We start from the raw sequence: 72,089 nt of genomic DNA, 5'->3' as shown, positions 1-72,089 counted from the left end.
TGTAATTCTATATGTTGCGTTTGTTGGGATCCGATGAATAGAGAATACTTGTTATGTTGATTATCAAAGTTATATCTATGTGTTTTTTATGATCTTGCATGCTCTCCGTTACTAGTAGATGCTCTGGCCAAGTAGATGCTTGTAACTCCAAGAGGGAGTATTTATGCTCGATAGTGGGTTCATGCCTGCATTGACACAGGGACAAGTGACAGAAAGTTCTAAGGTTGTGTTGTGCTGTTGCCACTAGGGATAAAACATTGATGCTATGTCTAAGGATGTAGTTGTTGATTACATTACGCACCATACTTAATGCAATTGTCTGTTGCTTTGCAACTTAATACTGGAGGGGGTTCGGATGATAACCTGAAGGTGGACTTTTTAGGCATAGATGCAGTTGGATGGCGGTCTATGTACTTTGTCGTAATGCCCAATTAAATCTCACTATACTCATCATGATATGTATGTGCATGGTCATGCCCTCTTTATTTGTCAATTGCCCAACTGTAATTTGTTCACCCAACATGCTGTTTATCTTATGGGAGAGACACCTCTAGTGAACTGTGGACCCCGGTCCAATTCTCTTTACTGAAATACAATCATCTTTGCAATCTTGTTCTCTGTTTTACGCAAACAATCATCTTCCACACAATACGGTTAATCCTTTGTTACAGCAAGCCGGTGAGATTGACAACCTCACTGTTTCGTTGGGGAAAAGTACTTTGGTTGTGTTGTGCAGGTTCCACGTTGGCGCCGGAATCCCTGGTGTTGCGCCGCACTACATCCCGCCGCCATCAACCTTCAACGTGCTTCTTGGCTCCTACTGGTTCGATAACCTTGGTTTCATACTGAGGGAAACTTGCCGCTGTACGCATCACACCTTCCTCTTGGGGTTCCCAACGGACGCGTGTTGAACGCGTATCAACGAGACATCCTAAATTTGTGGTGAGAGAGATTTATGCTAAGAGATGATCTCTTAGCTAAGAGAAGGCAAAGTCTTTTTTCATCTTTCTCTTTCTTCCACATCAGCGTTTATCCTACGTTGCACTGCTAAAATATCACCATTGTACATGCCCTAATACTCCACTAATGGTGTACAAAGCGTGCATGCAGCCGATCACATGCCCCCATGCAAACTTGTTTGGTTTCACACTCCACCAGCATGCACAAGGCTGTTCCCAGAGAATAGAAAAAGGAGAAAAGGGAAGGTGGAGACTAATTCGAGAAGGTTACTAGTACTTCTAATTTAAATGCATGCAGGCCTTAGATGAGAGGCAATATGGGACAAATATTTGTTCAGATTAGGCCCTGTGAACCGAGACAGAGGGGTATAAAACTATCTGCACTTCCAGATCATTTCTCCAGTTTTTTAGATGTCCTTTCACTTACTATAAAAAACAAAGAAGCACTATAATGGCTGCTTTCAATCAAAGGAATGTGGAGAGCGTAGAAATAGGAAAGGTGTAGGATTGAAATTTTCCCATAGGAATCAAATCCAACATAATTCCTATGTCAATCCTATGAATCAAAGAAGCCCTAAGTGGTTACCGGTGCTTAATGCACAGTTCCAAAGAGTTCATCCCGCAGTCCAAATAACTAATAATCAGATGATGTCAATTTTTATGTATGTAGTTGTGCCTATTACCATCACAAATATAGTCTCAAATAGTATGATGGCGGAGATACACATTTTTTAACTACCATGATTTTCGGAAAAAGCTTAGTCAATTTTGACATAATTTGACTTTCTAAAAATAATACGGAGTATAAGCCTTAAGCTTTGAGATGGAGGTACTATATTGGGTTTTCCTCGTCTTAAGCAAAATCCCTTCCCATCCCCTTAAATAGAGTACTCCAGCCTCGAGGCTAGGAGATAAGAGAGGCCATCGATATGCCATACTCCTCGCGCGCTCGCACTGCTGGAAACTGTCACCGTTACCCTGAAGATGGACTCCACCGTGCTTCACTGCATTTTCTGCTCCCAGCCCCTCAAGCCCCCCGTCTTCAAGGTCGATCCCTTTCCCTCCCACACTCCATTGATGTTTCTTTTGTGGGTTCACTACTGCAAAAATGGGAATCCACGAACTTTGATTTGTGCAGTGCAAGGGTAATCATTTGGCCTGCGGCCGCTGCCTCAGCGAGCTTCCCGGGAACCGGTGCCATAGGTGCGTGGAACCCCGCGGCGGATTCGAGCAGGACCCGGCAATGGACGCCGTCGTATCAGCGGCGACGGTTGAGTGCCCCCACAGCAGCTGCGGGAGCGTGGTGGCCTACCACCAGGTCCACGACCACAAGATTGCATGCCCGCACGCCCCTTGCGCTTGCACGGAGCCCGGCTGCGACTTCGCCGCCCCGCCAACAGCGCTCGTCGCCCACTTCGCAGCGGCCCACTTGATCCAAGTGCACAAGCTCCCGCCGTACAACACGAACAAAGTGTTCCAGGTGCCGGTGCCGGTGCCGGGTTCGCCGTGCCTGCGGATCATCGCCGAAGGGGAGGACGGCGCCATGTTCGTCATGATCATCGGCGTGCTCGGTTCGACTTCGACCACCATCGTGTCTACCGTGTGCGTTAGGGCGGCCGCGTGCATGTGGCCTCTGTACACGGCAAAGATGTGGGCGAATGGGCCGGCGTCGTGCTCGTTGGCGCACGCGAGGAGCAGAGCGGACACCGTGAGTGTGTCTTTGGAGGCGTCGAGCTGCGCCTTGCCAGGCGACGTCGCGTTTGATGAACTCACGTCGTTCCTCTCGGTGCCGCCGCTGTACCTGGTGCTTGGTGGACCTTCCAAGCTGCTGCGTTTCTACATTCGCATCGAGAAGGAGAACAATTAATCCTCAAAATAAGTACTCCTACTCCATATGATGATACGTACTAGTATAGTGCTAATGCGGATGTAACCTCTAGTAAAGTACTAGTACTAACACTGTCTGAGTTGTACTATTATTTCAGTTTCGCTTCTATTGTTGGGTAACATCATCAGGAACATAACTTGAACTTATTGGTTTCAAATCTGTGACAACAAAAGAAAAAGAACAAGAAAGGGAGTACTCCGTAACTGTTTTTCGTCCTGCTAATGAAACCTTGAGGTGACAGGGACAATTTTGTACGGAGTACAAAGCATCGTGCTCATATAAATATACGTACAAAATCATCAGCAGTACCTCGATAGGTGCCATGTCCATTGATAGACTGGGTAACTGGGAGATGGATATTACTACTGGATAGCTGTCCTGACGTGATAGGATGCCTACATACACCCTACTCGGCAGGTGACGATACCTTCCCAACGAAGGTATCCAGTCCCATCCATTTATTATTTTATTATGTACGGAGAGCATTCTAGAAGAGATGTCATGTCTTGGGGCAGAGGTTCGGCTTAATCATGATTTTGATATGGCCACGACTTTTGTCATTTAAGGCAACACCTATGGGAACCAAAAGATTACTGAAACAGCAACTACATTTTACTTGACGCTAGTGTAGATGTATCTAGACATATTGTAGCTATAGATACTTCCATTTTAGCATCAAGTAATGTGGATCGGAGGGAGTAATACAATACAGTATACTCAGTATAAGGTTAACTTTGGCACACGCTGGGACGCACATATTTGTTAGAAGTACACACATGCAAGACAGAGCATAGAGTAAAATAATTACTCTACTATTTACTTATGAGCAACCAAAAGCTTGTACGTGTCCACTATATATATGGGCATGGACTACACTTATTTCTTGTGGATGAGGATAGCTGTTGTGGACAACACAGTGCATGCTGTTAGAGTGAAACGGCACACTTATTATGGATCGGAGGGAGTATGCAAGATAAAAAAAAGATCTACCATACATATTATTATATACTTTTTTTGCGAATCTTATTTTATACTTATCAGTTATGTACTCACGACACTGGGAGCATACACACACACGATCGTACATACTACAGTAGTATTGTACTCCTTTTAACACTACTTGCAAGATAAAATATAGCAGGATGTACAGAACTACTTATCACTGGGTGCATTAGTGCATACACACACGATCGTATACATACTAGTACTGTACTGTACTACTTTTAACACTAGGCTATCCTTTTCAGTGATCTTCCTCTTCAGCTTCCACAGCTTGTACCATGCTGCTCTTCTTCTTCTTCTTCTTCTTCTTACTCCCGCTGTCCTGGAATTCCGCCAATTTTTGTTGACCCTTCTCAAAGTTCACTATTCGCCTGTATACCTCATATGTCGCGTATGCGTCGATGCTTGCATACATGATATGCTTCATGGACAAGGGCACCTGCTTCCACAGCTTGTGTTCCTCATGCGTAAGTTTTTTCATGATAGATTTGTACTGGCTGTCTATAATGGCCGCAGCATAGTCAGCCAATGAATCCTTATTGTTACTAGTGGAATCGGCAGGCTTCCACCTTTTCTGGATGTCCACGAAGTTCGCCACTGAGAGGTTGCAACGCCCAAGCCTGGTAATGTCGTTGCCGATGTCAACACCTGCAAATGTTACGTCAGCCTTGCCAAGAAAGTCAGTGAGTTGGGGCATGGCTAGTCGGCCGAGGAAATCTGGTACAGGAGGCAGTCCGTGCCCATGCACAACTGTATGAGGGCAGCCTTCTGTTCAGGCCCATAGGTGTACTCTACGTCTAGGCCAACAATTTTGTACGAGTCTTCTTTCTCCAAGACCAACTCGATTTTGTTGATGTGTTCCTCCACCTTAGACGCCATATTGGTATAGTTGGCCGTAATGGTGGTTGTTCCATGAGCGAGGAAAGTGTGCCCGTGGTAGAACGCTTCCATGGAGGGTAGCGAGAGGGGCACATGCGAGAGTGTCAGGGAGAAGAAGAAATGAGGAAGACGAATGTTAACCGCCACGCCAGGGCTTGGAAACCGCTAGATGCATGCATTTTGGACGGTTTTGAAGATGACGGGCCATAGGGCACGGATGCAGTTTCCTTGTTAAAATAATAATAACCGCCCGCGTACCTAATTAATTGGATGCTTATTTGTTTCTCGAGAGGAGCCTAGTTTTTTTCTACTACTCCGTATGAAACTCTGAGGATCTAAATCATCAGCATTAGTACAAAGAGATTCAAAAGTAATAGTATTACCTTCGTCTAAAAGGAGGTGTCATAGTTTTGTCTAATACGGATGTATATAGACATATCTTAGTTGTAGAAATTACAAATATGTCTTCCTTGCACCACTTAGCTACCACTACAAACACTAACGCAAGGTAGATCAGCATCATGCAATGTAGACATTACAGTATTTTTGTACTACTGTACTTGTCTTCCCTGGTCTATGATTCAATATCTAGTATACTGTACTGCTTATACACCAGGGAGATTCAAAATACGAGTTGAGCGCCAAAACTCCCGCCTCCATAGACATATTTCGAATTCCCATTCGACCCCTATTACCAATGACGCAATGGCAGACAAGTGAAGCCGGCATGGGTTGAGGTCTCGTTCGTAATTTACACATCCCCTCTGATATATATAATCTACCGCCTTCCTTTCGTCTTCCCCATTTCCACCAAAAATCTGTCGCAATACTCCAGGCCCATCATCTCTCACCTGCCGGACCACCGCACCGGAATATCCCGGCCGTACTTAGCTGGCCTACCACCTCACCTACCTGAGGTTACCGACTCCCTCGTCTGCAGCACCAGATCCGCTTCACCAACGCCGCCGTGTACTGCATCGGATCTGCTTCACCGACTGCTTCGTCCGCAGCACCATATCCGCTTCACCAATGCCGCCGTGCACTGCACTATCTGAGTTCACCGAATCCCTCGTCTGCCGTACCTGATCCGCTTCACCAACAACGTCGTGCACTGCACCGGATCTGCTTCACTGACTCCCTCGTTTCAGATCTGCTTCCCCGAAACCATCATCGACCGCCCCAGATCTGCTTCCTCGACGCCGACGCCCACCGCAACCGCAGCACCCCCGCCGTCGTCGACGTGACCCGCAAGGATGCCGAGTATGACTACACGAAGCCGCCGTCGAGGTAACCAGACCCCCTCCCCCCTACACGTTTTGGGCTGTTACCATAGAAGGTTCAAGCATGTCTTGGTCAACTAGAATGTGTCTATATACATCTGAATCTAGTCATAACTGAGATTTATATTAGCATGTAAGTATCTAGAATTGGTTTACTGTCATGCAATCCAATCTAGTTAAACCCGTGTCAATCTATATCTATACCTAATAATATATAATAATAAAGAAACTAAGGCAAAATTTTCGTCCAACTTCAAACTACCCATAAATTTCCGAAAATTACACCTATGCCCCCCCGCGAGTTAATACTGATTCGTCCGTCTAAAAAAGCATCGACAGAGAAGTCCCATAGATTTAGCTCCGCCCTGCTCTCAATGCGCGTCGCAGATGGCAGAAACCTGCGCATTTGCCCATGCCACTCCTCGAGCTCTCTGTCTTGATGTGCTTCACACACCTTGATGTGCTTCACACACATGGCTTATAATACTAGGAAGTTTGTACATGACCCTTTAGATTGTTGCCATGTGCCAGAATCCAAACCCTATACCATACTTCTAGAATACTCTACAAACTCTAGATATTTCATACTACTCGTAAATATCTTACTCTAGAACATTCCCCATTCTACAATTCTCTCTACATACCTTGGATACTTCATGACTAAGCTAGCTCCTTTACTAGCCAACCACATTGATAAGATTACTACTAACAATCTCCCCCATAATCTTGTCATATAAACTATCTTTACTACGTATTAAATTTAAAACAGGTCGCGGTGGTTGGTGATGGTATGTCAAACGTGTATACAACTCACCCGAACATAAAAAGTAAGGTCAGCGTGACCGGCTCCATGAGGAGTTCTTATCAGGATTAGTTAGGTCACGACCAAAATCCAATCCGTAGCACTAGGTAGCAAAATCAGCATCCCTTTCCTAATTCTAATCGCTAAAACAAGCATAGATCGGTTCAGCCACACATGTTTTTCGTTCGCTCCCTTTTTTATTGTCTAAGGAACCCTCTCCTTAATGAGCGTAGATTGATGGAGATGGCTTTTGTACCGGTCAATCTTTATATCAGCAGGTGATCCGTCCTTTCTCCTCTGCCGTGGTTCATCAACGCGTGTCCGACAATCCCGGTTAGATCGGCACGATCGGCAAAAAAGAAAAAAGCCAAAAGAGACCCATTGATTAGGCTCCTCTTGCCGTGCAACTTTAAATTTTCTAACTTTTATTTCATTCGCAAACATACAGTGACAACTTATATGACTCTAGGTTTCTTTTCCTAATTTTTGCATGTGCATGCATTTTCCATTTAAAATTCGCAGGACATACAAATCTCAACACTTATGCAACTAAAAATCCTTTAAAAACAAAACTTTCAGACCCTGCAGCATTTAAGAGGTTAGTGACAAGAATCAACCACATGTTTAGGAGCGCAGTGACATTCTCGCTAAAAAACCATGTTTCACGCGTGGGTGTTTCATTAATAAAGAGAAATATCTGATTAGTAAAGAGAAATATCTGTTCAGTTGGGGCCACGTTTCGACGTGTGTTCTCGACGAATCAGTTTCTCAGACAAAGTATCTCGAAGGTGTTCATAGAGGTAGCATGTGCATTTGTGCGTTCATAGAAGCGAGTGTATGTACTTAGTGAGCATTTATATTGTACCGTGTTTTGTAAAAAAAGATAGTGTGAAAGGGCACCTTTTACGATATACTCCCTCCGTCCCAAAATGTAAGGGGTCTAAGGATTGGTCAAAAGTCAAACCTTACAAACTTTGACCAAATATTTAAAAAATATTTACATCTACAATATCAAATTGACATATTAAGAAAATATACTTTAGGGTGAATCTATTGATAATGATTTAGTATTGTAAATATTTAAATTTTTTTGTATAAACTTGGTCAAATTTTAAAAACATACTTTTAACTAATCCTTAGATGCCTTATTTTTGGCTCGGACGGAGTATCATTCAATAAATACTATGAATTATTCGATCGTTTGTTCAAACATGTCAATTAGATCGGTCGATTGATCAACTCGGATCGGTCGATCGAGCATCAGAGTTGTCTCTGTGGTGACAAAAAATAATGCACATTGTATAAGACTGACGTACCACAGATTGTAAAGAAAAATAAGGACCATGTGGCCACACATCCTGGACATAGACATTGTGATTATATTCCATTTATTCTATTTTTGGAGAGAGCGATCTTTCGTTATTAACCCGTTCCAACACACGGGTATTATGGTAGTATCCCCTAATCCAGATCACATGGACCATGCACTTCATCTTGTGATGGCATCACACCGACTCACGTCAAGCAACGCCGCCGCACCCTGCTTGTTAGCCTCACACCGACTTCATATTAGATATCATGTAGTGCATTTCAAGTACCAAATCACTGAGAACCAACCTGTGGTTGGATGGTTAGGAGGCAGTGGCACCCCGCATTTGACGCTTTGGTGTCTCAAAAATGGAGGAATATTCTTGTGTGGGATGCGGCGTTCCCGATGACATTGTGGTGATAGTGGTGACTTCGTCAATCTCAATACCCGTCGGATCAGTTTCTTGGATGCATTTTCCTGGATGTGCTCGAAGGGGTAGAGTGTGTGTGCATGAGTGATGAGTGTATGCATGTACATGTGAGCGTATATGATTGTACTGTGTGTTGCAAAAAATAGTATTAATTTTTATCTTGTTCATACTAAGACTAGCAAAACGTTCCCTGCTCTATAAACTCTCAAGAAACACCCCTATAATATCTATCTAGTTTGTCCTAATGTTAGAACAGTAATTGCATGTTATGTAATTCATCTTTTTTTGTTAGGAAACCTACATGTTTGTTTGCTTTTCTTATTCTCAGGTGTCAGGTTGTGTGCTGGGACCATAGCCGCCGTCTGTTTTGTTTGTTGCAAAATGTTGTTTTATATTCCGCCATTCTGTGCTCTTCTGTGTTCACAAGGTTTTAAATTACAATTTCCATCTGTTTTGTTGTAAACAATGACGGTAAATGCCAATTACTATTTCCTTTCTGCTATCCTTTTGCCATCCTGTAGTACATGTTTGAACTCATTGCTCTGGTACATTTAAATTCTTCATTGTTTTTGTTCTTCAAGAGCTGCAACCCTAACTCTTTGCTGTAATTTCATGTTGCACTATCACATGGAACACAGCAAATCGTGGAGTGAATCACCCCTATAATCCAGTAAGTACCTTTCATTTTTGTATTGATACGCTTATAGTGCTAGGAACCAGTTTGTGTTTAACACATTTACTCTCCATATAGATAGGATAACTGGTTTGAAATAAATCATGCTATTTATATGACTGCACGTCTTCGTTCATTTTCCTGCTAGCTTCTCAAACTTGTTCTATTGCCTGTCTAATCTTTTTTTTGTTTGATCATGATTACACCAATTTAATTGTTCTGCTTAACTTAAATGATCTGGCATTTTATTCCAGCCACATAATGTTTGATTGCTCTTGCACTTCCTCATACCGTTATGTCTTCTGGATTTCATCCATACATGATAAGAATGTTTTGCTTGGTGAATATGAGTCAGATGATGATTCAATTGGTTATTAGTCCTTGACTCATTGAGTTGACTGATGATTAAAACACATAAACCTTGGCACTTTCTGGCATGCTTGTTGTGGGATATAATGACCATATTTGTTTTTTGTAAGATTTTTTTCTGATTTCACTGTTGATTAATCCAGTGCCACCTTCTGTAGTAGGAAATCCACCTTCAGTGGGTATCATAAATAAGATATGTTGTTTCTTTTTGGCTGACCCATCTTTTATTTTTAGGCACAAAATGGTTCATTTGTTTGTTTCTCCTTTCCTTATATTGGGCTCATGGGTTAAACATTGAAATAATATGTCAGTTTATATGAATCCCAGAAGTCTAATCTGTCTTAATTGGTCCTGCTCGTTTATATTTGGCACCAAATGGATATATTTCTCGTTTATCTGAGGCATTCCCATGGCTGGCCGATGATGAAAATAATGAAATTTAGGGGGTTGGAGATTCTCCAACTGCACAATGTCTGGCTAGTTTTGTCCACATGACCACTTTTGTGGAACTTAAGGGATCTGAAGCACCCCTTCCAAGTGTCAATTTTAATTGACAGACTTCTGTTATGCAGTTTCCTGGCTTATTTTATTAGACACAGACTGTCTAGTTACTTGATTTATTTTGTTCATATTTGCCATCCGGTTGCTCTGCCTGTTGCAATGGGGTTGATAGCTTGCTTTGTTATATTATGCCTTATGCTTTGTGAAAATCTGCCATCTGTTTTGATGCTTTGCAAAAATCTGTGACAACTAATATGGTTGTTTTCTCAAACTGTATGGTTCTGTAACCTGCACTGTCTTGTTTTCAGCCCCTGAATAGAGCAAGGAAGGCAGATGGCAGGGCATGTACATCAAGTGTCCAGGTCTTTCCACAGCACAGCCATGACAATGCCAATTCATCTGATAGTCAGATGATATCTATTGTCCCAGCCATTCCAGCTCAAACAATCGCTGCCTTTGCACACGAATCAATTGATATAATGCAACAGCAAAGATGTGAAAGAGATTCAAAAATCGACATAACAGTCAATGAGATACATGAATTGAAAAATAGGCAAGCTTGGATTGAGCAGATCCTTAATAATCTACTCTGCAGATCTAATGGAAAGCCAGCTATTACTTGCACTCCGATGAATTCTACCTAAAAGAAATGCAGTTTTGCCGATGATGCCATTTGTATGGCTTGTATCATTTGAGTTATTTCGACTTGTTGTGGTATTTGAGAATTTTTCCTGTTATTGTAACACTTGAGCTTTTTTCCTGTTATTGCTATAGTTTGCAATAATTGTAACAAATTTTCAATGTAATGATTATTTGATCTTGAGCTTTTTTCCTGTTATTGCTATAGTTTGCAATCATTGTAACAAAATTTCAATGTAATGATTATTTGATCTTGCACTCGGCCTTAAACAGAACTACTAGTATGGTCTCACAATTTTTTATCATTATACTTTGCAAGATTTAGCGGATGCCCCAAATTCAGTGCATCTCCACCGGCGGCCCTGATAGCGATTTGGGGGCCTGCGTCGATTTAGGGCTCGCACCGGTGCGCTCCAAACGACGCCGGTCATTTGTCGAGCCCAATAGAATCGCCGGCATCCCATGCCGGCCCCTTTGACAAGGGCGCGAATCGGGCACCCCGGTTGCCTTTGCGGAACGACGGTTTTCTCTGGTGGGGGCGCCTTGTCCGCGAGAGGACGCGACGGTTCGCATCGGCCGCGACGCGGAAAGGTTGGTCGTCGGCGTTTAAGGTCATGTAAGAGGTAGTTATAGTACTCATATGTGATTTTGGTGATGTGGAGGAAAAAGAATGAGGAGAGAGAAGGACTATGTGGTGCCGATTCAAAGAAACCGGATCAAGCAGTACAAGTGGGACCCATCAGAAATATGACATGCATATTTTACTTATCCTAAAGCAAGTGGCCCACTTCACCAAGCCATGCACATTACCTCCGATTCATATTAATTGACTTCAATGTGCAGTATCAATTTCCATCACAGATGAGTCGAACCAAATTGTTGGTTCACTTTTCCTGTCAGAACCTATGCATCGATGCTCTGTTATGTGCGGAACCGATTCAATGGACGTTTTGGTTCGCTTTTGATACACATAGTGCATGGTCTAAAGTTACGATACCGTAGGCTTCTTACGATGCACTTACGTACACCATTTTTGTTGTTGTATGAAGGGTGTCTATAACTTATACTCATATATAGCTATGACTAAAAATACTAGATAACTTACAGATAGACTATTGTATACACTGTCTATAGCATTGTCTATACTCCGTAGATGACATGGAGTAGTATTACAGACAACATCCGTCTAAATCAATGTACATGCCCTAATGGCGCGGAAACCGAGGCAGCAACTGGCCACGAGGGCAGCGACTGGCCATGCGGCGTCCAGTCGCCTTAAATGTGGGCAGTTGCTACCGCTAGATAGGACGTACGCCGTCCACCACCGCCGCTCCATTCTCTACTCTCCACATCAAGATGCCCGCCGTCTGAAGACCACCTACTCGATGGTTGGCTCAACGGCCGCGCGCTGCCTCCAGCACCACCGCAGCCGCAGGCCGACGATGAGCACAGCTCCGACGAGGACGAGGGCCCACGGTTCGAGGCGTGGAACGATGTCTACGTAGCAGAAGCGGAAGCAGAGGTGGCGGAGGAGGCAGCGCAGTCGGGCGAGCCGCCGCAGGCCCCCGCCGACCCGAAGCAGGCGGCGATCCTCGCATCGCTGAACGCACAACGATACCAGCGGTTGAGGGGGGAGGAGCGCGAGTTCGTCAACGACGCGAACCTCGAGCACGTCCTCGAGATATCGCGCCAGCGAGCGGCCACGGAGGAGGCGGGACGCCGCCTCATGGAGGCGGAGCGACACAAGCTCGCAGAGCTCAACGCTCATCGCCACTACGACGCGTTCGCTCGCCAGCAGGCGAGGCGCGCAGAGATCGAAGCTTCTCGGGAAAGGCTGGAAGCGCGGGGACAGCGCCGCCGGCAAGCCCCTGCGACCCCGGCCGCCATGCTCCACCGCCAGATGCGCGAAGCAACGGAGGAGAGGCGGGCACGGAAGCAGGCGGCAATGGCGAAGAACAACGACGAGGCAGGGCCGTCGAGCGCCCCTACCGACGGCCAGTAGACCAGGATTAAGTTTATGTTTAGTTATGTTTAAATTCGAGCTACTTTGGTATAAATTTCGTATGAATTTGGGTTTTTAGATGTCAATTTAAATTTTAAAATATATCGGGGCTGCCGTTTTGGGGCCGCCGATGTGGGAGCAGCGTCCCCAAATAGAGGATGCTGTGCCGGTGGAGATGCTCTTATAGATAGATAATGATCATGGTAACAGAAAAAATCGTCAACGTGATGATGATTTGATGTTGCACTCGACCTTGAACATAAGTACTAGTACGGTCTCATAATTTTTTTAATCATTATACTTTGCAACATTTAGCAGATGCGCCAAATTCAGACATAGATCATGATCATGGTAACAAATGTTCAACATGATGATGATTTGATGTTGCACTCGGGCTTGAACAGAAGTACTAGTACGGTCACTCAAAATTTCAGCATTATACTTTGCAACGAATGCACCAATTTCAGAGATAGATCATGATCATGGTAACAAATTTTCAACGTGATGATGTTTTGATGTTGCACTCGGCCTTGAACTGAAATACAAGTACGGTCTCACACTTTTTTATCATTATAATTTGCAAGATCTAGCGGATGAGCCAATTTCAGAGATAGATGATGATCATGGTAGTAACCGGTATTTAATGTGATGATGATTTGAGTTTGCACTCGGCCTTGAACAGAGGTACTAGTACGGTCTCACATTTTTTTTATCATTATAGTTGGACCTTAGCCAAATTCAAAATCTCATAGCGGCAAAACTTCCCGCCCACAAAATACAAAAATTTCACACGCTTCCAAATTCCCATTCTACCCCTGTGGAGATGACAGCAAGGTCGGTTGGTGGGGGGTATGCCCGTCATTTTTTGGATCACCACCTCCCTAGCCCGGAAACCCTCCCAGAAAAAATTCATTTCCCTCAGACCACCCACCGGAACTTCCCAAGTCCCTCTCTCCCACCTCCACGACCACCGCACCGGAACATCCCCGCCGGACTTCCCTGGCCTACCCGAGCCCTCGCGATCCTCGTCATCCGACTGCCTGCCGGAGCCGCTTCATCGACGCCGTCATCAACCGGACTGGATCATCCCCGCCGTACCTCGAAACCATATGCTCATCCAGCAGTCTACCGCAGTCGCTTCAGCTGAGCCGCTTCGCCGGATCCGTCTTCCACCGCATCGGATCTTGCTCACCGACACCGCTGTGCATGAACCGGATCTGCTTCACCGGCGCCTTGCATGATCTAAACTCTTCTACTGTCGCTTTTCTATTGCTTGCCTGCAAGTTCTTGTTTAATCTTGGGGGAACCTGTTTGTGCTAACGACGCGCCGTTACGTTTTTGCAGATGAGATGAGTAACCATGAAGTGTAATGGCCGTCTCTCCAACCCCAAGTAGCACATGTAGCGTACTTCATCAGCGGATCTATCAACCCCAGGAAGATCTGTAGTGACTCCCACAGAGTGCTTCTCCTAATGTAAGTCCCTTGTTTTAGCGCCATGTTCTGGGTTCAGATGCTTGTTTGTCTGAAGCTCTTTTAGTTCATTCCTAGCTATGACCGTAACACCTTGCTATTTTCTAGTTCATTGCTAATTTTAAGCGATTGAACATTTTGGTTTGCATTCCCTGCTCTGTAGATGTAGCCATCATAACTTCTATCTTGCTCAGTCGTTGTTACAAAAATTATAGGTATTATAGTAACATCCTGCTATTATTTAGTTCATGGCCAATTTTAAGTAATTGCACATGTTGGTTCGCATTCCCTGCTCTATAGCTTTTGGCATCGTAACTTCTATATTTGGTTTACATTCCCTGCTATGTAGATCTAGCCATCATAGTTTTATCTTGCTCAGTCGTTGTTACAAAAATTATGGCCTGCTACTATGTTGTTTGTGCCAATTTTTTACTCCATGAACATGTTGGCTTGCATTCCCTGTACTACAGGTGATGCCATTGTTTTGTATCTAGTTCATTGTAAGCTAACAAAGTAAGGACTTAGTTTGTCATGCTATCACTCTGCTATCTAGCCTGTAGTACAAATAAACTTGTCATACTACTAGATAATAATTTTGCGTGCCATCTTGTTCTTCAAAAGCTGCATTATTGACTTGTTTCTCTTACTTGGCATGACGCTCACATATGGAAAGCTGAACATATTGGTTTGCATTCCCTCTTATACAAGTTCACAGGTGATCCCACTATATTATGTATCTGGTCCATCCTAAGCTCCATCATTAACTGTCCTCTATGTGTTGCTCATTACAAGTTTATATCCTGAAACATCTTGATTTTCATCCCCTTCACTATAAGTTCAGGAGTATTATTTAGTTCACGGCCAATTTGAAGTAATTGCACTTGGCACATGTTGGTTCACATTCCCTCCTCTTTAGCTTTTGCCATCGTAACTTCTATTTTTGGTTTACATTCCCTGCTCTGTAGATGTAGCCATCATAACTTCATCTTGCTCAGTCGTTGTTACAAAATTTATAGCCTGCTACTATGTTGTTCATGCCAATTTTGTACTCCCTGAACATGTTGATTTGCATGGGACTCGACAGTAGTAAGTCTGCTGTTTCATTCTAACATGCTCTGTTATATTGGCTGTTGGTATGCGGCATGCACTCTTTGTTTGCTTATTGTGTGCATTACAATGATCTTCTTATAACGACGAAATGATGAGTTCCAAATTCTTTGGCAAACAATATTGTAGTGTCTTTGCCTTTCCATTGTTGTTGTCTTAACTTGTAATGTCTTTGTTTCAGATATAGGTGCTGCATGGACAACTTAAAAGATTTCCGGATCGCTTCATTGTATTGCTAGGTTTAATTACCATTCAATTTCTCTGGGTTCTGTAATATTTTTTCAAAGCATTGCAGCTGATGTAATATTTAGTTAGTTTTTATAGTTCTTTCGCGCATTTTTTCTTTGGTGCTTGTGGTAAGTGAGGCTATCCGACAGAAATCAATGCTGCGTAAATATTCTCAGTATCTAAATCACGAATTCCCATCCCTTAAATGGCCCAATTAAGCGAAATCACATATGTGCCGGCCCGCAAAATCCTAAAGCGCCTATTATGCTGGCATATAAACAGCAACTAAACGGGCTGGCCCACTTACTTATTGGACCAGCCCACTTGATTTACCGTGGACCCCACACTCTAATTGGGCTGGCCCATCTGCTTTAAGGTGGACCCCACCCACTACTGGGCCGGCCCACTAACTAGCTGGGCCAGCCCAATTGCTTTTGTGGTGGACCCCACATACTAAATGGGCCGGCCTTTTAAGTGGAAAGTGGGACCCACCTGTGTTTTTGGCCCGGCCCACTTGCTATATGGTGGACCCCACATACTAAATGGGCCGGCCCTTTAAGAGGAAAGTGGGACCCACCTGTGCTTTTGGCCCGGCCCACTATCTTGTTGGCCGGCCCACTTGCTATATGGTGGACCCCACATACTAAATGGGCCAGCCCTTTAACAGGAAAGTGGGACCCACCTGTGCTTTTGGCCCGGCCCACTATCTTGTTGGGCCGGCCCACTTGCTATATGGTGGACCCCACATACTAAATGGGCCGGCCCTTTAACAGGAAAGTGGGACCCACCTGTGCTTTTGGCCCGGCCCACTATCTTGTTGGGCCGGCCCACTTGCTATATGGTGGACCCTACGTACTAAATGGGCCAGCCCTTTAGCAGGAAAGTGGGACCCACCTGTGTTTTTGGCCCGACCCACTATCTTGTTGGGCCGGCCCACTTGCTATATGGTGGACCCCACATACTAAATGGGCCGGCCCTTTAACAGGAAAGTGGGACCCACCTATGTTTTTGGCCCGGCCCACTTTCTTGTTGGGCCAGCCCATTTGATCTAATGTGGATCCCACGTACTAAATGGGCCGGCCCGATAGCAGGAAAGTGGGACCCACATGCTAATTGGGCCGGCCCAATAACTTCTTGGGCCGGCCCAGTTGTTTTAAGGTGGACCCCACTAGGTAAATGGGCCGGCCCGATAACAGGAAAGTGGGTCCCACATGTTTTGTGGGCCGGCCCTTTTGCCTGTTGACCGGTCAAACGAGTGCATTCGGCCCCACCCACATGCTTAGTGGGCCGACCCATTAAAGTTTTGACCAGTCAACCTTAGAGGTTAGGCCCGGCCCACGTAACTAATGGACCAGCCCAGCTATATAGTTGACCGGTCAAACTAAGTCAGCTGGCCCGGCCCGCAAACTTAATGGGCCGGCCCGCTTAAGATGTGGCATGTCTCGTGTGGGCCTACCATCTACCACGGGGTTTCAGCGGTTAACGCCGTTAACGGCCAGTTAACGGCGTCTGCCACGTGTCAGTTTGCATGACGTCAGCAGTCAACGGGCTCCCGGAAACACATCTGCAACGGTCCGATTTTCCGTGGCGGAAGGGCGCCCAAGTGCGACGGACCGAAAAAATCGTCGTAGGACTTTGCCTGACGCAGTTTCGACAACAGAACCCATATCGTCGGGTTAGGCCCATAGGCGACAAAAAATAACCCTTAGCAGACGATTTTGACACGTTGTCTATCAGAACTTTTCTTGTAGTGAAAACAGGCAATGCGAAATAAAAGGCAGAATCTGTCAAAACAGAACAGTCCGTAAAGACGAATTTTTCTGGGGCACTTAACTTGCTCAGATGAAAATGCTCAAATTGAATGAAAGTTGCGTACATATCTTAGGATCACGCACGTAAATTGGCAGATTTTTCTGAGTTACCTACAGAGTATACTACTCAAATTCGTAACAGCAAGAAATCTGTTTCTACGCAGTAATCCAAATCTAGTATCATCTTTACTATCAAAGACTTTACTTGGCACAACAATGCAATAAAATAAAGATAAGGAGAGGTTGCTACAGTAGTAACAACTTCCAAAACTCAAATATAAAACAAAAGTACTGTAGTAAAATAATGGGTTGTCTCCCATAAGCGCTTTCTTTAACGCCTTTCAGCTAGGCGCAGAAAGTGTGAATCAAGTATTATCAAGAGATGAAGCATCAACATCATAATTTGTTCTAATGATAGAATCAAAAGGTAACTTCATTCTCTTTCTAGGGAAGTGTTCCATACCTTTCTTGAGAGGAAATTGATATTTAATATTGCCTTCCTTCATATCAATAATAGCACCAACATTCGAAGAAAAGGTCTTCCCAAAATAATGGGACATGATGCATTGCATTCAATATCCAAGACAACAAAATCAACGGGGACAAGGTTATTGTTAACCGTAATGCGAACATTATCAATCCGCCCCAAAGGTTTCTTCATAGAATTATCAGCAAGATTAACATCCAAATAACAATTTTTCAATGGTGGCAAGTCAAGCATATTATAGATTTTCTTAGGCATAACAGAAATACTTGCAGCAAGTTCACATAAAGCATTACAATCAAAATAATTGACCTTCATCTTAATGATGGGCTCCCAACCATCTTCTAACTTCCTAGGAATAGAAGTTTCAAGTTTTAGTTTATCTTTTCTAGCTTTTATGAGAGCATTTGTAATATGTTTTGTAAAGGCCAAATTTATAGCACTAGCATTAGGACTTCTAGCAAGTTTTTGTAAGAACTTTATAACTTCAGAGATGTGACAATCATCAAAATCTAAACCATTATGATCTATAGCAATGCGATCATTGTCCCCAATATTTTGAAAAATTTCAGCAGTTTTATCACAAGCAGTTTCAACAGTTTTAGCAGTTTCAGGCAGTTTTGCACGCTTTGCATTAGGAGTAGAAACATTGCCAACACCAATTATTTTACCATTGATAGTAGGAGGTGTAGCAACATGTGAAGCATCAACATTACTAGTGGTGGTAATAGTCCAAACTTTAGCTACATTATTCTCTTTAGCATTTTCTTCTTTTTCCCACCTAGCACGCAATTAAGCCATCAATCTAATATTTTCATTAATTCGAACATGGATGGCGTTTGCTGTAGAAAATGACTTAATATCTTTAGTTTAATTAGGCATAATTTTCAATTTTAAAAGATCAACATCAGCAGCAAGACTATCAACTTTAGAAGCAAGAATATCAATTTTACCAAGCTTTTCTTCAACAGATTTGTTAAAAGCAGTTTGTGTACTAATAAATTCTTTAAGCATGGCTTTAAGACCAGGGGGTACATTCATATTATTGTTGTAAGAATTCCCGTAAGAATTACCATAACCATTACTATTATTAGAAGGATATGGCCTATAGTTGTTACCAGAATTATTTCTATAAGCATTATTGTTGAAAATTATTATTTTTAATGAAGTTCACATCAACATGCTCTTCTTGAGCAACCAATGAAGCTAAAGTAACATTATTAGGATCAACATTAGATCTACCATTCACAAGCATAGACATAATAGCATCAATCTTATCACTCAAGGAGGAGGTTTCTTCAACAGAATTTACCTTCTTACCTTGTGGAGCTCTTTCCGTATGCCATTCAGAGTAATTAATCATCATATCATCAAGAATCTTTGTTGCGGCGCCTAGAGTGATGGACATAAAAGTACCTCCAGCAGCTGAATCCAATAGGTTCCGCGAAGAAAAATTCAATCCTGCATAAATGGTTTGGATGATCATCCAAGTAGTCAGTCCATGGGCAGGGCAATTTTTAACGAAAGATTTCATTCTTTCCCATGCTTGAGCAACATGCTCATTATCCAATTGCTTGAAATTCATTATGCTACTTCTCAAAGATATAATTTTAGCAGGAGGATAATATCTACCAATGAAAGCATCCTTACATTTAGTCCATGAATCAATACTATTCTTAGGCAAAGATAGCAACCAATCTTTAGCTCTTCCTCTTAAGGAGAAAGGAAACAATTTTAATTTTATAATGTCACCATCTACATCCTTATACTTTTGCATTTCACAAAGTTCAACAAAATTATTAAGATGGGCAGCAGCATCATCAGAACTAACACCAGAAAATTGTTCTCTCATAACAAGATCTAGTAAAGCAGGTTTAATTTCATAAAATTCTGCTGTAGCAGCAGGTGGAGAAATAGGTGTGCATAAGAAATCATTATTATTTGTGCTAGTGAAGTCACACAACTTAGTATTTTCAGGTGTACCCATTTTAGCAATAGTAAATAAAGCAAACTAGATAAAGTAAATGCAAGTAACTAATTTTTTTGTGTTTTTAATATGGAGAACACAAACAAGATAATAAATAAAGTAAAGCAAGTAACTAATTTTTTTGTATTTTGATATAATGAACAAACAATGCAGTAAATAAAATAAAGTAAAGCAAGACAAAAACAAAGTAAAGAGATTGGAAGTGAGAGACTCCCCTTGCAGCGTGTCTTGATCTCCCCGGCAACGACGCCAGAAAACAGTCTTGTTGACGCGTAAAGCACACGCCCGTTGGGAACCCCAAGAGGAAGGTGTGATGCGTACAACAACAAGTTTTCCCTCAGTAAGAAACCAAGGTTATCGAACCAGTAGGAGTCAAGGAGCACGTGAAGGTTGTTGGTGACGGAGTGTAGTGCGGCGCAACACCAGGGATTCCGGCGCCAACGTGGAACCTGCACAACACAATCCAAATACTTTGCCCCAACTTAACAGTGAGGTTTTCAATCTCACCAGCTTGCTGTAACAAAGGATTAAATGTATGGTGTGGAAAATGATGTTTGTATGCGAAGAACACTAAAGAACAATGTTTGCAGTAGATTGTATTCGATGTAAAAGAATGAACCGGGGTCCACAGTTCACTAGTGGTGTCTCTCCAATAAGAAATAGCATGTTGGGTGAACAAATTACAGTTGGGCAATTGACAAATAGAGAGGGCATAACAATGCACATACATATCATGATGAGTAGTGTGAAATTCAATTGGGCATTACGACAAAATACATAGACCGCTATCCAGCATGCATCTATGCCTAAAAAGTCCACCTTCAGGTTAGCATCCGCACCCCTTCCAGTATTAAGTTGCAAACAACAGACAATTGCATTAAGTATGGTGCGTAATGTAATCAACACAAATATCCTTAGACAAAACATTGATGCTTTATCCCTAGTGGCAACAGCACATCCACAACCTTAGAACTTTCTCTCACATCGTCCTGCATTAAATGGAGGCATGAACCCACTATCGAGCATAAATACTCCCTCTTGGAGTTACAAGTATCAACTTGGCCAGAGCCTCTACTAGCAACGGAGAGCATGCAAGATCATAAACAACACATATATGATAGACAATGTTGAGGAAATCGCTTATCGGGGTCAACTCTGTCGGCCGACGATTAGCGATTAATAGGCAAATTGGCCAATTAATCGGACGATAAATGAGTTAGTCGGGCGATAAATGAGTTTATCGACTAATCGGTGACCACTGAATAGGGATTAATCGGGCGATTAATCGTTGAATCGGATGATTTTTTGAACGGTGATGATAGATTGATAATCAACATAACATAGTATTCCATATTCATCGGATCCCAACAAACACAACATGTAGCATTACAAATATATGATCTTGATCATGATAGGAAGCTCACAAGATCTAGCATGATGGCACAATGAGGAGAAGACAACCATCTAGCTACTGTTATGGACCCATAGTCCAGGGGTGAACTACTCACACATCAATCCGGAGGCGATCATGGCGATGAAGAGTCCTCTGGGAGATGATTCCCCTCTCCGGCAGGGTGCCGGAGGCGATCTCCTGACCCCCCGAGATGGGATTGGCGGCGGCGGTGTCTCTGGAAGGTTTTCCGTATCGTGGCTCTCGGTACTGGGGTTTTCGCGATGAAGGCTTTAAGTAGGCGGAAGGGTAGGGTTGGAGGCGGCGCGAGGGCCCCACACAACAGGGCGGCGCGGGGCCCACCTTGGTCGCGCGGCCCTGGTGTGGCGGCGCCTCGTCGCCCCACTTCGTAACTCTTTCGGTCTTCTGGAAGCTTCGTGGAAAAATAAGACCCTGGGCGTTGATTTCGTCCAATTCCGAGAATATTTCCTTTGTAGGATTTCTGAAACCAAAAATAGCAGAAAACATCAACTGGCTCTTCGGCATCTTGTCAATAGGTTAGTGCCGGAAAATGCATAAATATGACATAAAGTGTGTATAAAACATGTGAGTATCATCATAAAAGTAGCATGGAACAAAAGAAATTATAGATACGTTTGAGACGTATCAAAAGTCAACTGGTTCTGGCAGATTAGACAGCTTGGTCCTAAGAGATTCCTGGTTAGGTTTCCTCCTAGTAAGAGAGTCAAAGAACTGGTGTAATATCCCTCCATCAACCTCAAGGAGGGTGTGGTGATATACTTTGTGAACTGGGAAGGGGAGGCTGAACCTTTTGAGGAATTCCAGGAGGTTTGGGTGAGGATCACTGGTATCCCTGCTAAGTGGCTTACCTGGAAGACTATCTGCCAAGTAGCTACTACTCTTGGTGTGCTTGTGAATATTGACTGGCAAGGCATATTCAGAAGCTTTTACTGAGAGGTTAGAGTCAAGGTGGCTATAAGAGACAAGACAAAGATTCCTTCCAACAAGCTTTTTGAGATGGAACAATGCTTTTTCCTGATTGATTTCCTTGTTGAGAATGATGGTGAAGCTATTGATCTGGATGAAGATGATGATGAAGACCCTGGACAGAGTAATGAAGAGAACAAACTTGATGAAGATGCAGATATTGGGGATGACTTCAGGGCTCTGGACAAGAGCAAAACTGGGGGGAGTAACAGTAAAATGGAGACTGAACCTTCAATCCCTCATGGTGGAAGAAATGGCTCTACATCTGCTGGTCAACAGAGTCTGGAGACAAGTGTCCAAGCTAAGGTGTTTGGTAAGGAAGCACACATCCCCAATGATGGTGTGTTGGTTCTGAGGAGTGTTGAGGAAAACATTCGGAAGAATTTGATTCAATAGTTTGATGCTGAGAGTGATGATGGTGAGGAGAATATCAAGGAAAATGAGGTGGTCCTGGTGAGCAACAACCCTGAACCTACCATGCCTCCCATGGCCTGGAAGGAGAAGAAGCATTGGGGGCCTGTTCATGCTACTAGGATGAGCTCTAGAATTCCAAGAGATGGCAAGAGTGTTATTGAAAATGCACAAGACCTTAAGAAGGCAAAAAAACCTGGAGATTCCAAAAAGTAATAAGATCTTTGGATTTTCCAATTCTTTTGCTGCTCTTGATAATCCTTCTTTACTTGATAAAGCAAAAAATGCTGGCATTAGCCTGGGTCCTAAAACAAAAAATACTGATGCTGCCATTGATAAGATTAAGGAGGGTGAAACTAAAAGACTTGGTGATTTTCATCTTTCTAATCCTACTAGCTTTCTTCCTAATGACATTAGTCTATCTGTGGAAGAACTGAAAATAGGCATGCAGATAGAGTTGAGGTTCTATCTGATCAGGATGATTACATTAGTGGTGTACCTGATGATGATGAACCCTGGACATTAGTCCATATAGAAAAAACGGTAGAAGGAAATTGATCTTTAAAAATGGTAGTAGCTCTAATTTGGAACTCTAGAGGCTTGAATAGGCCTGATAAAATAACTAGAGTGCATGATCTCATTAGAGAATCATGCCCTGATATTATCTGTTTTTCTGAATCCAAAAAAGAGGATTTCTCTAGCTCACAGTTGCAACAACTAGATCGAGTGGGAGATTCTCCTGGAATTGGTTACCAGCTGGGGAAGACTGCTGGAGGAATCCTTGTTGGTATTAGTAGTGAGCTTTTTTACATAGTTAAGTGGGACATTTTATCTTACCGTGTCTCTGTACAAATTAAGGCCAAGAAAGACAAAATTATTTGGAGAGTCATTGTTGTGTATGGCTCTGCTTATGAAGAACATAAATTAGATTTTATTAATGAACTGCATAATGTCATGGCTTGTTGGAGTGGCCCCATTTCAGTGGGTGGTGACTTCAATCTCATTAGAGAAAAATGTGAGAAAAACACTGGCAACATAAACCAGCATTGGGCTAATTTGTTTAATGAATGGATTAATAAATTCAATCTAATGGAGCTTAAAAACCCTAGTAGACAATTCTCTTGGGCCAATAATCAAGATAACTTGGTCATGGCCTTGCTAGATAGAGTCTTTGTGTCTACCTGTTGGGATGCCTTATTCCCTGCTAGTAGCCTAACTTCAAAACCCAGGGTGGGCAGTGACCATACTCCTCTTATTGTGGACATTGGTGCTCTGGAAAATCCTCACACTAAGCAGTTTATATTTGAAAAATGGTGGCTTAAGGTTGAGGGTTTTGAACAAGTGGTTGCCAAATTCTAGCAAGTTCCTTGCCATCACAAGAATTCTCTTGATAGATGGCAATTTAAGATGAGAAATACTAGGAAAGGTTTAAAAGGTTGATCAGCTAACATTGAATCTGCCCAAAGGAAACTAAAGCAAGGTTTGGTGGCTGAATATGATCTACTTGATATCCTTTCTGAAACTCAAATTTTATCTCCACCTTCCAAAAAAAAAGGATGAAATGTATTTCTGATGAATTGACTAAAATTTGGGGTAATGAGGAGATAAAAGCTAGACAGAGAGCTAGAGAAAGATATATATTAGAAGGTGATCGTAATATTGCTTATTTCCATGTTGTAGCAAATCAGAGGAGGAGGAAGAAGCAGATCTGTCAGTTAATAGGGGAGGCAGGAATGGTTGAAGACAACAAAGGTATGTTAGATATTGTTTTTGACTATTATAAAAACTTGTTCTGTAAGGAACCTTGCCTTGATATTGACTTGATGGATGATTTTTGGGACCCTGAGGATTTGGTGTCTCAAGAACATAATAATATGCTTAGTGCTGACTTTTCTGAGAAAGAGGTTAAGTATGCCATCTTTGGCTCTTATGCTGAAGGTGCTCCTGGCCCTGATGGTTTTTCTTTTCTGTTTTATCAACATTTCTGGGATCTCATTAGAACTGATTTCATGGCCATGGTTAAGGATTGGAATGAAGGGAAACTTGATCTTTATAGATTAATTTTTTCTCTCTTGACTCTGATTCCAAAGGAAACTGATGTTGGAACTATACAGAAGTTCAGGCCTATAGCCTTAACCAGTTGCAGTTTTAAAATCTTTTCTAAGTGTGCCACTAACAGGATGGGTGTGGTTAGTGAGGAACTTATTTCTCCTAACCAAACGGCTTTTATTAAAGGAAGGTACATTCTTGAGAGTGTTGTATCTGCTCATGAAGTCATTCATGATGCAGTTCATAAGGGGCACTCTCGCTTTATTTTCAAACTTGATTACGAAAAGGCATATGTTAGGGTTGACATAAATTTTCTGTTGAGAGTTATGAGGATGAGGGGTTTTAGCCCTAGATGGATGTCCATTATTAAGGGTCTCTTACACAAGGGCTCTGTTGGTGTCAGAATTAATGACTTCAATAGTCAAATTTTCCTCACTAGCAGAGGTGTGAGGCAGGGGGATCCCATCTCACCAATCCCCTTTAATTTTATGGCTGATGTCTTCACCAAGGTGCTATACAAAGTTGCTGGTGATAGGCAAATTGCTGGGCTTATGCAAAATCTAGGAGGGGAGGGGTCATTAGTATGCAATATGCTGATGATACCCTTCTCTTTCTAGAAAATAAATTACAAACTGCCATAAATTTGAAGTGGATCCTAGCTTGGTTTGAACACATGTCTAGGATGAGAATAAATTTCCATAAATGTGATCTTGTTCCTATTAATGTGGGTGAGGAGGATGCTCATCTTAGTGCCCAATCTTTGAGTTGTAAGTTGGGATTTTCCCTATGAATTATCTAGGGGTTCCTCTTCATCACAACAAACTTAGGAAGGAGGATATACAACCTGTTGTGGACAAAATCCTCAACAGAGCTGGTGGTTGGAGAGGAAAGCTTCTTAACCATGCTGCAAAATTAGAACTGGTGAGGAGTGTTTTGGCTAGTATCCCTCTTTATCTCCTTAGTGTGATTAAGTTCCCAAAATGGGCCAGCCCTTATTAATTCCCAAATGGCTCACTTCTTATGGAACAATTATGAGGGTCACCATAAATATCATCTAGCCAACTAGGGCTTGGTTACTAGGAAGAAAGAGTGTGGAGGCTTGGGAATTCCTGATTTAGCAGAGATGAACATGTGCCTGTTAGCCTCTTGGATTAAGAGATATCATTTAAATGAGGATAAGTTGTGTAAACAAATTGTGGATACCAAATATAATTTGGATAACCCCAACATTTTCTCTTGCTCTTTAAATGGTGCATCTCCTTTTTGGAAAGGGGTTATGTGGGCTGCCAAAACTGCTAAGATGGGTTATCAATGGAAAATTGGGGATGGTAGGAATATTTTGTTCTAGGAGGATCACTGGTTTGGTTCCTGTTCTCTGGCCATTCAATACTGGGAGATTTACTTCCTAGTGAATGAACAGAATAAATCCATTGCTGATCTTTGGGATGGGTCTTCCTTGAAAGTGACTTTTAGGAGATGCTTTGACCATAGATTGATGTTGCAATGGCTTGAAATTCAACAAATTGCTCAAACTATTTTCTTTAATGGTACAAAAGATAGTTTGATTTGGATGTGGGAAGCTAGTGGTTCCTACAGTGTGAAATCTATGTATGCTGTTATTATTTTTGGTGGGATTACACCTGTTAGTATTCACTGTGTTTGGAAACTCAAAGTGCCCCGAAAAGTTCATTTCTTTCTTTGGTTACTTTTTCATAACAAGTTGCTCACTAGAGATAATTTGGTTAAAAGACAGAATGTTGATGACTTAACTTGTGTGTTTTGTCATGAAGTGGAGTCCTCTCAACATCTCTTTTTTGATTGTGTGGTGGCATCAAAACTCTGGAGAGATATTTTTATTGCTTTGGATCTTAATCTTAGAATTTAAGTATTTTTTTCGAAATAGGGAAACTCCCCTGCCTCTGCATCAATTGATGCATGCGGCGTTTTATTGCGAACGTCTCAAACGAGTAGCATTATTACAACCTTATTACAACTCAAGGATCACTCAAGGTCTCCACGTGGATAAGCCACCTAAAAACACTCAGAAAACTACTGGAGAACATATCTATGTGAGACGCCGCTCAGAACGCCAACCTCACCGGCTGTAAAAATCCCGTGCTACCGTCGCCAAACAAGCCAGAATTCTTAATCCATGTCCGGGCGGTCCATGGAAGGCTGGAGAAAGGACCACATATGGATCCAATGCGCAACCAGAGGGATAACCTGCAAAAATGATGGAAAACTCTTTTGATTAAAGATAAAATCATTGCGAACATTCCATATCGCCCAAAGCAAAGCGCACACACCAACTCTAATGAGACCTTTATCCTTTTTAGCAACACCATTTAACCAATTCCCAAATAAGTTTGTAATATTAGCCGGAGGATAAATATTAAAAGTTATACGAATAATTCTCCAAAGGATTCTTGCAAAAGGACATGAAATGAAAAGGTGTTGTATTGTCTCCTCTTGATCACAAAAACAACATTTGGTACACCCATGCCAATTACGTTTTATAAGATTATCTTTAGTTAGAATCACCCCTTTATGGAGGAACCACATAAAAATTCTGATTTTAAGTGGAACCTTAATCTTCCAAATATACTTCTTTAAGTACATTGTATGGTCATTAAGTAGATCCAGATACATAGATTTAACAGTAAACGACCCGGAGTTTGTGAGTTTCCATCTAAAAGTATCCTCACTATCGGTACGCTGGACCGACATAACTCTTGTAACCAAATCAACCCATCTATCCCATTTGTAAGGCGTTAGCACTCTTCTAAAACCTATATTTAGAGCATTAGAGGCTAAAGCTTGAGCAACTGTCACATTTGTATGATTCAAAATATTGTAAAGCATCGGATATTGATCTTTTAGCGGTGTATCTCCCAACCAAATATCTTCCCAGAACCTAGTTTTTTGTCCATTACCTATGACCATAGTGCCTCGGCTAAAAAACTCCTCTTTAACATTCATTAAGCCTTTCCAAAACGGGGAGTCTGTTGGTTTGGCTGAAACTTGTGACAGGGTTTTAGTTTTCAAGTATTTGTTTTGTAAAATCTCTTGCCAAACCCCTTCCTCATTCATGATCTTATATAGCCATTTGCTAAGTAAACTTTTATTCTTTAATTCTAGAACTTCCACTCCCAGACCCCCTTGTTCTTTTGGTCTACAAATTACATTCCATTTTGTTAGCCTATACTTCTTCTTGTGTCCATCACTTTGCCAAAAAAAATCGGGATCGGAAAAAATCTAGCCTTTTTCTCACGCCCACCGGAATCTCTAAAAACGACAACATAAACATCGGAAGGCTCGCAAGAACAGAATTAATTAGTATAAGTCGGTCCCCATAAGATAGTAACTTACCTATCCAACTACTAAGTTTCTTTTCGAATCTATCCTCCACTGGTTTCCACTCACCATTTTTAAGTTTGCGAAAATGAATTGGAATCCCTAAGTATCTGAAAGGTAGGGATCCAATATCGCACCCAAAAAGAATCTTGTATTCATTCTCTACCTCTTTGGCTTTCCCAAAACAAAAGATTTCACTCTTATGAAAATTTATTTTGAGGCCTGATAATTGTTCAAAGATGCATAAGATCAACTTCATATTAAGAGCCTTTTCCAAATTGTGTTCCATAAATAGGATAGTATCATCCGCATATTGCAAAATAGAAATCCCCCCTTCCACTAGATGAGGAATCAAACCGCTAACTTGGTCATCTTGTTTGGCCCTTTCAATGATAATTGCTAACATATCAGCAACAATGTTGAATAAAATTGGAGAGAGAGGATCTCCCTGACGCAAACCTTTTTTTGTCTGAAAATAATGACCTATGTCATCATTTACTCTAATTCCCACACTCCCTTTCTCAATATAACGTTGGATCCATGCGCACCATTTCGGATCAAAACCTTTCATCTGCAATGCTTGTTGTAGGAAAGACCAATTTACCTTATCATAAGCCTTCTCAAAATCTATTTTGAGAAGAACTCCATCTAACTTTTTCCTATGAAGCTCATGAATGGACTCATGGAGAATAACAACCCCCTCTAATATATGTCTCCCCGGCATGAAGGCGGTTTGGGTTGGCTGAACCACACTCTCGGCAATGTCTGTCACTATATTTGTCCCTACTTTGGTAAAAATCTTAAAACTAACATTTAGGAGACAAATAGGGCGATATTGTTGAATTTGAATCGCGTTTTCTTTCTTAGGTAACAAAATAATCGTCCCAAAATTCAAATGAAATAGAGGTAAATCCCCATTTTGAAAGCTAACAAACATAGACAATATATCCTGCTTGATAACCTCCCAGAAAGTTTGGTAAAATTCCGCGGGGAACCCATCTGGCCCCGGAGCTTTATTTCTTTCCATTTGAGATAGAGCCTGAAAGATTTCTTCTTCAGTAAAATTTGCAGTTAAAATGTTATTTTCTTCTGCTGAAATTTGTTTAATATCATGTGTTATTGTCTCATCCATAGTACAAGAAGTAGGATCAGAGGGGCCAAACAGAGATTTATAGTAATTTGAAATGTAAGTTTTTAGGTTCTCTTGACCTAATATTGTCCCTTCATCTTGCTCTAACTGAAAAATACGTTTTCTGCGATGTTTCCCATTTGCAATAAGATGAAAGTATTTAGTATTGTCACCCCCTTCCTGAATATGCCTCACTTTCGCTCTTTGGGCCCATTTCGCCTCCTCATCACGGCGTAATTTTTCAATCTTAAGTTTGGCCTCCCGCAAGCTATTTCTCTCCGTCTCATCTAAAGGAATTGTTTCTGCTTTACAATCAAGCAAATCAATAATGTTTAGCCACTTTTCCTTTTCAATCTTTTTTATATTACTCAAATTTTTTGCCCATCCTCTAAGATACTGTCTAATATGTCGTATTTTATTTTGCCAACGTTCTAACGCATTTGATCCAGAATTAACCGAAGCCCACTCTTTTGCCACCATATCGAAGAACCCATCTTCCTTCAACCAGGCAAGCTCAAAAGAGAAATGGAACTTATTTCCTTTAAACAATTGAGCTCCCGAATCCAAGAGAAGAGGTGTATGATCAGATCTCGATCGAGTTAACGCTCTCACTGAAACGAGCGGATACTTTTGTTCCCATTCAACACTAGCCAAAATACGATCCAATTTCTCATATGTCGGATTCTCCCTTCTATTAGCCCATGTATATTGTCTGCCTGAGAGAGCTATTTCTCTCAGATCAAGACTATCAATGATAGCATTGAAAATAAAAGGCCAACGAGTATTAAAATTTTCATTATTTTTTTCCTCTTTTCGCCTCATAATATTAAAGTCTCCTCCCACAAGCAGAGGAAGAGGTTCATCCTCACAAATCCTAACTAGCTCGGACAGAAACTCATGCTTTTGATCATCTTGAGCCGCCCCATAAACTGCAACTAAAACCCACCGAAAGTTATCCACTTTGGAGGTCACATAAAACTTAACGCATCTATCCCCTGTGACCACCTGTTGAACAAATAAAGAATTTGCATTTATGCCGACTAAAATCCCCCCCCCACCCCCCCCCCCCCCCCCCCCCCCCCCCCCCCGATCTTCCTATCGGTGGTACACAGTACCATTGAAAATCTTGCCCATTAGAAATATTGTTTAAAAAAGGTGTTGAAAAATTTCCTCTGCCAGTCTCTAGGATGGCAAAAAAATCAAGCTTAAAATCTCTGATAGTTTCTCTAACGAAATTATGCTTTGCAGTATCCTTAAATCCGTCAGCGTTCCAAAAACTTCCCTTCATTATTAACAAATAAATTTAACCTACAACCTTTTTACTTAACCGGACACTTCTACGCACTACTCTGGGTGCCAATTTATCTTTTTTTCCCTTCTCTTATAAACTTTCACAATTTTCTTTTCACGCACAGGAACTAACTCCTCTGCGGAAAGATTATCTTCACATTGTAAATCTGAAGTTAAATCCTGAGCAAGTTGCAATGTACCAATTTGTATATCACTGTCCACTTTTTCCTTTTCTTCTAAATTTTTAGACAACATGATCAAAGTTCTTTTATTATCAACCTGTTTAATATTGGCTATTGTGTTGGTAACCTGAGAGGACGTACCCCCTAGAGACACTCCTAACTTTTGCGCCCTCTGAAAAATAGTGTCGTCCGAAATAGCACAAAGGGAAAACTTTGAAACAGTAGGTGTACCTGAGAAATGGGCAACGTTCTTGGCCTGTGCCAACTGCTGCGCTCGAGCTATTTGAGAATCATCCGCATTATGTTGCCTCTAATACGTTCACTGGAACGTAAATATTTGGATGGAGGGGAAATGCCCCCGAACTTTACCACATCCTCCATAGAAAAACGGCCACCAAGAAAAACTCCTGTGCCCACCTTGCCGTGGAGCCCTTGAGATAAATTGGGAAGAACACTAGAAGAGCTTACTGTATGAATATAAGGAAAATTTTATGAGAATGATCTTTATACTCATGTGAAGGAGAATAACATTTTATGTTAGGGACTTCATTCCCATGAGCACGTGCATGTATCATACCTTTATTTTTACTAGTGGACTTGCACACATTAGGTGAGCAGTTCTTAGGTGCAACATCGCCAGCCGTTGACACAGCAGAAAGACCTGCCTCGGCAGAGAAAACCACTGAGTCTTCTACCGCGACACAGTTTTGCACAGCCTCGCTCATTCCTACCACGGCAAAGGGATTTGCTAGATTATCTGCAGCGACACCGTACTGGAAGGCAGCTTCGCCTTTTTCCTGGCACTACAGAGAATGAGGCCAAATTGTCGGGCGAAACCTCCTTCAACGGTAGAGACCCAACCTGATCAGCCACCAAAGCGACGTCCTCATCATTCATCAAACGAGGGAGTGGCGATGGGAGGCTCTCCTCCTCATCATCATCGCTACCGCCCCACAGCTTGCGAGGAACTAAAGTGTTTGTTTTATTTTGAGACTAGAATCGAACTTCAATCTTAGGGGATAACTGGCAATCAATCTGGCCTACCTTCATGCTTGGAAGGGAAAGAACTTGCGTCTGATTAGACATACCAGTCGACTGCTTTGTCGGCATAACAGCAGCACTAGATGATAAAGTAGCAGGCCCCTCCTTAGGAGGTGGATCATCTTTTTTTGGCGCCTCCTTATTCTTTCCATCCTCCTCTTTTGAACCGTCATCTGGGTCAACATCATGCATCTCCGCGTCCTCTTTCTTCCCCTTTCCTTTCACTTCTTCAAGCCTAAAAATCAGACCATACCCCTGCCCATCATATGTGTGATCAACCGTTGTTTTAGGGATGTGCTCAGCCCTGGTGACTTCAACCGTTGTTTTAGAATTTTAAGTATGCATGACATTTCTTCTCTCTGGGTTGATAAAACAAAGAATAGCAACATTAATATGATCTTTGCTGCTGTGTTGAGAGCTATCTGGATTACCAAAAATGACTTTGTCTTCAACCATTCTCAATGTCTTGGCATGCAGGGTTTGTGGAAACACTTGGTTTGCAGCTGTGCTCAGTGGAAAATCCAGTTGAAGGAGGAAGGAAGAGGAGAGCTGACGATGTTGTTGAACAAGGTGGAGGTTTCAGCTCGGAGGCCACCGCTGCTGTTGTGGCCGGAGCCTGGTTAACTCCTCAGAAGAAAGCCAGGTCAACTTTGGAGGTCTGTGATATGAACAACACAAGAGGATTTGGGCCGGGCACTGCCGAGGATTTGAGGAGGACGCTGGAGGCGAATGATCTAATCCTGGTGGGTGATGGCGCTGGTTTTCAGGTCCTAAACTGCCCTTGAGCTTGGAGGGGGTGTTGTTTAGTTTGGTGGTTCAGTGTGGTTTGTATAAGAGTGCCTCAAAAAAAAGTGCGGAAGGCGCACCTGCTCTGAAAATCCAGTCTCTGGCGAGGAATCCTCCACAGTCCCACTCCGGCGGTCTTCCAGCATTTAACGACTACGCGAGGCTCCTCGTTCATACATCAATCTGGTGTTCTCGCTGCTGCACATCACGCCATCTACATCGAGCTAACAGCCTGGTATTCTCGCCATTGTCTATATACATCGACCTGGCTTCTGGCCGCCTGCGCCGCCCTATAGAGTTTGTCTCCGGCGTCGCGGAGGGTGCATTCAAGACCGGCTCCAGCCAGCCGCGCGTCGAGCCGAGTGGCGGCGAGAGGAGTTACCTGAACGGATGAGACCGGAGCTGAGCGAGAAGAGGAAGTGAGAGGCATAGTGCATGGTGAAAGTCATCCTTGCTTGCTTCCAATATGATGATGCAGAGACAAGATATTCAGAAGTTATGTCTTCAAAACGAGAACACCGGAACAAGATTGATGTTGTTTGTTGTAAATTTTATATACAACATCTTTTGTTTTGGTGGAATCAAGTCATTTTTGCACCACTGGCTCATGTGTGAATAGCTCTGTTGCTAATTCTTATTATGACTTGAAAAATGACAAGTGAATGTGTGATTTTTCTTGCGGATCTATCAAGAGCGTATACATGGGTTTCATGCACTACCCAAATATAGCTGCTTTCATCTTTGTAGTTTCTGTTATATTGTGATCTAAATTCCAATAAGAGGCTAACTTCAGACTCGCTTCGCTCGGCCAGGTTGTATCGATTATAACAGTTTCTATTCTCATTATGGATTTTTTTTCGTATGGTTGTATCGTAAACTGATTTGTCTTTCTGCAGATTGTATTATATTCATATGAGCGTATACATGGCCCATCGGTATGTTGCTGCTTTGTGCGAGCTGTCCGGAGTGGCATAATGATCGCTAGAAGTGCGGCTCACCGTATTCATCTAGCTCACAGTCTGAATCTTTAATGTATTTTGATTTGGATGATGAGATTAAGAAATATATTATTATACATGCCTTATTTGGAAGGATGCTTCGCCTTGAAACAGAGATATTTACAGCCATGGGCATGTCGGCCACGCACGGCAACGGTGGCAGCAACAACGCACTAGCTGCCTGGCCCTTCATCCAGCTGCGACACCACGGGTATCGCGTCTCTCAACTAACCTCAGCGCGGACGTCGCAGTGCAGCCAGGCATGCTCGATCGATCTAATCTACGTAATAGGGAAAATCAACACGAGAAGCAGAGGACAGGCGGAGAGGTATCAATCGGGGACTACTGCTGTCGACCGGAGACTGGACGAGATCCCGACGAAAATCTGCGCCGCCGCCTTCCACGTTTATCACTTGCGCTTCCCGTAGTCGCTGCAACGCCGGAGAAGCCTTTACCTCCATCCGTTCCTCTGCCGACTGGACAACGCCACCACAAGCTCTGCAGGTCCAGCACTGCTCATATACAGCTCCGCGCCGCGAGCACTATCCGCGAGGCAGACCATTGCCATGGACATCATTGCAGCACCGCCGAGCCAACGCATCTGGCAGCTCAACGGCCAGCACGAGCCCAACGACGGCCGCTTGCGACCCTGGCGCCGACACATGCGGTCACCGCTGGTGACCTGAAGTAGCAAATGAATTTGGAATTTGGAAGATTCGTGTTGCGGTACAGGCTGCTGCATTTGCCGCTTCACTGAGCGGGTCAATGATCTTCGCGTATATGTCGGCGACGGTGAGCGAAGAGGTGTAGTAGGGGCTTTCGACTCAGCGCGCACGCACCGGGCAGAGACGACCGATTCTAACAGCAACGAAGAGGTAGAGGTACACCGCATCTTCCTAGATATGGAGAAGATGGTACAACAAAGCAAAACATGTACACATCAAAGTTTTTGATGCGTGGGGAGTGCCGGCAATGTGTCAGTCAAGGTGGAAAGATGAAGTCAAGCAGTATGGAAAACGTGGACTTTCGTGGTGCAGCAGTTGGACACATCATGGTGGTGTTGGATGAGATGAACATTAGTGCGAAATTAAAGTGGTTGCAGCTGGACAAGCGACGACAAATGAAAATTCAGGGCCAAATATTGTAGAGGTTGTCAAAAAATAGTTGCTAAGCCTAAGCATGCCAAGTGCCGTTGAAGTGCAGGATTGGTATTGACTGCTCGCATGCATTAATAATTGGTGGAAGATAATTTTATGGATTCGGGACCATGGAAATACAGCAGGAGATTAATTAGCCGGAGATTGGTATGATAGAATTTTCTTTGCTTCCTTGATATTCTAACAATCAATTTACTTAAATATTGCAATATTTCAGATTTAAAATCTTACATCACGTATACATATACAATGGTTGCTTGGAATTTTGTTCCGTTGATAATGGGAGATGGATATATAAGAGAAGATCATGTGGAGACTGCAGTATTGCACTGATTCTGCACTTACTTGCTGCATGGATGCAACCTAGCTAGGTGAGCTTATTATCTGGAGAGTGATGTTTTGGAACATGGGAGCATATGCTCCCACTATTTTGAAATTCATATTATACATATTTTGAATTTCAAAAAAATTGAAACGAAAAATTCGCACGTACATCTTCACGTGCTGCACGCTCACAAAGTTGTTTCATAAAAAAAGGACTTGTCATGTGACGTCTGTAAAAAAGACAAAACTAAGTGCTAAAAAATAATGCTTTTACAAGATAAATTTTCTCTTTTTTACATAGACCACAAAAAATATTGATTTTTCGTGAAACTTGACGAATGCACATATATTATGTTGATGCACATGTAGAATTTTTTGTCAAAATTTTTTGACGACTCAAAATATAATTTTTTGATATAGGGAGCATACGCACCCGGGAGCCGAATTGAATTTCCGTATTATGAGGAATTATAATGTAGAGCGTTTTATAATTAATTATTTATTCTATCACTGAAAATATTAGTCGGGCCTTGTTATATACATGACACATCTATCTATATTACTCCTTCCGTTCCTTTCTATAGTGGCTATAGATTTTTGGCATTTGTTCCAGAATATAAGGTTTTAGCTTAGCTTTTTTTCAATTACCCCCTCCCCATTCAGCTCCCAAATCGTTCAGCCCCTAAAATTGTTATGGTAAGTTAGGAAGATATGGATTTCCCAAATTTTACGTTGTGTAAAAAAATACTCTTGCGCTAATTTCCGTGCCAAAAAACAATAGGCACTATAATTAAAATGAAACAGAGGGAGTAGTAATGTACAAATTACAAACATGCATATTCTTATTCCTTCTTGCCCGTGTTGTTATCTGATCACCAGAATCAACCCAGTTATCGGGAACAATTCAACCTGAACCTGACATGACACTAACACTAAATGTACTGATGTCCTTTGAATTGGTTATGCCTTTCTTTTGGTTATAAATAACTAATGTCACCCTTTAGTATAGCAAATTGCACCAACTTTTCTGCTATTTTAGTTGATTTTTCTCCATCTCTTAGTAAGTCGAGGCTAAGATCATGCATGTTGATTGATTTGTGGCAAATATTACGCCATCATCTTTTATCCAAAAGTTTTTCTCCCGTTGCAACGCACGGGTATTTTTCCTAGTATATTCATATGAGCGTATACATGGCCCATCAGTATGTTGCTGCTTTGTGCGAGCTGTCCGGAGTGGCACAATGATCGCTAGAAGTGCGGCTCACCGTATTCATCTAGCTCACTGTCTGAACTTATTTTATGTATTTTGATTTGGATGATGAGATCAAGAAATATATTATTATACATGCCTTATTTGGAAGGATGCTCAGAAGGCTTTTAATTGACACATTTATCTCGGCTTGAAACAGAGATATTTACACCCCGGGTAAACTAGGCCATAGCCTGGGGTCTAGAACACTTTTGGTATAAAAATTAGCCTAATTACACCACTTAGTTCAGTTTTGGTTCTAGGTTTGGTCAGATCTTGGATCCGCCGCTGATTTGAACACTTGGTTCTCTTTGTAAGTTTAGTAGATCTTACTATTGATCCAGCGATGGTTTTGATGGTACTATTGATCAATTTTGCTAAGGACAACATATTGTCGTGACTCGATGCTATTCAGGGTGAGGATATATGTAATCGTTCTGGACTATATGCATATGATTGTGAATCATTTGCTTATTTGGGCCACGAGAAAATATGATTTAAATGTTTACTACACAATTAGCATATTTTCGTGAAGGATTTAACTTCAATATAGTTTGTTATTTTTTTCTCCCGTTGCAACGCACGGGCCCTTTTGCTAGTACGACAAAAGAATATGAACATTATTCATTCATTGAAACAGATGTAACATCAAAATATCTTCGGCTCAAGTAACACTACAAGAAAAGTTGCCATGGCCGACGTAGTTGAAGTCGCGCTGTGGTTGCTGTTGCACCATGGCCGACGATTTTTGGTCTCTCCGTGGTGCATGTCAAAACTTTTTTTCTCGTTTTGAGGCCACCTAGCCCGGCGAAAACGTCTAAAATGTCGCGTATGGTGGCCCGGGACGTGGTGCATCACGAATTCTTGGGTTCGCCGGCCGAGTCAACGCAAATCCGCACCTCCCAGGGATGTAGGGCCCAGATGGCAGCCTCTCTAGCATTGTTTTTTTTTCTCGATCGCGCCATCTGGTTCAACGCTCTACGATCGAGCCGTTTACGATGCAGGATCATGGGTCCCGCATGTCATCCTCTATGAACGAAAATTCTTTCTATTCTTGGATTTTTTTGACCCCTGATTTCTGGCTACTTCTTTTTTCTTTTGATCCCGTGCCGCCTTGGAAACGTTGAGACCGATGCTGCTAAATGGGACCTGCATGTCATCCTCTATGTGCAATCAACTTTCTTTTCTTGGAGTTATTTTTGGCACCTCATATTTGGTCACTTACCTTTTTCTTTCGGTCCCGTGCCGCCTCTGAAACGGTGATACCGCTGCTGCTAAATGGGACCCGCATGTCATCCTCTATATGCAATCAACTTTATTTTCTTGGAGTTTTTTTTGGCACCTCATAATTGGTCACTTGCCTTTTTCTTTCGATCTCGTGCCGCCTCTCAAATGGTGATACCGCTGCTGCTAAATGGGACCCGCATGTCATCATCTATGTGCAATCAACTTTCTTTTCTTGGAGTTTTTTTGGCACCTCATAATTGGTCACTTGCCTTTTTCTTTCGATCTCGTGCCGCCTCTCAAACGGTGATACCGCTGCTGCTGAATGGGACCCGCATGTCATCCTCTATGTACTATAAAAAAATCTTGGATTTTTTTTGCACCTAATATTTGGTCACTTGCCTTTTTCTTTCGATCATGTGCCGCCTCTCAAACGGTGATACCGCTGCTGCTAAATGGGACCCACATGTCATCCTCTATGTACAATCAAGTTTCTTTTCTTGAATTTTTTTGGCTCCTGATATTTGGTCACTTGCCTTTTTTTCGATCTCATGCCACCTTTGAAATGTTGAGGAACCTGCTGGCTCATGGACCCGCATGTCATCCTCTATGTACAATAAAAGTTTCTTTTCTTGGATTTTTTTCACCCACTGATTTTTTGCTATTTCCTTTTTCTTTTGATCCCCTGCCGCCTTGGAAACGTTGAGTAAGCTGCTGACTCATGGGACCCGCATGCCATCCTCTGTGTACAATCAACTCTCTTTTTCTTTGATCTCAAGCCGCATTTGAAACTTTGAGACCACTGCTGCTAAATGGGACCCGCATGTCATACTCTATGTACAATAAAGTTTATTTTTTGGATTATCTTTGGCTCCTGATATTTTGTCACTTGCCTTTTTTGATGAGGACAGTTGTCCTGATCTTTCACGATGCACCTTGATGATCCATAGGATCGATAGATCTTGAACTCCCTTGACAGATTCAAGGATACTCAAGCGCATATGATTACTCTTGACAGACTCAAGAACTCTCACACCTTTATTGGATAACCGGGCGAACGTCCAAGACGCCGTCACGCACGCCGATCCCATAGGGACGGTGATAGTATGAACTCAAAGTTCTACATATTCTGGATTCAATCTAATCTACCAAACCCTAGGACGCACCATCTCCTTATATGAGGGAGAGGTGGCCGGCCAGCCCTATTGGGCCTAACCTAGTTTGACTCGGACAGGCCCAAGTCAAACAAACACTAATTTAAACCCTAATGGCCCACCACATGACCTGGTTACATTATTATTTCCTAATAACAAGACTGTGATAAAATACTGGTACAACCTTAGACTTAATCATCATATCAATGGTTGTCCTAGTGTACCAGGCCTGGATATCCATATCATCCTCCCCTTCTCCCAGAAGCGTTGTCCCCAACGCGTGAGGGTCTGCTAGAAAAAGGGTGACGTCAAATAAGAACATCGCCGATCTTCATCCTCAAGCCTCGTGTGGCGACCCCGGGGGTCATAGGCTAGACAAACCCAGATCTCCATCTGGCATAAGCCTAACCTAGATCTCTAGGGCCTACAGGGTGAGAATCGGTAACACAACAGTGACTCTACGACTCAAAGAGTAATACAAGCTTATACCTGAGCGAAAAACCAAAGTATTACAAGCAGAGGTCACTGACCTGACATTTCATCAATCAACGGAAGCGAAGTTATGCTATTCTAAATAGCAAGATAGCAAAAGGCCTAAGAGGCCAGGAGCAAAACGGCGACGTCCCAGCCCATAGATTCCAGGCTGCCACCTGGGAATCCCAAGCTACTCGTCGATGTCGACCTAGAAACCTTCATTTGTCGGAGTGACTTCGTCTGAAACAAAGCATGCAAAGCTGAGTACAGGGACTCAGCAAGACTTAGTACAACCTTTTAGCAAATCTGGTATGGGAGGCTTTATGTGGAGCTTATTTTGCAGAAAGCCAGTTTTCCTTTGTAAAACAAGAGGGAGCAGAAGCTCGTCTACTCAGATCATTTTCAAAGGGGATAAGAGAGCGATATCACTAGCTCTACTAATCATCATATTGAATCCACCGAATATTAATCATATGCTGAACCTATCCACTAGGATCACCCCCTCCATACCCTGAGAGGGGATCCTTATCACACATTGATTCCAAGTTTTACGATTAGGTTCAAGTTGTCTATGATCACAGAATCCATCACCAAGTCGTCCGTAACCGTGGACACGGCTTTTCGAAAAGATTTACCCTGCAGAGGTGTACAACTTTACCCACACGCGCCGACCGACTCTTAACGCCACATGATTAACACACTTCCTTGGTGTGCCGGCAGAGGGTGGTCGACCAAAACCTTTCCCTTGCTTCGCCTATTCCATGAGTCAATCTAACTGGGGAACTCCGTCATCGTAGGTAGCCATTCTCCGAGGCGGTCCCGGTCATTGTGCGCAGGGGATCCAGTTCAATGCCTCCAGCATCCTTCACCCCGACCACGCCCTGTATGATGCACCTTTGAAAACCTTTTCCACGCCTTCGCCATGCAGAATGCCAAATGGAACCCGCAAACTAATTGACTCATGGGTAAGCTAGGCAAGTTCGGGCCAAGGGGTTCCCATGGGCCCCGTGTGGCTGTACGCTCAGTCTTGGTTTCGAAGGCGAGAACCTCAGGTCCTAGTATCGGCTAGAACGAGTCAAATCACCACATCCCCATGTGGCGGCCCATCCAAGCCTTTAAGCATGTTTAATTATCATCACTGATCTTACCACGTCATCCTGCCATACTAGGTTCATTCGCAGCTCTGATTCATCAACCGGATGGATCAGAATTCATCAACTAAGCATTGCTAAGTATATTCGATATAACGGCTCTAGCGATGCACACATAGCTCAAACCTAGTCTTGTTGGGAGCAGTAGATCAGAGTATTTAGGCTACAAGGATGGTAAATGCAACATACATAGGATAACTATACCTGCCGATAAAACATATTTGAAACGAATGCGATATGTAGGAACCAGAAGTAAAAGCATTTCGAAATCATAATATGAACCAGGCTAGGGCTTGCCTTTGTCCCTGACAAACCAATGTGGATCTTCGGAGATCCCATGCTTGACTTGTTCGTCGGTGGACAATTATTGATCTGCGTCGTTGGCGATCTTCATCGTCTCGGCACTTGCTCTATCGCTCGCGAAGAAGCAAACACCGGAAAGGTAAAGGAACAATCAACACATGGCATCGATGCAATGCGCAAACAAGAATGATGACATGACATGTTAATTAGGTATTGAAACTAACCCTAAGACATGTTCATCAATTTAAATAGGGTTGAATGCATAAAACATTGCATTCCGATAAACCCCATAAAGTGGCATTAGATTGTTCTAACATAAGTGTTAATTGAAGTTCTTCAAGTATGCATGATTATGATACCAAAATGTAGGTCTCATTTTTCTGAAGATTTTGATATCTTATTTGCATTTTTCTGAATTTATATGAATTAGTTATGGTTTTTACAAGTTCGGATATTTTCTGAAAACGAAAAACAGTAGAATACGAAATTGGTCTTTTAAACTCTCTGAAAGGATGCTCACGAATTTTGTTAAGAATCACTGAGTTCAGATGTTAGTACTGTAGTTGTTAAACTGAAAAGATGGGCACAACAACTATTTGAAACACCAAACTAAACTGAGGGTTTCCTTAGCTCGAGATCTTCTCCAAAGAAATCTGAACAAAGGCATTGATGTACAACTAGTATCTGACCACTAACATATCTCAGCTAGTTTTTGAATTTCGAAATGAAATGGCTCATGTTAGCAGGTATTTGCACAACATGCAAAGGGAGTTTCAGTAGAGTTAAACATGCAAGTACTGATCGTATTCACATGTATTCAGATTGGTTCTTGCTATCAGAAGTAGGAGATTTCGGTGTGAACTCCAGTTCAGAAATGTGTAGGTGCAGGGATTAAACCTGAACACCACTCAAATAGAAGCTACCTCCAGCCAAAATGAAGGATTATTTTACGAAACATGTTAACAAACAACAAGGATCGATGCTCCCTTGCTCTTTGTTGCTTAAGACTGAAACTCTGTACTGCACATCTCTCTTTCTCTCTGACTGAAAGTTACAGGAGTATATGTTGCTTTGATCTGGTTAGCTAATTATGTGATACACATCTTCAGATAACCACTAAAGGTAGCTGAATCTGAGAATAAGACATGCTACAGAATGGTTGCCCAAGAAACAACCGTATCATGGATTAGAAAACCTGAAAGTTCTCTCTTCCCATCTTAACCACTCTGTTCCATGCATCAACTCATCTAATAGGAAAAACAAGGAAACGAATCTGGAACAAGGAGATATTAAGGGCCTCACATACAGGTTGTACCTGTACTCAAGATCAAAGATGAAGAAGAACCGATCAGAGATGTGTTGGTCTTTTCCTCTTCTCCATCTCCTTGCCTTGATGGACGACTTGCTCTGCTCCAGCCAAAGGTCTAGGCGCTAGTCCTCCTAGGTGATCTCCATGGCTCGGCAGCTTGGTTCTGGAAAAGTTTGCTGGGTTGGTCTGCTTCCGTGTGATGGGGAATAGGGATAACGATGGTGGATGGTCTGTTAGGTTGGGGAATAGAAGTACTAGTTGGTCACTTCTTTTCAGCTGAGGTGCGGTGCTTTCCTCTGGATATTTTAGATGCATGGTACTGTAGCTCATAGATATCAATTTAAAGACTGCTAGATATTTTGCTCCAGATAACTCAGGCGTGCGGTGATATCTGCAGATTTTGTCTCTTCGACTAGATAAACTATATTTGAAACCTTTTTGAAGACATTTAAAATAGGAAAGAAAATAGCTAATTTTTAATGTGTTCCAAATTTTCCGCAATGTATGTTCTCGAGAGTTAAATTAAATGATGCATTCCATGCTCATGATGCACATTACAACTCCTATTTAGGATTAGCTAAAACAGGGATGTTACAAATCTATCCCCCTTAAAAGAATCTCGTTCCGAGATTCCAAGATAGGAATAAAGAAGGTAACAAGGACTACACCGGTCTTCAACGATCTTGTCGATACCACGACGATCTTTCTTCTTGAAGAGGTTGATCAACGACGTCATGAAGAATTTGATCCCCAACACCATGAAGAAACTGATCTTTAACACTATGAAGAGCTCTTCATTTGCTTTCTTCACTCTAAAGGAAAGAGGGAATGACACTGGACGGTGGATCGTCACAAAGATCGAGTATCTCATGGTCAACTCATGGAAGGAGTTCTTAGAAACAACTCTTGAGCTGACAAACATGAAACACGTCAAGGTAACGAAGGAGACTGGAGAAGTTTCAAATTTTGGTAGGCAATTGCTCCACGCTTGACAAGATTACGAAAGGACAAGGTAGCGAGGAGTTAAACTGCCTTTGATACCATAACGAGGCACTCTTAGAGAGGGCAACTCGTAGAAGGACAGATGATTATCCAATGAGAGCAACTTTGGATTTCAAAATCATAGTCACTCTTCGGGTATGGGTACATGAAATAATTGAAGCATACTCAAAAGACTGGGGCCTAGATGACTGACGAATTCACACAATGTGTGAATTGATTAGAACTTCAGGTACAAACAACGGGAAGGGAAGGAGCACTGGCTACTGAAGTGCCAAGGTTTATGATATAACTTCATGTTACTTGAACGAATGGACAATGGAGATTTGACATCCTAAGAAAAAATACTTCTCCCAGGATTTAAACTTTGGATATGACAAGAGAATTGTCATTCGGTTAAAGCTTGCTCAAAAGTACTGGGGTCACACATATGGCTGACGAATTCACACAACGTGTGAATTACAGAGATCTTCAAGTAAAATCCAAAGGCATGGGAAAAGCATTGTTGAACGACGTAGCAAGGATCATCGGGAGGTGAAACTTCTTCTCATGGAGTTGTTATCACCGGAGAAATGGTTTCGAGTGATTGATAGAGAGACATTTAGCAACGCTGCTTCTAATGTTCTCCTTGATGTTCTAGACACCATATCAGGCTTCTGAATAGCCTTCAATAGTTCATCAAGTGAAGGTTGGACTCCGAAACTGATAAAACGTCATAAGGGCAACTCCTAGAATAAGTCACATAAGATCCTTATGGAGAGTGGTTATTCTTGTTGTCAGGAGATTATGGCATTAGGCCTTCCGACTAATTGTGTTAACCATGACATCAATCTTGCCGGATTTACAAAGAGACATATGTCACGAATCCTTGAGAAACACTAACCATCATTGCCGCTTGAGATTCAGCTTAGGTTAGGTGTAATGAGATATTTCAGACTTAGCAAGTCCAAATAGAAATTTGCAACATCTACCACCAAGGTAAAGCTGCTAGATTCTCAAGATATAGACTACAATGTCAAGCTCCAAAAGATTGAGTTAGATTACGTAAAACCATGTGGTTGCGACTGCCAAAGGCAATTGCGTGCACATGAACTTCTTGCAATGTAAAACAATTGAGTCCTTGTGGGTACATCAAAGAAGATATCAAAGCGATTAAGCTTCTTCTCTTTCTTGAACAAACCAGTCAGTGGCTTAGTGTGCATAAAGGAACCTTTCAAGAAAATGGAGGTAACAACCAACCATCCCAAGAATATTCCGCAGATGCATAACCGACTTGTGTTGATTCCCGAGGGAAACAAAGGGAACTCTACTCGGATCCACGGCGACATCTTTCAGCAAATGCACGTGAACCAGAGAAGGTCACTTCCAACATCCAGAACACATACTTCGTGATAACACAAAGATGGTTCTTAAAAGTTTCCAACATTACTACCAACTGTTCAATATAAACCTCTTTAGGCATGGAGAAAATAAGAATGTCATCGATGGGCTCGACAACAAACTTATCAAGATACCCCAATAAGGGACTCACAGGTTGCATGAACAAGACAAAAGTATTGGTCAGACCAAAGGACATGAAGATGTATTCAGGTGAAACAGTATTAGTAAAAACATCATCAAGATAATCCTCGGAACTGAGTTTGATTTGACGATAGCCCAAACTCAAATCAAAGATTTGGGAAGATATCATATCCATAAAGGAGAACTTCCTTACTTCAACACAAACGAAACTAGACATTCCTTTAAGGATGAACAAGTTTGATAGAGCTTTTGTCTTTCAACTCTCCAAGTTGTTGTTTAAGCTCAATCAACTAGTCCAGAATATCTAGTATGGTTTCTTGGAGAAGAAGCGATTCAGAGAACCAGCCTTTACTCATGAACTCGACAACACGGTCATGTATCAACATGGCGATACTTCTAGAAAGACATCCAGAATATCACGAACCACCGATATGTCACTGAGTTCGAGAGGGAACTTGCTTTATAAGGAAAGCGATGTGGTCTTGAGAGCTTCGGCACGGACCAAACTCTTTGACCAAGGAAGGTGCACATGAACAATGGACTTGGGATCACAGTCAAATTTTGCTTAGTGATTAGTTAAACAATCATGCTAAGAATGACACAAACGTCCCTGGATTTCAAAGCAATAAGAATTACTTAGAATCTCGGAAGGACACATCAATACATACACCCCAACATTCCCAAGCACGAACAACTCGGAGGAAGGGCGAGTAGAGATATGTAAGAGCATCAGTTCATCGATAAGGTCATGAGACTTAGCACGACCTATAGATATAAAATAGGGTGATACTCTAAGGTAGAACAGAATAAAAGCTACATAAGCCTTTTAATCTGCGGATTACAACACTTTGACCGGGTCCTAGAAATGGATGAGGTACTGGAGTTTGTTTCTCTGACATCTCGGAGTGAAATGTCTTGGAAGACCACAAGTGTAACATGCACTTGAAAAAAAACACCAACGCACCTTTACCACTTGGCTGCTAACTAGCAAACAAAGGTCGGAAAGTAACTAAGAGGAGGAACATATTTAGAATTAGAAATTCTCACATGTAGATGCACAATATAGCACTCTTGCGAAACTTAGGAGGAAAGGGAGGTGTGGCAGAGTCACAAAAATAAATATGAGACTCACAAAGAGCACTCTTGTCGTGATCCATTTGGTTCCATGAAAGAACCTCTACCAAAGTTAATGATAGGAAAGGTCTTTGTTGCCGTAATACAATCACGACTACAATCAAAGACTTGAGGGCTAGGTGGATTTGAAGTTAGCCATCCTGATGTATGGTTTGACCATGGACAACAGGAGTCAATGGAATGGATCTTGGGTTAAAGGTGAGAATCATGTACTAAGGTTCACACTGAGGAAACCCAGCACAATCCGGGACCTTCGATTCAAGTCCAAGGGTTAAAATACGGAGAAAGGAGTAACTACTATCTAAGTGACACAAAGGACACTACGAGGGAGTAATCACAAGGTAGCTTTCAAGAAGCCATACCTAGGTTCCGAAGTATGCAAGCAAAAGTAAAGGGGGCATCCAAGGTGAAAGGAAACCTCGAAGCATGGAACAGAATGATGTGGAACCCACAAAATAGAGAGATCGTGATGGAAGGAGATCTCAGTATTGAAACGAAACATAGAGGTAACAAAGAACATACAAGAGTTTAGAGAACTCAACACTAGGTCAACTGGTTAAGGAACAACCTGCCCTTGAGGCACCTAAGTTTTGAAAGACCAGAAGAGATGGTAAAACTTTTTCAAATCAACACAAGGTAAGGTGTGACTCTGAATTAGAGCGATACCAGATAAGGAGTAAAAAGAATCCTAATCAGACTTTTGCAAATACTTTTAGCTTTTAAATAGTTTTCACAACCACTAGACTCAAGATCGACAAGTAGAAAGGGTTTCCTACAGGCAGTCCTGCTCTGATACCAAAACCTGTCGGAGACCCCGGGGGTCATAGGCTAGACAAACCCAGATCTCCATCTGGCATAAGCCTAACCTAGATCTCTAGGGCCTACAGGGTGAGAATCGGTAACACAACACTGACTCTACGACTCAAAGAGTAATACAAGCTTATACCTGAGCGAAAAACCAAAGTATTACAAGCAGAGGTCACTGACCTGACATTTCATCAATCAACAGAAGCGAAGTTATGCTATTCTAAATAGCAAGATAGCAAAAGGCCTAAGAGGCCAGGAGCATAACGGCGACGTCCCAGCCCATAGATTCCAGGCTGCCACCTGGGAATCCCAAGCTACTCGTCGATGTCGACCTAGAAACCTTCATTTGTTGGAGCGACTTCGTCTGAAACAAAGCATGCAAAGCTGAGTACAGGGACTCAGCAAGACTTAGTACAACCTTTTAGCAAAGCTGGTATGCGAGGCTTTATGTGGAGCTTATTTTGCAGAAAGCCAGTTTTCCTTTGTAAAACAAGAGGGAGCAGAAGCTCGTCTACTCAGATCATTTTCAAAGGGGATAAGAGAGCGATATCACTAGCTCTACTAATCATCATATTGAATCCACCGAATATTAATCATATGCTGAACCTATCCACTAGGATCACCCCCTCCATACCCTGAGAGGGGATCCTTATCACACATTGATTCCAAGTTTTACGATTAGGTTCAAGTTGTCTATGATCACAGAATCCATCACCAAGTCGTCCGTAACCGTGGACACGGCTTTTCGAAAAGATTTACCCTGCAGAGGTGTACAACTTTACCCACACGCGCCGACCGACTCTTAACGCCACATGATTAACACACTTCCTTGGTGTGCCAGCAGAGGGTGGTCGACCAAAACCTTTCCCTTGCTTCACCTATTCCATGAGTCAATCTAACTGGGGAACTCCGTCATCGTAGGTAGCAATTCTCCGAGGCGGTCCTGGTCATTGTGCGCAGGGGATCCAGTTCAATGCCTCCAGCATCCTTCACCCCGGCCACGCCCTGTATGATGCACCTTTGAAAACCTTTTCCACGCCTTCGCCATGCAGAATGCCAAATGGAACTCGTAAACTAATTGACTCATGGGTAAGCTAGGCAAGTTCGGGCCAAGGGGTTCCCATGGGCCCCGTGTGGCTGTACGCTCAGTCTTGGTTTCGAAGGCGAGAACCTCAGGTCCTAGTATCGGCGAGAACGAGTCAAATCACCACATCCCCATGTGGCGGCCCATCCAAGCCTTTAAGCATGTTTAATTATCATCACTGATCTTACCACGTCATCCTGCCATACTAGGTTCATTCGCAGCTCTGATTTATGAACCGGATGGATCAGAATTCGTCAACTAAGCATGGCTAAGTATATTCGATATAACGGCTCTAGCGATGCACACATAGCTCAAACCTAGTCTTGTTGGGAGCAGTAGATCAGAGTATTTAGGCTACAAGGATGGTAAATGCAACATACATAGGATAACTATACCTGCCGATAAAACATATTTGAAACGAATGCGATATGTAGGAACCAGAAGTAAAAGCATTTCGAAATCATAATATGAACCAGGCTAGGGCTTGCCTTTGTCCCTGACAAACCAATGTGGATCTTCGGAGATCCCATGCTTGACTTGTTCGTCGGTGGACAATTATTGATCTGCGTCGTTGGAGATCTTCATCGTCTCGGCACTTGCTCTATCGATCGCGAAGAAGGAAACACCGGAAAGGTAAAGGAACAATCAACACATGGCATCGATGCAATGCGCATACAAGAATGATGACATGACATGTTAATTAGGTATTGAAACTAACCCTAAGACATGTTCATCAATTTAAATAGGGTTGAATGCATAAAACATCGCATTCCGATAAACCCCATAAAGTGGCATTAGATTGTTCTAACATAAGTGGTAATTGAAGTTCTTCAAGTATGCATGATTATGATACCAAAATGTAGGTCTCATTTTTCTGAAGATTTTGATATCTTATTTGCATTTTTCTGAATTTATATGAATTAGTTATGGTTTTTACAAGTTCGGATATTTTCTGAAAACGAAAAACAGTAGAATACGAAATTGGTCTTTTAAACTCTCTGAAAGGATGCTCACGAATTTTGTTAAGAATCACTGAGTTCAGATGTTAGTACTGTAGTTGTTAAACTGAAAAGATGGGCACAACAACTATTTGAAACACCAAACTAAACTGAGGGTTTCCTTAGCTCGAGATCTTCTCCAAAGAAATCTGAACAAAGGCATTGATGTACAACTAGTACCTGACCACTAACATATCTCAGCTAGTTTTTGAATTTCGAAATGAAATGGCTCATGTTAGCAGGTATTTGCACAACATGCAAAGGGAGTTTCAGTAGAGTTAAACATGCAAGTACTGATCGTATTCACATGTATTCAGATTGGTTCTTGCTATCAGAAGTAGGAGATTTCGGTGTGAACTCCAGTTCAGAAATGTGTAGGTGCAGGGATTAAACCTGAACACCACTCAAATAGAAGCTACCTCCAGCCAAAATGAAGGATTATTTTACGAAACATGTTAACAAACAACAAGGATCGATGCTCCCTTGCTCTTTGTTGCTTAAGACTGAAACTCTGTACTGCACATCTCTCTTTCTCTCTGACTGAAAGTTACAGGAGTATATGTTGCTTTGATCTGGTTAGCTAATTATGTGATACACATCTTCAGATAACCACTAAAGGTAGCTGAATCTGAGAATAAGACATGCTACAGAATGGTTGCCCAAGAAACAACCGTATCATGGATTAGAAAACCTGAAAGTTCTCTCTTCCCATCTTAACCACTCTGTTCCATGCATCAACTCATCTAATAGGAAAAACAAGGAAACGAATATGGAACAAGGAGATATTAAGGGCCTCACATACAGGTTGTACCTGTACTCAAGATCAAAGATGAAGAAGAACCGATCAGAGATGTGTTGGTCTTTTCCTCTTCTCCATCTCCTTGCCTTGATGGACGACTTGCTCTGCTCCAGCCAAAGGTCTGGGCGCTAGTCCTCCTAGGTGATCTCCATGGCTCGGCAGCTTGGTTCTGGAAAAGTTTGCTGGGTTGGTCTGCTTCCGTGTGATGGGGAATAGGGATAACGATGGTGGATGGTCTGTTAGGTTGGGGAATAGAAGTACTAGTTGGTCACTTCTTTTCAGCTGAGGTGCGGTGCTTTCCTCTGGATATTTTAGATGCATGGTACTGTAGCTCATAGATATCAATTTAAAGACTGCTAGATATTTTGCTCCAGATAACTCAGGCGTGCGGTGATATCTGCAGATTTTGTCTCTTCGACTAGACAAACTATATTTGAAACCTTTTTGAGGACATTTAAAATAGGAAAGAAAATAGCTAATTTTTAATGTGTTTCAAATTTTCCGCAATGTATGTTCTCGAGAGTTAAATTAAATGATGCATGCCATGCTCATGATGCACATTACAACTCCTATTTAGGATTAGCTAAAACAGGGATGTTACACCTCGCCAGTCTTCCACACCACATCCTCCCTCTCGACTAGCTTGACTTGTCCTTGGCGCCATTTGGTCTTCGACGCCATCAACCTGAATGAGACACAAGCATCCTTCCAAATGCAACTAAAAGCGCACCATGCATATCACCCAAAACAAACAGAACAAACTCATGCACGCCATAGATTCAAATAAGCTGAAAACACCTCCTAGTGCACCAAGCATATCACCCAAAACACACAGAACAAACTCCTGCACGCCATGGAACCAAATAAGCTGAAAACACCTCCTAGTATGCAACCTTCTGAAAACCAGTGTCATCCTCCTTGAAGAACAAATTTTTCTGCATAAATTTTATATTTGGGAACGCGCGCATCGGCAGTGCCGCCAAAACAATGCCGGCAGTGTCGCAGCACATGGATCTCCTCTCATAGTTGTACCACGTCGATCGTCTGGCCGCATGCTACCCTGTATATCACGCGCGTGAACGAAGCATACGTCCGGGACCTGCTGCAAGTCACGAGTAAATCGGCCCAGGTGCAGCTGCTCCCTGAACAATCTCTCTCGTGATGTTGCGTGCTTGTTAGTCCTGGACTAAGGCGCTACAGTAGCCAGGCCTCTTTGAGAGTCCGCCGCCCTTCTTCCCCGTTGCCGGCCCAATCTGGATTCTTCTCCGCCAGCGATGCCGTGTGGAGCGGAGGAAGGGGAGGAGCCTGGTGATACGTCCATTTTGCATCACTATTTTATATCATAATTTGCTTTTATTCATTGATATATTTCATATTTGGAGATGATACTTATGTTATTTCATCTATTTTGCATGTTTCATGATTATTGGAGGATCGCGCACCGGAGTCAGGATTCTGCTGGAAAAAGCACCGTCAGAATGCAATATTTCGGAAGATCAACAATTGACGGAATTTATATGAAAAATCCTATTTTTCCAGAAGACGAAGGGAGCCAGAAGGGGGAGCCGAGGAGGGCTGCCGTGGGCCCGCCTCATAGGCCGGCGCGGGCCAAGGCCTGGCCGCGCCGCCTTGTGGGGAGGGGGCCCACAGCCCCCTCTGGCCTCCTCTCCTTCGAGTATTTCTTCGTCCCGAAAACCTAAGCTCCAGGGGGATAGTCGCAAAGAGTCACAACCGCCTCTGCGGGGCGGAGAACACCAGAGAGAAAAGAGCTCTCCGGCAGGCTGAGATCCGCTGGGGAAATTCCCTCCCGGAGGGGGAAATCGACGCCATCGTCACCGTCACCGAGCTGGACATCATCTCCATCACCACCATCATCATCTCCATCATCATCAGGGGCGTCTCCACCGCTGCACATCGTCACCGCTGTAACAATTTGGGTTTGATCTTGATTGTTTGATAGGGGAAACTCTCCCGGTATTGATTTCTACTTGTTATTGATGCTATTGAGTGAAACCGTTGAACCAATGTTTATGTTCAGATTGTTATTCATCATCATATCACCTCTGATCATGTTCCATATGATGTCTCATGAGTAGTTCGTTTAGTTCTTGAGGACATGGGTGAAGTCTAAATGTTAGTAGTGAAGTATGGTTGAGTAATATTCAATGTTATGATATTTAAGTTGTGGTGTTATTCTTCTAGTGGTGTCATGTGAACGTCGACTACATGATACTTCACCTTTATGGGCCTAGGGGAATGCATCTTGTACTCGTTTGCCAATTGCGGGGTTGCCGGAGTGACAGAAACCTAAACCCCCGTTGGTATATCGATGCAGGAGGGATAGCATGATCTCAGAGTTTAATGCTGTGGTTAGATTTATCTTAATTACTTTCTTGTAGTTGCGGATGCTTGTAAGGGGTATAATCACAAGTATGTATTAGTCTTAGGAAGGGCGGTGCATTAGCATAGGTTCACCCACACAACACTTATCAAAACAATGAAGATTAATTAGCCATATGTAGCGAAAGCACTAGACTAAAATCCCGTGTGTCCTCAAGAATGTTTGGTCATTATAAGTAAACAAACCGGCTTGTCCTTTGTGCTAAAAAGGATTGGGCCACTCGCTGCAATTGTTACTCCCGCACTTTACTTACTCGTATTTTATTCATCTGCTACATCAAAACCCTCTGAATACTTGTCTGTGAGCATTTAAAGTGAATCCTTCATCGAAACTGCTTGTCAACACCTTCTGCTCCTCGTTGGGATCGACATTCTTACTTATCGAAAATACTAAGATACACCCCCTATACTTGTGGGTCATCAAGACTATTTTCTGGCGCCGTTGCCGGGGAGTGAAGCGCTATTGGTAAGTGGAATTGGTAAGGGAAACTTTTACTGTTTGTGCTGATTTTATTTATGCCTGCTGCCATAATTCATTATGGAGAGATCTTCTCTTGAATTTTTATTTGGAAAATCTACTACTACTGCAAAGGTAGTGGATGAGGCGCCAGGTGAGGAAGAAATACCATACAAAATACCTATGAAAATTATTGAACGTGTAGTGGATAACCGTTATACAGGGGATGGAACTGTCCACCCTGGAGATCATTTACTGTTCTTACATGAATTATGCGGTTTATTCAAGTGTGCAGGTATTGCTATGGATGAAGTGAGGAAGAAACTATTCTCTATATCGCTGTCTGGTAAAGCGGCGCATTGGTATAAATTACTGGATAATGGGGATTCTCTTGAATGGAATGATATTGTGCCCCGGTTTTATTCTAAGTTCTATCCTCCAAGTGAAATTCACAAGGATCGGAACCGCATATATAATTTTTGGCCTCATGATGGAGAGAGTATTGCCCAAGCGTGGGGGAGATTGAAGTCTTTAATGCTCAAATGCCCCATTCATGAGCTTCATGGTAATGTTATTATTGATAATTTCTATGGAAGACTTTCTTTTCAAGACAAGACCTTGCTGGATACTTCTTGTTCTGGATCATTTACACGCAACAAAGAAGAGTTTAAAAGGGACCTTCTTAATCGGATCCAGGAGAATACTGAAGGATGGGAGAACGACAAAGATAGAGAATCAGGTATAAATTATGATTATAAATGCATTGAAGCTTTTATGGATACTGATAAATTTCGTAATATGAGTGCTACTTATGGTCTTGATTCTCAAGACGTTGCAAATCTTTATAAAGCTTTTGCCTCTCATTATGAATTGCCTAAGAAGAATTTTGATAAGTATCATGAACCGTATAAAGATAAAATTGATTCATCTATAAATAAATGTGTTGTAGTTGAAACTGTTGATCATGTTATTCCTGAAGCTTATATTGAAAAAACTCCTTTCCCTGCTAAAATGAAGGAGTACCCTGTTATAAATAGTGCGGTTAATAAAAGTGAAAAGAAACCTATAGAACCTGAAGAACAAATAAAGGTTGAACCTGCTGTTGCAATAGTTAAAGATCTTGTGACTGAAAATGTGGAGGATGGTCATATTATTTTCTGTGAAGATGCTTCTAATATTGTTTCACATCCTAATAAGTCCAAGAAAACAAGTGTTCCTATGCTATCTGTTAGAATTGGTGATCATTGTTATTATGGTTTATGTGATATTGGTGCAAGTATTAGTGCTATTCCTTATGAGCTTTACACGGAGATTATGCACGAAATTGGTTCTTGCGAACTTGAAGATATTGATGTGGTTATTCGGCTGGCTAATAGAGAAACTATCTCTCCAATTGGTATTGTTCGAGATGTGGAAGTCCTATGTGGTAAGATTAAATATCCTGCTGACTTTTTGGTACTTGGTTCTGCTGCTAGTAAATATTGTCCTATCATTTTTGGTAGACCTTTTCTGAATACTTGTGGAGCTGTTATAGATTGCAAGAAAGAGAAAATTTTGACTAAATTTGCTGGTGAATCTTATGAGTTTAATTTCTCTAAATTTGCCAAAACTCCTTATAAAGCTGATTGGCCTAATAATGATTTTAGAGTTGAACAGTGTGCATCTATTGCTCTTGCTCCTAATAATCCTTTGCAGCAACATTTGGAGAATAGTGAGAGTGAAGTTTTTAGGGAAGAAAGAGATGAGCTTGATGAAATTTTCCTTCGTCAACCTATTCTTAAGCATGATTTACCAGTAGAAGATCTGGGTACAACACCACCACCAAAGGAAGATCCTGTCTTTGATTTAAAACCATTGCCTGATAATCTTATATATGCTCATATTGATGATAAGAAAATATATCCTGTTATTATTAGTTCTAAGCTTTCAGAGTTTGAAGAAGAAAGGTTATTGGAAATATTGAAGAAACACCGAGGTGCTATTGGCTACACTCTTGATGACTTGAAGGGGATTTCTCCCTCTATTTGCTAACATGCCATTAATATGGAAGATGATGCAAAGCCTGTTGTTGAACATCAGTGTCGTCTAATTCCTAAGATGAAGGATGTGGTAAGAAATGAGGTATTAAGACTTCTTGAAGTTGGTATTATATATCCTATTGCTGATAGTAGATGGGTTAGCCCTGTGCATTGTGTTCCTAAGAAAGGAGGAATGACTGTTGTGCCTAATGATAATGATGAGCTCATACCTCAAAGAGTAGTTGTAGGGTATAGAATGTGCATTGATTATCGAAAAGTTAATAAGGTTACTAAGAAAGATCATTACCCTTTGCCTTTTATTGATCAAATGTTAGAAAGGTTATCCAAAAATACTCATTTTTGCTTTCTTGATGGTTATTCTGGGTTTTCACAAATTGCTGTTAAAACTAAGGATCAAGAGAAAACCACTTTCACTTGTCCCTATGGAACTTATGCTTATAGACGTATGCCTTTTGGTTTATGTAATGCTCCTGCTAATTTTCAAAGATGCATGTCTGCTATTTTTCATGGCTTTTGCGAGAGTATTGTAGAAGTATTCATGGACGATTTTTCCGTCTATGGGAATTCTTTTGATAATTGCTTGCGGAACCTTGATAAAGTTTTGCAGAGATGTGAAGAAACTAACCTTGTTCTTAATTGGGAGAAATGCCACTTTATGGTTAATGAAGGAATTGTATTGGGACATAAAATTTCCGAGAGAGGTATTGAAGTTGATAGAGCTAAAGTTGAAGCAATTGAGAAGATGCCCTATCCTAGGGATGTTAAAGGTATTCGTAGTGTTCTTGGTCACGCTGGGTTTTATAGGAGGTTTATTAAAGACTTTTCCAAGATTTCAAAGCCTCTTACTAATCTTCTTCAAAAAGATGTACCTTTTGTTTTTGATGATGATTGTAAGGAAGCTTATGAAACTCTAAAGAAAGCCTTAACAACTGCTCCTATAGTTGAACCTCCTGATTGGAACTTACCTTTTGAAATTATGTGTGATGCTAGTGATTGTGCTGTAGGCGCTGTTCTTGGACAGCGAGTCGATAAAAAATTGAATGTTATTCATTATGCTAGTAAAACCCTTGATGCTGCTCAAAGAAATTATGCTACTACTGAAAAAGAATTGTTAGCTGTAGTCTTTGCTTGTGATAAGTTTAGATCTTATATTGTTGATTCAAAAGTTACAATTCATACTGATCATGCTGCAATTAGATACCTTATGCAAAAGAAAGATGCTAAGCCAAGGCTTATTAGATGGGTGCTTCTGTTGCAAGAATTTGATTTACATATTGTAGATAGGAAATGTGCTAATAATCCTGTTGCTGATAATTTGTCTAGATTAGAAAATATTGCTTATGATCCTATTCCTGTTAATGATAGTTTTCCAAATGAACAATTGGCCGTAATAAAGGTGAGCTCGCGAGACAGTCCTTGGTATGCTGATTATGCTAACTTTATTGTTTCCAAGTACTTGCCTCCAACCTTTTCAGCCCAGCAAAGGAGGAAATTCTTTTATGACTTGAGGCATTATTTCTAGGATGACCCACACTTATATAAAGAAGGAGTGGATGGTATTCTGCGAAGATGTGTTCCCGAATATGAACAACAGGAAATATTGAGTAAGTGTCATGGTAGTGCCTGTGGAGGACATCACGCCGGAGATAGAACCACGCAAAAGGTTCTACAATCAGGTTTTTATTGGCCAACTCTCTTCAAAGATGCAAGGAAGTTTATTTTATCTTGCGATGAATGTCAAAGGGTTGGTAATATCTCCAGACGCAATGAAATGCCTATGAATTATACTCTTGGTATTGAACCGTTTGATTGTTGGAGATTTGACTTCATGGGACCTTTTACCTCTTCAGAAGGTAACACTCATATACTTGTTGCTGTTGATTATGTTACTAAATGGGTGGAAGCCATACCTACAAAAAGTGCTGATGGTGAGACCTCTTTAAGAATGCTTTTACATATTATTTTTCCTCGATTTGGAGTTCCTAGATATATTATGACTGATGGAGGTTCTCATTTTATTCATGGTGGTTTTAGGAAAACTCTTGCTAAATATGGTATTAATCATAGAATTGCTTCTGCATATCATCCTCAAACTAGTGGGCAAGTAGAACTATCAAATGGAGAGATTAAATCTATCTTGCAAAAGACTGTTAATAAATCTAGAAAGAATTGGGCTAGTAAATTGAAGGAAGCACTATGGGCTTATAGAACTGCTTATAAAAATCCCATGGGTATGTCACCTTATAAAATGGTTTATGGAAAATCTTGTCATTTACCTTTAGAACTAGAGCACAAAGCTTATTGGGCTGTAAGAGAATTAAATAAAGATCCTAAACTAGCCGGTAAGAAGAGGTTGCTACAATTAAGTTCTCTAGATGAATGGAGAAGTGAAGCTTATGAAAATGCTAAACTCTTTAAAGAGAAAGTTATGAAATGGCATGATAGAAGAATTATCAAAAGAGAATTTAATATTGGGGATAAAGTCCTATTGTATCGGTCTCATCTCAGATTCTTTGCAGGGAAATTACTCTCGAAATGGGAAGGACCATATGTCGTTGAGGAGGTGTATCGTTCAGGAGCAATTAAAATTAGCTCTCTCCAAGGCGATGCCACACAAGTGGTGAATGGACAAAGACTCAAGCATTATATCTCAGGTGATTCTTATAATGAAGATGTTGATGTTATTCGAGTGGAAACACCGGAGGCTTTCATCAAAGGTCAAATTGAAAGTCCGCCAGAACTCGACTTTGAATAGGTAACAGTACTGGTAATAAAAAGTTCGCGATTTACTTTCCGAACAATGTTTTTGCTGTTTTTGGAAAATATGAAAAATTACGAGATCGAAACGGAGTGGAGGAGACGCACGAGGGCGTGCCCCCATAGGCCGGCGCGGGCCCCAGCCTGGCCGCGCCGCCCTATGAGGTGGCCACCTCGTCGCCCCTCTCCGACTCTGGTTCGACCTGGTACTTTCCTTGTGTCGTAAAAATTCCTGCTATATAATCCCCCGGACCCCTGGAGGTCCGTATATCGTTTTCTCGACGTGTTTTGTTTCGAGCTGCTTCTGCCAGGATCTGTTTTTGATCTAGGAGCACCATGGCCTCCAACAACAAGGGCAAAGGGCTTTCGGAGGAAGAAGTGAAGAGGGTGTCGTCAAAACAAGAGCAACAAGCCGTGGGAGTAAGCAAATCTTGGTGGGATCTGTTGACACTCGACGTTCTTTCTCTCATAACTTGCAGGGACCCTTACCACCCGCTCTTAGCCTCGACTCTTTCCCTGAGTTGGAAGAAGCTCTACGGGTTACCGATGAGTTTTGCGATCAATACCGTGCTCTGAGAAGGTAAGTGGAGATACTTCAGGTGGAGAATTGCCGACTTCGTAGAATGCTGGAATATTACTCAATTCCCATCACAAGGCTGCCACCGCCACTTTCAGATAACAATGAATCTCTTCGAGTCTTAGTGCAGAACTACCAAACTGAGAAGCTGAAGCTGAAGGAGATCTGTAAGAATCGCGGGAAGGATTCATCACCACCACCGCCGAAGGAGTAATTCATCATCGGTATTGGCATCCCCTTGGTTTGTTCCAAGCTTGGGGGAGTGCCGCGGTATCACATCATCACTATCTTTTACTTTTTACTATCAAGTAGTGTCATATCATGAGTAGGGAAGTTATCATATAAGATGGGTTGCAGTGTGGAAGTATCTCTCCTTTAGTTAGTTGTCTATGTATCCCTTGGTGTGAGTTATCGCTATGAAATATTAATGAGAAGTCTTATCATTTACATATTGCACATCTTATTTTAGTTTGCAATCCCTATTATATGATTGATCTTGTTATTAGTATTGGTATCACTTTGGGAGCATTGAATAAATCTATTTGGTTTTGGCAAACTTAGCATTGGTCAATAGCAATAACACTTTGAGGTTTAAATAGAAAAGAGAAATACATGTAGATATGTTGTTTCATTGTCTTTCTTTCTTGTTAGCTCCTTAGCTTATTATTCTGAGGTTAAAATTGTTTGTGCTTACAAGGAAGATGCATGATTGTTTCTATCACATGTATATTTGTTTGTTTCCATCAACTCTTGTGCTTGCTAATTAACCTTGCTAGCCAAAAACCTGTACTGAGAGGGAATGCTTCTCGTACATCCAAACTTGAACCCAAACCTATGCCATTTGTGTCCACCATAACTACCCACTACATGGTATTTCCTGCCATTCCAAGTAAATACTTCGTGTGCTACCTTTAAACAATTCAAAATTTATCATCTCTTATTTGTGTCAATGTTTTATAGCTCATGAGGAAGTATGTGGTGTTTTATCTTTCAATCTTGTTGGGCAACTTTCACCAATGGACTAGTGGCTTCATCCACTTATCCAATAATTTTGCATAAAGAGCTGGCAATGGGGTTCCCAGCCCCGATTAATTAACCTTCATAATTTTATAAATAGACACTCCTCCATGGTATGTGATTGTTGGAAGGCACCCGAGGATTCGGTTAGCCATGGCTTGAGAAAGCAAAGGAGGGGAGGAGTGTCATCTAAATAAAACTAAAATAAAAGGCACTCCTTCATGGTATGAGATTGTTGGCAGGCACCCGAGGATTCGGTTAGCCATGGTTTGTGAAAGCAAAGGTTGGGAGGAGTGCCAACCTAAAATAAAACTTTATGGGAGCCGCTCTTCGAGAGTTTGTCTGGCAAGGGGGTTAGAGTACCCGCTACCAGTCGTTGACAACAACAAACACCTCTCAAAATGTTACTTTTACTCTCTTTATATGATTTCAAAACTGAAAAAGTTCTAGCACATGATTTAATCCCTGCTTCCCTCTGCGAAGGGCCTGTCTTTTACTTTATGTTGAGTCAGTAAACCTATTTCTCTCCATCTCAAGCAAGCATTTGAGTTGTTGTGATCAAACCATTTATATTGTGATTTACTTCATCATGTCTTTTACTCTTCCTTGTTTAGTACAAGTTTTATCCGAATGAATGTAGCTTTGAAAGTTATCAATGATTATGAGGAGATTATTATGATTGAGTATGCAAGTTGTGCCATATAAACTTTAACATGAGAGCGCTGCTTCGATAGATAAGTATAACTCCGTTAATTGTTCTCTCCACTCAAGAACGAAGTTTGCCATCACCAATTATGATTTCTTATGCACCTTTATTTGTGATTACCTTATACTTGTTTCAAGTTGAATTATATGAGGAAGTTGTTTACTAGAATGTCTTGTGTGAATGAATATGATGCTTATTGTCCGTATTTTATTTATCGACTCTTCACTCCATAAACATGTGGTCCTGTTTACCGAGTTCAGTTTCGCTTGGGGACAAGCGAAGTATAAGCTTGGGGGGGGGGGGGGGGGGGGGTTGATACGTCCATTTTGCATCACTATTTTATATCATAATTTGCTGTTATTCATTGATATATTTCATATTTGGAGATGATACTTATGTTATTTCATCTATTTTGCATGTTTCATGATTATTGGAGGATCGTGCACCGGAGTCAGGATTCTGCTGGAAAAAGCACCGTCAGAATGCAATATTTCGGAAGATCAACAATTGGCGGAATTTATATGAAAAATCCTATTTTTCCAGAAGACGAAGGGAGCCAGAAGGGGGAGCCGAGGAGGGCCGCCGTGGGCCCACCTCATAGGCCGGCGCGGGCCAAGGCCTGGCCGCGCCGCCTTGTGGGGAGGGGGCCCACAGCCCCCTCTGGCCTCCTCTCCTTCGCGTATTTATTCGTCCCGAAAACCTAAGCTCCAGGGGGATAGTCGTGAAGAGTCACAGCCGCCTCTGCGGGGCGGAGAACACCAGAGAGAAAAGAGCTCTCCGGCAGGCTGAGATCCGCCGGGGAAATTCCCCCCTGGAGGGGGAAATCGACGCCATCGTCACCATCATCGAGCTGGATATCATCTCCATCACCACCATCATCATCTCCATCATCATCACCGCCGTCTCCACCGCTGCACATCGTCACCGCTGTAACAATTTGGGTTTGATCTTGATTGTTTGATAGGGGAAACTCTCCCGGTATTGATTTCTACTTGTTATTGATGCTATTGAGTGAAACCGTTGAACCAAGGTTTATGTTCAGGTTGTTATTCATCATCATATCACCTCTGATCATGTTCCATATGATGTCTCGTGAGTAGTTCGTTTAGTTCTTGAGGACATGGGTGAAGTCTAAATGTTAGTAGTGAAGTATGGTTGAGTAATATTCAGTGTTATGATATTTAAGTTGTGGTGTTATTCTTCTAGTGGTGTCATGTGAACGTCGACTACATGATACTTCACCTTTATGGGCCTATGGGAATGCATCTTGTACTCGTTTTCCATGCGGGGTTGCCGGAGTGACAGAAACCTAAACCCCCGTTGGTATATCGATGCAGGAGGGATAGCAGGATCTCAGAGTTTAAGGTTGTGGTTAGATTTATCTTAATTACTTTCTTGTAGTTGTGGATGCTTGCAAGGGGTATAATCACAAGTATGTATTAGTCCTAGGAAGGGCGGTGCATTAGCATAGGTTCACCCACACAACACTTATCAAAACAATGAAGATTAATTAGCCATATGTAGCGAAAGCACTAGACTAAAATCCCGTGTGTCCTCAAGAACGTTTGGTCATTATAAGTAAACAAACCGGCTTGTCCTTTGTGCTAAAAAGGATTGGGCCACTCGCTGCAATTGTTACTCTCGCACTTTACTTACTCGTATTTTATTCATCTGCTACATCAAAACCCTCTGAATACTTGTCTGTGAGCATTTACAGTGAATCCTTCATCGAAACTGCTTGTCAACACCTTCTGCTCCTTGTTGGGATCGACATTCTTACTTATCGAAAATACTACGATACACCCCCTATACTTGTGGGTCATCACCTGGCCAGGTGTACATAGTAGTCTAGGGTTCCTAGTTCTGTCTGCTACCCTTGTGGAGAATTGGAGTAGGTGGCGGGATCTTCTTGGCCAGATCCGGCCCGTCCAGGCCTTCTTCTTCTTCGCTGTTCTTCTCCGGTGGCAGGAGCGGCGGCAGGCGGCGAAGGGACGGTGTGGCATCTCCAGCAATAAGGCCATCCCTTCCCATCTTCGTCATCTGCTTTGGTTGTGCTGGAGCAGCAACCAAAGCCCAGATCTTCTGCTTCTCCAACCTCATCCATGGTGGATGGACAAAGGAAGGGGAGGATCTGAGGATGACTTCTCCAATAAGCTCTCTTGGGTTAGCCAAAGTCGCCATCTTCAACGCCCGCCTCCTCAAGTCCGTGGCAGGCCCTTCGGGTTTGATGGCGAGCCGCTCTCTCTGTCGTGGCTTTGGTATGGCCCTGCTGCTTCTTCAAACCTGCCTCCTCTTCTTCTCTCCCGAGCTCCTGGCATCATGGTGGCGTCAAGCGAGGGAGTGTGCAGAGTGGCGGTGCTGAGGAGGTGGCACCGGAGTCCATCAGAAGCATCTTCTTGGAGCACCACATCGGCGGCACATATGCCATCCGTTATCCATGCCAGTGAAGGCTGGAAAATCTTCAACCTCCATCGGAGGCCCTCCCCGAGATTGGCGGTTGCATCCATCGCCGACTTTGAAGCAAGTGGTTTCGTCCCCGCGTTGAAGCTCGACGGCGACCTGGCTGATCTCCTGCTCGTCGGTGGGGAAAGAGAAGGGCTTGATTGCTTTTTTCCTTTCTTTTAGGGAGGCCCTTTCTGCAAATACCAGGGACCTATGTGTTATTTTCTATTTCATGGGGTCCTTTGTAATGTATTGTACACCCACCGTTTGTGATCAATGAAGCTTCTACGCCCTACGGGGTGCTCCGTGTTCAAAAAAAAAGTCCTGGACGTGCTGCTCTTGCTCACGATCAACACGGCCACATACAACTGCTCTCATCCTGCGTGGTTGTTTGTACGCATGCAATTGTATGGCAGCTGCAGTAGTCCATGCCAAATACGATGGAATCTTTCTTTCCTTTTTTTATATAACTGAGACGAATCTGCAATCCATGAGCGCTCCAATCTCGTCCATACCAAATACGGAATAAAAAAATTCCTTGTACGACTCAATTCGGCAGCCAATGATTGATCCGATTTGACCGCAACGAACAACATCTTGATCTCCTCCCCACGGAAAATAACTACGATTAGCACACCAAAATCTCCGATCTTCACCAACAACAAGATCTGCCTCCAACCTTGTCGACTAACGGATGTTGCGATCTGCTCGTCGACACAACTTTGCACCGTGATCAACCTAGCAAACTGATACCACATGATGAGGACAGTTGTCCCGATCTTTCACGATGCACATTGATGATCAATATGATCGATAGATCTTGAACTCCCTTGACAGATTCAAGGATACTCAAGCGCATATGATTACTCTTGACAGACTCAAGAACTCTCACACCTTTATTGGATAACCGGACGAACGTCCAAGACGCCGTCACGCACGCCGATCTCATAGGAACGGTGATAGTATGAACTCAAAGTTCTACATATTCTGGATTCAATCCTGGCTACATTATTATTTCCTAATAACAAGACTATGATAAAATACTGGTACAACCTTAGACTTAATCATCATATAAATAGATGTCCTAGTGTACCAGGCATGTATATCCATATCATTTTGCTTTCGATCTCATGCCGCCTTTGAAACGTTGAGTAAGCTGCTGGCTCATGGGTCCCGCATGTCATCCTCTACGAACAATAAATGTTTCCTTTCTTGGAGTTATTTTTGACCCCTAATTTCTCGCTACTTCCTTTTTCTTTTGATCCCCTGCCGCCTTTGAAACGTTGAGGATTCTGCTGGCTCATTGGTCCCACATGTCAGCCTCTATGAACAATAAACCTTTCTTTTCTTGGAGTTATTTTGACCTCTAATTTCTATGTATTTTGCTTTTTTTAAATCCTGTGTCGCCTTGGAGACGTTGAGGATGCTGCTGCCTCATGGGTCCCGCATGTCATCCTCTCAGAACGATAAATGTTTCTTTTTTTTGGATTTTTTTACCAACTGATTTTTGGTTTATTTTTTCTTTCGATCCTCTGCCGTCTTTAAAACGTTGACGACGCTGCTGGCTCATGGGTCCCCGATGTCAGCCTCCCCATACAAAAACATGTGATATCTTGATTATTTTGCAGACAATAAACAGTGTATTTCGCTCTCAGCTATTGCAAATGGAAAAAATAAATCTTTATTTTTAAATAAACAAACTTATATGTTGAATCCCCTTGTTTTTTGTTTTTGCGAAGCATAGGACTTTCCTGTTTTGGAGTGGGCTGAAATTGTACGAGTCCAAAGGCGTCCAACAGGATAGTTCAAAGGTCCACACTGCTAGATGCAGCCCAATTGAAATCTTTATTTTCTTTGATTTTTTTGACCCCTGATTTCTAGCTACTTCCTTTTTTTTGGTCATGTGTCGCGTTGGAAACGTTGAGAACGGTGCTGCAAAATGGGACCCGCATGTCGTCCTCTATGTACAATATTCTTTTTTCCTTGGATTATTTTTGGCTCCTGATATTTGTCACTTGCCTTTTTCTTTCCATCTCATGCCGACTTTGAAACGCTGAGACCGCTGCTGCAAAATGGGACCCGCATGTCATCCTCTATGTACAATAAAAATTACTTTTCTTGGATTATTATTTTTGGCTCCTTATATTTGGTCACTTGCCTTTTTCTTTCGATCTCATGCCACCTTTCAAACGTTGATGAACCTGCTGGCTCATGGGACCCGCATGTCATCCTCTATGTATTATAAAAGTTTCTTTTCTTGGATTTTTTTTCACCCTCTGATTTTTGTCTATTTCCTTTTTCTTTTGATCCCCTGCCGCCTTGGAAACTTTAAGTAAGCTGCTGACTCATGTGACCCGCATGTCATCCTCTATGTACAATCAACTTTCTTTTCTTGGAGTTTTTTTTGACCCCCTAATTTCTGGCTACTTTCTTTTTCTTTTGATCTGAAGCCGCATTTGAAACGTTGGGACCGCTGCTACAAAATGGGACCCACATGTCATCATCTATGTACTATAAAAGTTTATTTTTGGCGGTTTCTTTTTCTTTTGATCCCCTGCCGCCTTGGAAACGTTGTGTAAGCTGCTGACTCATGGGATCCGCATGTCATTTGATGACCCACAAGTATACGGGATCGCAATAGTCTTCGAGGGAAGTAAAACCCAATTTATTGATTCGACACAAGGGGAGCCAAAGAATATTTGTAAGCCCTAACATCGGAGTTGTCAATTCAGCTGCACCTGGAAACAGACTTGCTCGCAATAGTTTATCAGTAGCAACAGTTTTATAGCAGTAGCAGTAGTGAAATATAAGCAGCGGTGTAATAAAGACAACAGTAGTGATTATAGTAAACAGCAGGATTAAAATACTGTAGGCATAGGGATGGATGAACGGGCGCTGCATGGATAAGATAACTCATGTAATAATCAAGACTAGGCATTTGTAGATAATAATAAAACAGTATCCAAGTACTAAATAACCATAGGCATGTGTTCCGTATATAGTCGTACGTGCTCGCAATGAGAAACTTGCACAACATCTTTTGTCCTACCAGCCGGTGGCAGCCGGGCCTCTAGGGAAACTACTGGTAATTAAGGTACTCCTTTTAATAGAGTACCGGAGCAAAGCATTAACACTCCGTGAACACATGTGATCCTCATATCACAACCTTCCCCTCCGGTTGTCCCAATTTTTGTCACTTTGGGGCCTCGGGTTCCGGACAGCAATATGTGTATACAACTTGCAGGTAAGATCATAAAACAATGAATATCATCATGAATCAATAACATGTTCAGATCTGAAATCATGACACTCGGGCCCTAGTGACAAGCATTAAGCATAACAAGTTGCAACAATATCATAAAAGTACCAACAACGGATACTAGGCACCATGCCCTAACAATCTTATGGCTATTACATGAACAATCTCATCCAATCCCTACCATCCCCTTCCGCCTACAGCGAGGGATTTACTCACACATGGATGGGGGAAGCATGGATGGTTGATGGAGAGGCATCGATGGCGATGATGGCAATGATCTTCTCCAATTCCCCGTCCCGGCAGGGTGCCAGAATGGAGTTTCTGATCCCGAGATCGGGTTTCGCGATGGTGGCGGAGTTCTGGATGTCTTCTGGAAAATTGGTCGAACCCCCGTGCGTTTTTAGGTCAAGGGCTTTAAGTAGTCCAGTGGGGAGCGTCAGGGGCTGGCCGAGGCGGCGTCCCCATATGGCGGCGCAGCCCAGGGGCCCACCGCGCCGCCATGTGGTGTGCGCCCCTCGTGGCCCCCCTCCGTCTCGTCGTCTGGCTCCGTAGGTCTTCTGTGAAAATAGGCCCATTGCAATTATTTCCGGGGATTTTCCTAAAAGTTGATTTTCTGCACAAAAATAAGACACCAGGGCAATTCTGCTGAAAACAGCGTTAGTCCGTGTTACTTGTATCCAAAATACACAAATTAGAGGCAAACCAATAGCAAAAGTGTTCGAGAAAGTAGATACGTTTTGGACGTATGAACTCCTCCCAAGCTTAGCTTATTGCTTGTCCTCAAGCAATTCAGTTAACAACTGAGTGTGATAAAAGAACTTTCGCGAACACATTTGCTCATATGATGTATATATTCTCATTATATGGACGAGTACTTAGGCAATTCATGATAAGATAAATGCATGTAAAGTCATCTAATAGTTATGTCAATCATGAAAAAGATACCAACAAACTAATAATAAGCATCATGAAACATATCTATCAGCAGGATTGCAATGCTCATAAAAAGATATGATAAAGTGGTATCTCGCTTGCCCGTATTTGTACAGCAAAACATAAGTGCCCAGGCACCTCTGAAATTCATGGAAATACTAGAAGTAAAAATTATCAAAGATAAAAGCATCAAAGTTATACCACAGTTAACCATATTCTAGGACAAACATATTACAGTAAGAATGACAATTATGCTCTCAAGAAGGTGCTCAAAGAAAGGATGGTGACTCAACATAAAAGTAAAAAGATTGACCCTTCGCAGAGGGAAGCAGGGATTAACATGTGCTAGAGCTTTTCATTTTTAAAACAGTAGTAAAATTGTTTTGAGAGGTGTTTGTTGTTGTCAACGAATGGTAGTGGGCACTCTAACTACCTCGTCAACCAGACTTTCAAGAGCAGCTCCCATGAAGGACGTTATCTCTACCAGCAAGGTAAATCATCCCTCTTCTCTTTTGTTTACACATGTACTTTAGTTTCATTATGGATGACACTCCTCCCAACCTTTGCTTACACAAGCCATGGCTAACCGAATCCTCGGGTGCCTTCCAACATTCACATACAATGGAGGAGTGTCTATTTGCAAATTAAGTTGCTTACTGATAAATCAGGGCAAAACATGTGAAGAGAATTTTCGATGCAAGTTAATTAATTGGGGCTGGGCACCCCGTTGCCAGCTCTTTTTTGCAAAATTATTGAATAAGCGGATGTGCCACTAGTCCATTGGTGAAAGCCTGTCAGGAGTAAATGACAAGGTTGAAAGATGAAACACCACATACTTCCTCATGATCTATAAAACATTGACACAAATTGAGAAGTACTTTGAAGGTTTTAAAGGTAGCACATGAAAATTTACTTGGAATGGTTTGAAATGCCATGCATAGGTATTTATGGTGGACACTTTGGAATAACTTGGTTTTCAGGGATTTGGAAGCACGAGCAGCATTCCCGCTCAGTACAAGTGAAGGCCAGCAATAGACTGGGAAGCGACAATCAAGAGAGCAATAACTATCATAATCATGCTTGCGACAAAATAAAATTAACGGAGGCATAAAAGTGATACAAGAACTCTAAAGCAAAGTAAATCATTGAGGCTTAATTCACTTTTGTTTTTCAGTCATATGCATGCGTGAGCATGTGCCAAGTCAATTCAAATGAATTATTCAGAGGAGGATACCACAATGTCATACCTATCTATGAATAAAACAATGCAAGCAAATATTTATGACATGCTACTCATTATTAATAAATTGGAGCTAAACATGAGAGATCGTGAACTACTAGACTTTCGTTAAATGACATATACCTCACATGAACCAACTAAGCATGCTCACATGAATGAGTATATGTACAAAAATAAAAAAAATAGAGTTCATACCAGCCTCTCACCACAGTCGAGTTGCCGTAGATCGTCATTATTGCCTTTCACTTATGTGGCTTGAATAATATGAAATGAAAACCAAGCTCCAACCACCGGAGACCGCTGAACTCCATAATAAACTTTACAAAACCGAAGAAGAACAACAAATATTTTTGGTGTTTTCGAATTGGAAACAAGAACGAAAGTAAAATCTTTTTGGATTTTCTTATAGCAAACCAACAATAGTAAATAAACAAAAATAGGAACATGAAACCAAATAAACAAATGATAAATAGAAACAACATAAATATTTTTGGTCTTTTTGTGTTTTAGAAAAGAAACAAAGCAAAAATAAGAGAATGAAAACTAAAAGAGTCACACAAACACAAGGTGGCAGAAATCTGTCAAACTTGACAGCAGTACAGTAATCATTTTTTTCGAAAATCTTCTGCTGTTCAAATAGAAAAGTGCTTAACTAATGAAAGTTAGATGATAACCTGGGGAACATCTACAAAAATTGTCTGCTCAAAATAACGGTCTAGCTATTTTTAGGATTTTTTTTAGTATCAGTCTAGAATCTGTTTTTTAGACAGCACTTCCCCAAATATCATCTTCTTCATATTAGAAGCAACCATCGGCACCCAAATGAAATAAAAAAGGTAAAAGTAAAGATAACTACAGTAGTAAAAACCTTCAAAAACTAAAATAAGAGCCTACTGAAATAAAAATAACCAAAAGAGAAACAACCAAAAGAAGCGAAACAAGTATATACAAATGACCGGCAATTGTAATATGCAATGAATGAGTGATGCCGGCATACCTCCCCCCAAGCTTAGGATTTTTGCCTAAGTGGAGATCAACCCCAGCGAGGGTCATGGTTCCACGCCGGTGGATCATACATGGCCTGGTCATAATAAGATCCCTGTGCAGAAGAAAAGGATGAAGGCTCCACATGCCCAAAATGCTGATGTGAAGAACTTGCTGCGTCGGATGACAAGTCGAGGGGTTCCTCGGCCTCCTCCATGCCGTCCCCTGCATGATGGCCGCTCCTCTCTATGTATGCATCAAGTTCATCTTCTGTGACCGACCAATTTTCCCTGGAATCAAGGTTAAACAAAGCAGGTGCAGGCAATCCAACTAGCCTTTCAGATTTAGTTACTCTCCACTTTTTCTTGAAAAAAGTTATCTCATAGGAAAGGCTATTCAAATTAGACCAATTAGAAACAAAGCCATGTTTTATCATGGAAACAATATCAAGTTTCTCTATAGAGAGCTGAACATCAAGAGAGTGAGGTTCTACACTATGCATAGCTAGCAAACGAGAGGCAATGAGACCTCCACAAATTCCTCCTTTATCACGGTTAGTAGCAAGCCTAAAAGCTATCAAAGCACCCAAGTTATAAGTTGTATCAAGTTGCAATGCAGCAGCTAAGAAAACCAAGTCATGGATGGATAACTTATTTGCATTCTTTCTAGCAAGAACGCATTTGGTGATAAAGTAAGCAAAATAGCGAATAGATGGGAGTTGAATACTACGAATTTTACCACTCTCATCTAAGAAGCTTCTCCCTTGACAGATCATCTCGTATAGATTCAAGAGTTGTCGTGGCAGCCCCCTAATCTTCTCACATGATCCCCATTGTGGCACTTTAATAGCTGCACAAAAATCATCAAAGGGCAAGTTGATAGTTTTATTGTAGATTTTATATCGAACCATGGGGTTAGATTGGGACCAATGGAATTCAAAATCCTGCACCACTGACATGGTTAGTTTTGCATATTGGTAAGGTTCACCAACAACAAAATCTTCTAACCCTGCATTAGAAATTAGATTTTGAACATCCTGAAAAATTCCTGCACTCTTCATGAAATCGGTGCATGGGTAGTAGGAGGGGTATACCCCATCTTCACGGTGGACTCTCATAACCTCATGCACCTCCAATTCATGTTGGTTGAGTTGGTGTCTATTTCACTCCATTTTCTGAAATTTTTCAACAATCATTATAAAAGTTGATTTTGAGACATACAAATGAGGGAAACTACTATAGGAACTTGATAGAGTACTAAACATGCATCAAAACTATTTTTTACAACTTAGAACAAGCATGCAAACTCACTTAACATGTCACCTCCTGACATAGGCATCCCCAATGGGCCTGCCGAAGATGGTACCTGGGTTTACTGAAGGCCCACGAGTCGAAGAATATGAAGTTTGGAAGCCCAAGTTATATTAAGGAAGGTTAGAGTTGTATTAGGAAATATAGACTTGTAATTTTACTGGACGAGTTAGAAACCCTCCCGGACTCTATAACTTGTGTATTACGAAATCCCTCGGCTCCGCCTCCTATATAAGGGGGAGTCGAGGGACAAAGAAAGCATCGATTCATTGTTTCACGCAACCCTAGTTTTCATATCGTCGAGCACTTTTCGGCTGAAACCTTCGAGATCTACTTGCCCTCTACTTCCGACTAAAACCCTAGTCTACAATCTGTAGGCATTGATAAGTTAATCCCTTGTCAATTAGCGCCGTCTGTGAGAATTAGAGGTGTCAAGGAGCTGATCTCGATGGCACGTTCAAGATCGTCGACTTCGTCAACTGCAAGCAACGCGATGGACAGAGGTAAACATATCGAAACTGGTCTAGTCGATTTTGTTCCTCACCCGCCCTCCCGTTTGGATGCATATGCGTATCTAGAGGAGCCCATGGAGATGATGTTCGGAAAGTTCCACTTCCGCGTCGAGAAAGAAGGAGCGTATCGTCTCAAAATTCCGATCTCATCGGGATTATCAGCGGTCAATCCCGATTTTTCGGGTTCAACATCGTCAATCGAGTCAGACGACGAGGAGATTTCGTCGCTACGCTTCATCAGCACTATGGCAAGTGAAAAACTCGCCAAGATCTTCAACGACATGTCTTTCGAGTCATCTGCAGACTCCGATATAAGCGATGACTCAAGCAACATCGACAACTTCAACTTCATCGATAGGTCCACTATTGTTGGCGAGGTCTTCACCAATCTCTATGATGGTGTCACCAAACCAAACAAAGATCAGAATCCAAAATATCATCAGATCTATGCAATTGGAGAACCAAGTCGCCCACAGGAGGAGACATCAGAGAACTTCGACGAGGCGGGAAATCCGTATGTCGATCCTGCAGATCTCACGCGGGGTCTAGGAACAAAACATATCGGACCGGGAACACGAGAGATGGTGCGATTTCCGCAGGCAGTATGGGATCGAGTCGCAAGAGCCATTGATGGTACAGAGCCAATGACCATAACGGTGACACCTGAGGAATTACAAGCATATCAATATAGACTTGCACGTACCAGGTGGGAGCTCGAGAAGCAGAAAATCGAGTTGGATAAGAGGCAGGAAGCAGCCTCTGCGTCAAGCAGGCGAAGAGCTAACTTGAGTCAACAATCTGGCACTTTAGGAGATAGTCACAGAGCAGCTTGAAATAGAGCGAGATCTCGGCTGCAAAATATACCTGAGGCAGATAGGGAGAATTTGGTTCAAAACCTCGACATGTCCTTTATGTCGATAGACACGAGGGGGAACATTATCCCTAAGACACCAGAAGCTAGGTACATGGCGACGCAAGCCTTCATCCTCGCATCCAAGCCACCTCCCGGAGATCCAAGAGAAGCATTGTACAATATGGCTATGGCAGGAGTTGGAGCCATGGGAACGGCATTTATAAATTCGCCTCCCGAAGGATCAGCAAGGCAAAATAGTCCACGACCTACTGCAGCAGCACCAGGTCCCGAGAGAACAAGTGGGGCAGGAGATACAGCAACTCAAGCACGGGAAGACAGAGCACGACAAGATAGAAGGGAACATCGGCATTCCCCAGAAATAGACGACGAGGATATGTGTGGGCTACCGTGCTTTACAAGGAGGGTCCGGAAAACCCGAGTTCCTTCAGGGTTTAAATTACCCGATAATTTCAAAAAAAATCGATGGCCTGCAAGATCCCGAGGATTGGCTAGTTGATTATCTCGAGACAGTGAAGCTGATAGGTGGAACGAGAGCAACAGCCATGCAAGGCATTCAAGTACATCTGAGTGGAGCCGCACGATCTTGGATAAAGAAACTTCCCCCAGGTTCCATCGACAGCTGGGACAGTTTTGAGGATGTATTCGTCAAGAATTTCGGATCCACCTTCAAAAAAACCCGCATCAGTAGAAGAGTTGAGATCGTGTCAACAAAAGCATGATGAATCAATGAGAAAGTACATCCAGAGGTGGAACATCATTAAAAACTCGGCAGAGAACATATCTGATGAGAGAGCAATAGATGCGTTTGTAGCAGGAATTCGACGAGGAGATTTTATCGAAGACTTGGGAAGAACCAACCCAAGGACAGTATCAACATTGATGGAGATAGCAAACAGGTGGGCAGATGGAGAAGATGTTGTTCACAATAAACGACATAGGTCACCAGAGGAGGACCGTAGTCGAAATTTCCAAAATAGACGACGATTTCCTCGGCAGTTCTCGAGTTATGACGCTCCTGGCCAAATATCGGCTGGTTTCTGAGGAAATACTGGAGGAAACAATAGAGATGAATATCAAAGGAGTAGCGAGCAGCGAGGCGACAATAGAGATGACTCCCGGAATAACAGGCAAAATAGTGGACCAAGGTTCCATAGACCATATGTATCTCCCGAGGATATGATGAACGGGCCGTGTCAGATGCATTTCTATCTCGACAATAATGGGAAGAGGCAGTCAGGACATCTGCAGAAGGACTGTCGAAAGTTTCAAGCAATGTTGAGGTTTGCAGGGCAAGCCAATGCTCAAGCAACAAATAGAAATCCCCAGGGGCCCAGGAGCGAGATCCACCTTCCACCTCCTCCCGCAATTACGGACGAAAATCGGCACTAGCTCAGAATAGCGGTGACACGCGTACAGCACGCGACCGTTGGGAACCC

At 42.2% G+C, this 72,089-nt stretch overlaps 3 long non-coding RNA genes across 4 annotated transcripts; all 3 read right to left on the bottom strand.

Annotated features, from left to right (window-relative positions):
* Positions 1-26,826: 26,826 nt before the first annotated feature.
* On the bottom strand, positions 26,827-35,113 carry LOC127306977 (uncharacterized). The gene is made up of 3 exons (XR_007855009.2): positions 31,212-35,113; positions 30,866-31,101; positions 26,827-26,902 (listed from the first exon to the last, which is right to left on the bottom strand). It is a non-coding gene; the product is annotated as an uncharacterized lncRNA (long non-coding RNA).
* Positions 35,114-38,431: 3,318 nt separating this feature from the next.
* LOC127306978 (uncharacterized) lies at positions 38,432-42,533 on the bottom strand. Of its 2 annotated transcripts, XR_007855011.2 has the most exons (3): positions 41,811-42,511; positions 39,098-40,602; positions 38,432-38,991 (listed from the first exon to the last, which is right to left on the bottom strand). It is a non-coding gene; the product is annotated as an uncharacterized lncRNA (long non-coding RNA). The 2 variants fall into 2 exon arrangements; XR_007855010.1 differs by having other exon boundaries at positions 38,432-40,602; positions 41,811-42,533.
* Positions 42,534-47,689: 5,156 nt separating this feature from the next.
* LOC127306976 (uncharacterized) lies at positions 47,690-49,503 on the bottom strand. The gene is made up of 2 exons (XR_007855008.1): positions 49,159-49,503; positions 47,690-47,950 (listed from the first exon to the last, which is right to left on the bottom strand). It is a non-coding gene; the product is annotated as an uncharacterized lncRNA (long non-coding RNA).
* Between the last annotated feature and the right edge of the window lie 22,586 nt (positions 49,504-72,089).

Source organism: Lolium perenne, chromosome 6 (assembly GCF_019359855.2).
Source record: "Lolium perenne isolate Kyuss_39 chromosome 6, Kyuss_2.0, whole genome shotgun sequence".
Classification (NCBI taxonomy): domain Eukaryota; kingdom Viridiplantae; phylum Streptophyta; class Magnoliopsida; order Poales; family Poaceae; genus Lolium; species Lolium perenne.
The sequence above is the reverse complement of the archived record's forward strand: the minus strand, read 5'-3'. Positions and strand labels throughout refer to the sequence as shown.